Source organism: Pollicipes pollicipes, unplaced genomic scaffold, assembly GCF_011947565.3.
Source record: "Pollicipes pollicipes isolate AB1234 unplaced genomic scaffold, Ppol_2.1 Scaffold_7261;HRSCAF=8764_pilon_pilon_pilon, whole genome shotgun sequence".
Lineage (NCBI taxonomy): Eukaryota > Metazoa > Arthropoda > Thecostraca > Pollicipedomorpha > Pollicipedidae > Pollicipes > Pollicipes pollicipes.
Window position 1 is genome coordinate 25,582,768 of NW_023597054.1, and position 70,710 is coordinate 25,653,477.

Here is a 70,710-nt window from a genome sequence, read left to right on the forward strand (position 1 = left end):
CTGCTCCTGATTGGTGAGCTGGGCGTGCAGGTCTGATATCTCCCGCTGGTGAGCCGCGTCTTTGGCAGTAAGGCCTCGTCTGCAACATGGCAAGGCATTTTGTTGCCCACGACCATTACGTCTGACGAGGTTGCGCAACACCACGGAGATCACATAATAAATGACTGCAACTGCCTTTCCGCGCGACAACGCTCCCTACAAATTTGTGGACACGGAGGCCAGCGTCAAGCACACATTATTTTGTACAATATGTTTGTGCATAGTCTCCTTACATTACTATCTAAAGCTATGATTACACAGCAGACAGTCTGGCAGGACTGAGGCCTAGTCATGCGATCCAACATGGTCACCGCTAGCGGCGGGCGTCTCACCTGAGGGCCGCTTCACTCTCCCTCAAACGGTCCCCCTCGGCAGCAGCGCGCTCGGCCTCGGCGCGCCACTGCTCGCCCCGCGCGCCCTCCTCAGCCAGGAGGCGGTGTGTCTCTTGCAGCTGCTCCTGGGCGGTCTGGAACCGGTCTTGCAGCGCGGCCGAGCGCTCCTGGACCCGCTCCCGGCGCTCCTCGGCCGCCACCAGCTGCGCGTCGGCCTCCTCCAGCTGGCGGCGCAGCCGGCCGGCGGCAGCCGCGTGCTCCGAGTCCCGCGTCGCCAGCTGCTCTCGCAACGCGTCCAGACGATGTTCGGCGTCGGCCGCCGCCGCCGCCAGGGTCGCGGCGTGTCTGGCCGCCACAGAGTCCGTCAGGTGGCGCGGAGACCAGCGCCGCGGCCGCCGGGGTGCGGGGAGATGGCACGGGGGGAGGCGGCGTGTCCGGCCGTCACAGAGTCCGTCAGGTGGCGCGGAGACCAGCGCCGCGGCCGCCGGGGTGCGGGGAGATGGCCATGGGGGGGGGGGGAGGGCGTGTCTGGCCATCACAGAGTCCGTCAGGTGACGCGGAGACCAGTGCCGCGGCCGCCGGGGTGCGGGGAGATGGCACGCGGGGAGGCGGCGTGTCCGGCCGCCACAGAGTCCGTCAGGTGGCGCTGAGATGAGGGTGACGAGCGCCACGGCCGCCGAGGTGCGAGGAGCAGTGCGCGCAGACGAGGACCAGAAAAGGTCAGACTGTAGGGCCACCATAATTGACCGCAGCTGTGTCCTTATCTTGCCGCAGTAATACGTTTCTTCTCACAAAAGCAAAAGGCTAAGCAGAATGATACGCAAACACATCACAAGTATTCATAAGGAGCAAGAACGGCTAGGTTGTTTCATGACAAAATCCGTATTCCAAAGTGACCACGGTTGCTAAATGATATCCGACAATGCTTGGTCGTGCTATTTTCGATCGCGCGCCTCGACGTTTAGTCGCCCCAAGAGGGGCGGCGTCACATCAGCCGCATTAAACCAAACGGCTTCAATCGGCTACCATTTGGATTACAATGTTTCTTTTATCATAAGCACATTTCCACCTCCCCATCACTGATCACTGACACCAGCCGACTTTTGACGCCCTGGGGACACACATAAAGCGAGCGAGACTCGTAGCAGACGTTCTCAGTTCTTACTGCTGTCTGGTGTGCCTGAGCTCCTCGGAGAGGCGGTCGGACTGGGCCATCTGCTCCTCCAGATGGGTGCGAACCTGCAGCAGCTCTGCCGATCGCGTTGCTTCGGTGCGCATCTGCAAGCACGGGCGACCGTTCGGGACGCGGCACAGCCGAGGGCCGCCTCCGTTTTGCATGGAGCCCGGACGCCGACGCTGCTCAAACAGATCTTGGAGTGCAACGCGACGCCAAAACAACACTGGTGGCGATGTGGAAGGACCAGTTAGGTGCCGGTTTATTTCTAATTTACGCTCACATCTTAAGAGTAAAAGTTGACCTGGCCGGGTTTAAAATACACCTATCAGCCTACCAGCTATGGCAAGGATGGGCGTTCTAATCAGTGTTGTACCATCGTACATCGAATCGTAAATCGTGTCAAAGATCGCACAAAGTGAGCTGCAAGAATCTGGACCAAATACGTATTCACGGAGCCTCGAACGCAAGGAGAGTGTTGGGCTTAACAGCACTCGCCGTGTCCCTGGACATAATATCTTCATAGATCAAACAGCCGAATACCAAAAACTGTGGTTCACAGCTCACCATGGAGGCAGCATTTGTCGCATGCTGCTGAACATCTGCAGATAGCTTCCAGATCTTCTTCTCGAAGTCATGTTGCACACGAGTGTGATAAACCTCCAGCTCATCATTCTTAACATTTAAGTTATAGATGACCTGAAAGTCACGTTCCCTAGTGTCAAAGATGGCTACCAGGTATGGGGGGGGGGGGGGGCAAGCCAGGTTCCTTGCTTCGAGGCCTATCCAAAAGCCAAAACACTCATACCCAGCCGCAGTCAAAGCCAAAGCTCAAGGCTTTGCAAGAGGGAACTACAAAGCCAAAGCCGAGTTCAGTAGCTTAGTATATTTAAAACGTAAAGCTGAATCCGAAGCCAGAAGCTTCGATCCCTGTAGGTATATGCGAAGCCAAAGCCGAAGTCAGTGGCTTCGAATCTCGGAAACATGTAGCCAAAGCTCACAAAGGTGTTTTGCGGGGCCAAATCCACTTCCGTGTGCTGAAGCTGCATGCGATCAGGACATATCAAGAGGGTTCTCCACGGTGATTTCAACGAGGCGTTACCATTACAGTTGGAAAGGTTTTTCGGACAATCGTCCTCATTTCGTGTGCTAGAATGTAGATGACGTTTCGGACAGTTAGTTCTTTGGCCATTGTCAGCTGTAAACTGGTCCTGAAATGACCCGACTCATCTTTGGCTTTCAGGCTTGCATGCAACGCACCTTTCAAAAGTTGTGCGGTGTATTGCGTTGAAATGACTCAAGCAAGACTATCTTTGCGAAATTAAGTCGGCCTGCAGTGAAATCACGATGACAAAGTCGAAATGAGGAGTTTAAGATCGCACGAAGACGAAGCCGGAGTGATGATTCTTAACTTTTCGAGAGCGAAGCTGAAGCCAATGCCAGCCGTAAAAATAGCATAAAGCCCAAGCCGAAGCTGATCCCAACCGTTTAAAATGGCACTAAGCCAAAGCTAAGGCCAAAATCAACCGTCGAAAATGACTCAAAGTTGAAGCCAAGCCCGAAGCCAACAAAATAAAATTGTGGCTTTGCGAAACCGAAGTCTGCTTCGTCAACATGCCTGATGACTGTAAGGTTTTGAAGTACGTGTCCTCCTGCTTATGGACGCTCATCAAGTACAGATCTGGGACAGTCAAAAGTCTGCGTACGTTTTGAGAGATCCTGACGAGATGAACTCGTTGGCACCGATTCCGGCTGAATAGTGCGTCTGGCTCAGTTGTCCCAAACCTTCGGCAATGCATATTCACAAGCACTCGTCGAACATTCAGAATGTTTAGAACGAACTGTCACACGTGTATTCGTGCCAATGTGAACAGAGTGGGACATCATTATTGCAGATCCCGTGGGGTTTGTGAGGCCAGGATCCCCATGTGTGACAAAATTAGTGTACGCTGAACAGATCGCTCCCGATCAAAAGGCTTGAACCGGCACTGCCTGCACTCAAGACAAACCTGCGGCACTGCGAGACTTCAAAGTCAAGGACAATGTCCGCGCGGATGCAGAAGGCTAGACGCGAAATCCATTATTTGTTTGCCAAAAGTGTGAACAAGACATTTTCAATGCACGAGCCAAATGTAAGGTATTTTTTCTAGCATATGCGTCGACGATCGCCTCCTATTCTTCTGAGCCATGTGGAGTGCCTGGTACTCAACCCTTCCATCTGAACGGCGCCATAGTTCTGAGCATCGTTATTTTCGGCATGCACTCCGTCAGAGCCGGTAACCGATTGTGTTGCAATTTATCACTGGGATTTGAATCCGGTGCCCACGTACCGTCCGTGCTCTATCTTATTCTCTTGGTCACGGAGGCGCTGGAGCTATCTGTTGACTAGGTGAAACATTGATACGGGCTGTTCTTTTAATTCGATCTTTTCTTTAGGCATCTGAACATGTTCAATATTCAAGTGTTGTGTTCGGCAATTGGGCATTCTTCAAATCCGATCATTCTGTTTAATATCGCAAATGCAAATCCCCACCTCTAGTACCTGCCTTAGCCCTCGACGAACGTAAACAATTTTGAGCATAGCGCCAGGCGGAGGCGAGTCTGCCATTCCGAAAACAGCATTGCCAACGCCAAATGGGCATAGCATTGTGCATGGATCAGTTTCACAGTAAAAACGTCAAACACGATCATCATTGAAAATTTACTGAATTATCAAATTTCACTCTCACTCTACGCTGATCAGCTATCAGGCACCGCCATCACGCAGAAGAATAACGTTTGGCATCCACACTGCCCCACACAGTGGGGCAGTGTGGATGCCACCATGTGGATGTGGATGAGAGAAGAGTTTACCTTGAAAAGTAAACTCTTCTCTCAAATGACAAGCCATGAACACATTATACACCATCGAAAATCTGGCCGTGCTGCTCTGTTCATTCTCCCGACGTCCCGGTACAACTTCTTGGGGACGGCAGCCGCAGGTCAACCCCGCACTTGCCAAGCGAGGATAGCGAGGGAAACGAGGATGGCGGGGCTAGTGAAGACAGCGAGGCTGGAGGGTTTAGCGAGAACAGCGAGGCTAGAGGGGCTAGCGAGAACAGCGGGACTCGAGGGGCTAGCGAGGACAGTGAAGCTAAAAAGGGTTAGCGGAGACGGCGAGGCTTAAGTGGCTAGCGAGAACAGCGAGGCTAGAGGGGCTAGCGAGGACGGCGAAGCTAAAAGGGCTAGCCAGGACGGCGAGGCTTAAGTGGCTAGCGAGAACAGCGAGACTAGAGGGACTAGCGAAGACAGCGAAGCTAAAAGGGCTAGCGAAGACGGAGAGTCTAAAGTGGCTAGCGAGAACAGCGAGGCTAGAGGGGCTAGCGAGGACAGCGAGGCAACGATAAATAGCAACGGCCGATGATGCCACCACCGCATACCTGCTATGACCAGCAACGATCAATATTTGGCAACCGAACCGTCAGTCTGGGGTCACGACAAAACCGGAAAGGAAAGCGCCGTCAAATTCTGCATTGCTGACGACACCTTCAGTGTGCGTGTTTGCAGAAACACTGAGCCCCAGATAGCGCCGCTGCGCTTTGACCAAACATGATCCAAGTCACGGCAGGCTTCGCAGCCGCGCCCCATCACTGACAGCTTGCAGTGCGATGCTCAGGCCGAGCGTATTTTCGTCTGCTGAACGACAATACATGACAATTATGTTAGCATATGGCATGCATAGTGAACGTGATGATGTGCATAAAGACAGTGGTCAAATAAATTCAAAAGGTACGAAATTTTCGTCGAATGATAAGTCACAGGTAAACATGCCCGCTTCTTGTCAGGCAAGCGTTCTTTTGATGGTCGGGCAAGGCCAATAAGCCGTGACATTCCTTGACTTCCGGGAAGTCCTGGGTCGATATTCATACGAATTTTGATATATTTCAGAATGCTGTGCCTAGCTTAATCACAACAATTCTTGATTTCGAAACCTCATGCATTTCAAGGCACCATTCCTAAGTCTAATTTCATTCCAATTTACATTGGAATGAAAAGCATACTGGACGACTCCTAAATATCACTCAGCCTGGGAGGTTTGGGCAAAATCGACCCATGCAATGTCACAAACTGCAAGTGCTAGCAAAAAATCCAAGGTCCGCACGGCCCCCACAAAGGTCACTTGTGTGCTAATATATGATGATCCTTGGTCAGTTCTGCCCAGATCAGTTCCAATGTTCCATAAAGTTCCATAAAGTTCCAATGTGGTCAAATCAGGCAATTTTTCGCGCCGTTTGGGCCAATGCTTAACACAGTTTCTTCCTTTGATAGGCAACATCATGTCTTCAGATCACATTGATATGATAGACACAGCTTTCAATCAGGGAAATGACACATCATACACATCTGCCATCACGTTAGGGTTACCACTGACTTATCGTCTAATTCCGTGCGTCGTTTTGCGCAAACTACTCCGTACCTGTAGTTTTATTGACGGATAAATAAATTAATATGTAACCTACTTCATGTTTACCACCCATTTCGTAACGTCCCCATTTGCAGTAACAAAAAATCTGCTTACAACTTTATTTATCATTCAGTATTTCGAGAAAAAACGAGGGAGCAAATTTTGCTCCTCTTCCAGGTTGTGCGCTAACCGGCGTCACCACCAGGCACTTCGCAGCCCTCGACGGCACAGCGGGCCTGGTTCGTACAACACCCGTACCGATTCAGCTTTTGACGTGGCAGGGGCAGGAACATGAAAGCCATGAAGGCTCTGCAGGTGGCTACGTACGTTATATGTTACTTTTCCGGAGGTAAGTTCGGAACCTCCCTCCTTGTTGCTTCGCAGGACTTCATGAGTTCAAAGTTTCTAAGCTGAAAATTGTCTTCTTTCAGTATAACAGGATGCATTGGTTAATCGACGTTAAACAGACATTGGTCATATTGTGAATGCTCGACGGTATAAGGTGTGCCTATAACCAAGAGCGATCATATGCTCTGCTACCGCGTTCTGATCGTCCGTGAAGCCGCAGAGCCGTGGTTTTCCTCCAACGACTTCGGATTCTGATTCACCTTTGGGCATTCCGCACGGCCGGCTTCGGCTTCCGCTTCGCGTCATTTTAAACAACTAGCCCCAACATCGGCTTCGGCGTTGTGACATTTGTGACAGACGGCTTCAGCTTCAAACAAGCTTTGAGCTACGGTTTCGACTGCACGCAATCTTGAACAGCTGACTCTAGTCTTGTCGTGACCTTTCCACTACATTTGCGGCTTTACTTCACAAAAAAACAATCGTGCCCGTCCCAATGTGGTCATTTTCTGAGGCCTGGGTGCCAAGGATGCCGACATGCGTTGTTGCCCCCTCCCCCTCCCCCACACTGGGAATTCGCTGCCTGTTGCCCCACCCCCCACTCAGCATTGTTCAATCGGTAACGAGTCGGACGACGGCGAACCCGACATCGAAGCGTCTCGGGCTTGGCGAATCAGCCGAGCAGGTCAGAATGAAGGCGTTCGGAATCAAGGCGCAACGGGTTAGAAGCCAAGAGGGCAGGGGCAGCTGAGGAGCCAAGAACCTCACAGCATGAATTTATATTTACATCCTTGACACCTGTGACGCATGCATGGCTGAAAGCCAAAACAAACCGGTCATCCTCCGGACAAATTCACACCTGGCGGCGGCCGGAAAACTAACCGTCCGAAACGTCGTGTATGTACCAGCATACACGGACAGGACACTGATTCATGAATCTTCCATCTGTTCATCTGATGACTCGGCTTATCTCAACCACTCCACAAAATCCTCATACCCAACAGTTTTAAGAGATGCCAAAATGGCCTCGGTTTCGCGGCCATGCTGCATACCACTCTCTTTGGCTTCAATCCCTAAATCATTAACTGAGGCATTTGGCCATTGCTTTGCATCTAAGTTTGAAGTCATTGTCTTTGGCTTTGATTTTGAATGTACATAGTTTGAGGTGACTGGCCCCAAATTTGTCTTCACATTTTAAAGACATCAAAAAACTGGATCTGGCTCCAGTTCCACAATCCACACCTTCAAAGCCACCAGAATTGGCTATGACTTTGTCTTCATGTCACTGCCTTGGCTTCAGATTTGGCTTTGAGGCCGGAAGCCTGGCTTCATCCTTAAAACCAATGGTGATACACTACACTTTGCATGCTGGGTGCAAAAATATTTGAAACAGAGCTCACAGAACATTCATGATGAAGTGTTAAATGGTTAGCAACTGACCCCTGAGCCATATGAGGCCTGCATATTATCTAAATATGAAAACTAACATCAACAAAACTGAAGTGGACTGCATGAATCCCACTCAATTCTGAGATCAGGCACACCCGCCAGTCAATGACTGATACTGGTATGAAATGGTCAAACCCTGCATTTCTCCTAACAAGGGGCAATCCAAGGGGCCAATTACAAGCACCTTAAGTGCCTGAATCCCACCATGCCACAGTGGCTGCAATGGAAAGCAGATACTTTTAACAAGCTCAGGACAGACTTATCAGTTTACTTTTGGTTATTCTTGACTTATGAATTCATAAAGAACAGACAAAAAACAGGGCTTATGTGAAATTAACTTAATGAAAAGCAGAACATTGGTTTACTGGTAAAAAAGTACTCTTGAATGTTGTATTCCAGGCATCTTGCTCCACAATAGTATTTGATTTATGACAAGGCTAAATATCTAACTGAGAAATGTTTCTATATTATGTGAACTAAGCCAAATTACTAGTAGAAAGAAACAGAATGTGCACCAGACTTCAGCCTATCACCAAGCTTATCAGTCAAAATGACTTCAACTGGGCATGGCTTCATGCTCATTCTGAAACTGCATAAGGTGGTAACTTATCAGCATCAATGCCAACATTAACATTCTCTCTGTAAATGTATAAAAAAAATACCAACAACCACACACTTAATATACATGCAACAATTATCACCAAGCTAACTTACCTTGGTCAACTGTGCAATCTTTTTGCACATCCGGTAAATATCAGTGCCACTGCAATCTGTACTGCCTGGTGACAGGCTTCGTATTTTTTGTTGTACTGTGGTTGGTTCAACCAAAACAGAATTGCCAGACCCAGAGTCTGCCATTTCTTCCAAAGCAATGCCTGATGTGCCTCGCAAGACGACTGAGTACGTCAGCGGGTGGCTTAAACGGTGAACTTATTGTGTTTACGAGCTGAACTGAATGAGCTTGGTCACGCAAGGAGGTTCGTTTCGAACATTTCCACGGAGTTTGCAAAGTCCCTCTTCTCTGTTAATGCCAGCGGGCATGTGCCCTGTTCTACTGGCTACCTATCACGATAAGGCATTGTTGAGCATAGGTGTCGAGGCGGCTGCAATTGGCACGCAGCAAGAAATGCATTAAAATTGACAATACTGACGAATTAACGATACCCCGTCTTATTTGTCACTACAACGCCATATGGGTATTCTTGTAAATTTTTATGACGTATATTTTGTGTTTTCTTAAATGGCTACAAAAGTTCGGAATAGCATTTTGAGGTTTCATGGCTTTGTATATACTACCTTATGTCTATACTGTAAAGATGTTTTGTAATCAATTGTGTGACGGATTCAGTACAGCACAGGTTCATAGACTGCAGATTAGTGTCTTTGCAATCTAACGCTTTTCCTCGTGCTCGTTGCATCAGCAAGAGCACGAGGTTCTTTCCCGATGAAATAAACAAGGAAATTAATAGAAAATAGCGCATGTGTTTTTGGTCGAGAAACACAGGCTGTTTTTTCACTTTCAACAGAGCTGAAACCTCTGAATCAATGTTCTGTGCGCTCCGGTTTTGCCCTGGCATTCCGCAGTGCATTAAATAGCAGTTCTTTATCAGGAAGGATCAGGACTCTAGTACCATCCTTGAACCTTGAGCACGTAACGAAAATATTTATTTGCGGCTACTTCATTGTTTGTGTCCGGTGGGGTGGCGTTGGTAGTCGCGGGAGGCATCTGGGGATAGCCACAGAAATGGATCGCCTGGCGTTGTGTGAGATCATAGTGAAATGACTGAAATGGGTTACGCATTCTATACTATTGAGGGCACGCGCCTAAGCAGCTCCCAATTAGCACGCGCCCTTGGAAGGGGCGAAATCCGCCCTGCTCGTTACCATCCCGGAAACAGGAGGTGGACGTTAAGCACATTATGTGCAGGGTAGTTGGATGCTCTGAAAGCTGTTTTAGGAGACGTGCATGACCTTTGGATAGTTATGTGCTGGTGAAATCAGGTTTGGAAATTGATAGGAGCCCACAGTTAGAACAGTCCGCGGTACAGATCATCCACTGCAGTGGATGTGCGTGTCATTGGTGTGTAACGTGTCTGGTTTGCGTCTTTGGAGTGCTGTCTACGTCAAGTTGTGATGAATTTTATAATTATTTTTGCATGAAATGAGTTTTGGAGCATTTTTCCCTGAAGTTACCTTCAGAACACCATGATTGTCTGAAATGTTGGCTGTCTGTGTGCTGAAGTTTTATGTGACATGTTAAGTGTAACATGTATGTTGTACAGTGTGATTGTTTGGTATCAATTCTAACTTGTTAAACCCATGCTCTCTGTGCTGCCATGGTTGAAGTGATAGATGAATCCCAAGTAAAGCATGTCCCCCTTACTGTCATGGGTTCAACAATTTCTGAGCATCCAAATAGGTAACATTTGTAGGATTTTACCTGCTCTTGTTATGTTGTGAACATGGATTGTGAGTATGGAACTGTGCAGTGAGATTTTATCTTGCACCTTTGTGTCTATGATCAGTTTCTGGAATATTGTGAAGTGTCAATGCTACTGACAATTACCTGTATTTTTCCCAAGTCCTTGGTTATATGGAACAATCCTTCCCAAGATATATTTTGTAACACACCTGTTAATTTGGTTGCAGTAGATGTTGTTGAATTAATGCATTATTATTATTAAATGGGCAGCCCAAACCTTATGAATGGACAGGTATTTGGGATCAGAACATACTCCAAGCAGTGTCTGCGGTGTGAGCCCCGGCACCAAGCACTTGATCATGGAGTTTGAGATGTGTGATAGAATTAGGTGACAAAGTGTATATTGCAATAATGCCCAGCATCTCTGTCCTCCCTGTGACATCACCTGACCTTAAGCCGGAGCTGAAAACCATTCTAGTCAAGGGCAAATAAAAAGTTAATGCCTGAAGTGATCTAAACCCTGCCATGGGTGGATGGGTTGGAAGGCAGGTGCCCTAACCAACTGATGTATTTGAATGGACTGCTCAGCTTGATTGTGTGACTGATATGGTACCTCAGCTCCGAACTCTCCCCTGTATTGTGTGTTTTGGTGTGGATGTATGTATGGAGTCAGCTTGCATGGAAAGCCATGATGATAATCATGAAAAGAACATTGCATTAAGCAGCATGTATAGATAGCATAATGCTGGAAATGGGATGCATTTGATATACTTGTAAGTCACAGCCTTTGTCTGACCATTGTCTTGCAGATCAATAATACTATTCATGCATAATCATCTTGAAAAAGGATTGGATCATGTCCATAAACCCATTCACACCACCTGTGGTTAAGAGACTGTTGAATTGGAAGAAAGGTGACGGCGAGGACAAGTGGTCGGAGAAGGCTGTCAAAAGTCTTATCAAGAGATTAAAGAAGTTCCCAGGCTCTGTTGAAGAGCTGGAGAGGGCTATTTCTAGCCAGGACCCAGCCACCCGCTGCATCACAATCCCAAGGTGAGGTTGGTGAAGTGTGTACTCAGTGTGTTTGCAGATTCTCTGTGACGGCCTTGTAGGAAGCATCCTAAATTTTGATGATTGGCTGACATTGATCATTTTCAGTTAGTTCACCATGCATGTAATCTGTAGAATGCATGTTGTGTGATGTGTACCAGGTCATGCCCCTGTGTTTTAGTGCTAAAAAGTACTTCATGTGAGTTCAATTATATTGTGTGTTAAAAAGAGCTCTCTTGTCATTGAAGATGCAAAGTTCCTGGATTTGTATCACTCAGTGCTTTGCTTTATATGGAGTTCTAACATTAATGTCTTCCAGGCACAAGATGGCATTCTGTTGTTGGGGTACCCTCAGGACTCAATCATCACATTTAGAATTATTTTGGCACTCTGATGGAAAGATGCATGTCTGATAGCAAAACTTTAAGTCATGTTTCCATATTGCTACCACTCATATGCGCAGTTAATATTATCACAATTTGGAAAATCTTATATGTGTACTTCAGGAATTTCTCAGTTTTGCAGTTGGGAGTTAAATGGATTTTTGCCTTTATTCTCCACCTAAGAAATGCTTTTCTTTACACCATTTCAAAATAGTTGCAAGTCTTAAGTCATGATTTCCTGTATTTATATGGTATGTGTGATTTTGTCCATGTCATCCTTACAATTCCCAATGTCCCCCCATGTCAGGACTTGGAGATGTGTCAGTTGCCACCCGTATCTGCCAGAAAGCTGTATTTCACATACAATAAACTCGGTCCACAAACCATTCACAAATTATCTGAAATTTCCATCCATAACTCTTTGAATAAAATATCTGTAATTGCCAGAAAGTTTTTTATGAAATGTTTTCATAACTGAACATTTTTCATCCCTGGTTGTCATAAGCTAAGAATGTGTAACCTATTGTCTATCATCCACACTGCAGTACACAAAGCCATGGCGCTAACATGACAGCACTGGACACATGCACTGAAAGCCAATGACCTGACATGACCTTACGCGGCCCGCCGGCAATCACCTGACATCGGCGGTATTGGTGCAGGTCGCTAGACGGCCGACTGCAGGTTTCCCAGAAGAAGGGGCTGCCCCACGTCATCTACTGCCGGCTCTGGCGCTACCCAGACCTGCAGTCGCACCACGAGCTCAAGGCCATCGAACACTGCCAGTTTTCGTTCACGTCCAAGAAGGACGAGGTCTGCATCAACCCATACCACTATCTCAGGACTCAGGCACCCGGTAAGGAACCAGGCCGGCGGAGGCTTCGCGGCTCGGTGTTCGGTGGCCATACATGGTATGACGTAGGTAGTGGTCCATATGTTTCTGCCGTGGTTGCGTGCCTCACTCGCATCCAGTCACTTGTGTCAGTGCTATGATCATTGTGACCAAAAAATTATACTGGCTAGAAGTGACAGATTTTATTCACCATTGGATTCACTAGTTATCTTTCCACACCACTGTTACCATAAGCATATCCTTTTCTATCAGTTGTTGTCAAATATTGATGTCTTGTGGCCAAAGCAGTGATGGGTCAGAGGCACAATGCTGCCACAGATATATATATATATATATATATATATATATATATATGAATCATTTGTATATATGTGTATGGCATGATTTAAATGTGTTCACCAGCCATCTCAAGTTCCATTTACCACATGGGTATCACCTTTTTTGGCAAAGTACTCATATATCAACCATTTTGGTGATGGTCGCACCACGTGCCTCTACACTGCTGCCGTGACTGTGACCTGAGACCACTGCCCGTGATTGGCCGATCTGCGGTGCGCCGCACGGCGCCGCGTGGCCGTCGCCGCTGACCGCCGGCGGCCGGTCCGCAGTGCTGCCGGCCGTGCTCGTGCCCAAGTGCGACCCGAGCGAGTTCCCGGCGCAGCCGCCGGCTGTGGACGAGCTGTCGCTGCTGCCGCCGGAGAACGCGCAGCTGGCGCCCATGGAGCAGGTGGCGCCGATGGAGTCGCCGGCTGCCTCGCTGCCCGACTCGCCGCCCACGTCGTACATGTCCGAGGACGGCGACAACAGCGACCGCAACGACAGTTAGTCGGGATGGCGCCGCGCATCGGGGAGGGCTGTGGGGCGTGCCCCGCGGCGTCCTGCTGGTGACGTACATGCCGTGTTTGTAATTGCTGTATGTATTTACCGTTTTAATTGCCTTTGTGTGTACGGTAACTTGGTTCGACGTCATTCCCCAATTGGTGATGACATGGGCCAGAGCCAGTCAGTGGCTGCCCTGCACATACAACTCTAAGTACAGTGTTTTTTGTGGTTTTTTTTTAGGAAAGTGCATAGCTATTCCGGCTGCGTCCCTTCTGGCCCTGTTTGGTCTATGCGCGTTCGCCACGTGACCTGTTCCGCTCCGTTTGGTTTTGGTGTCCTGGCTGTTTTGGGACTGTAAGCCGTCCTGGCGTCTCCATCACAGCCTGGCTGTCCTGTCCCGCCGCGGTCTAAACCCGTCCTTGGGCACAAGCCGCCGGGCTGCCGCCTCGTCGGCGCTGCCGTCCGTTCCGTTCCTCGCACTGCGCCTCCCTCTGCCGGGTGCTGAGCTGCACGCCGCGTCCGCCAGGTGCGCTGCCGTCGCCGCCGCCGCCGGTGGTGGCTCCGGACGCGCAGCCCGTCACCTACTGCGAGCCCACGTTCTGGTGCTCGGTCAGCTACTACGAGCTGTCGAGCCGCGTGGGCGAGACGTTCCACGCCTCGCAGCCCAGCCTGACCGTGGACGGCTTCACCGACCCGAGCAGCTCGGACCGCTTCTGCCTCGGCCTGCTGAGCAACATCAACCGAAACCCGGTGGTGGAGCAGACCCGGCGCAACATCGGCCACGGCGTCCGGTTCTACTATATCGGTGAGGAATCGGCCGCGGCGGCCGGCGGGCCGTTGCCTGGTCTCCCGGTGGGGAGTGGGGTGCTGCTGTGTAGGCAGCGGTCTGATGTTCGATGGGTGTTCAGGGCGGTAGGTACGGATGGAAGACGCTGTTGGTGTGCCTCTCGCCGATCTGGAGGTGGGCTTGGCCGACGTGCGGCATTGCCTCCAATTGCTGAGAGATTTGTCAACCATGCAGATGACTGTGTCCTTGAATATTTGAGGGAAAAGCTCTGACACATGCATTTTAAGTGCCCAGGAAAAATTGATATATTTGGAAGGCGCGGTTTAAAACGCCCAGCAAAATAGATTTGGAAAGCTTGCCACTGGTAGTTTATGGTTTAGAGTTAAGGCTATTGTCGCCATGCTGTCGGACACAATTACCGTCAGTTGTGTGTAGTTCACATTGTTAATGCTTATGTTTATGTAGTTGCATTGTACAGCACATTGCCTTCGGTGGAGCCTATTCAGACATGTATAGATGTAGTGGTTTCGCTGACGTCATGCGGGGCATGCTGCACCAGTCTGAGCCTTCTCGTCCTTCGTGGTGGGTGGGCCGGGTCTGTTCATTGATTGACGCTGGCTATATGACGTGGTTAGAGGAGGCATAGTCTAATATACAGGTTGTGTCTGTCATGGGCCGTTTCTAGTGCAGCGGCATTTGGTGCTGCTTGCTCATTTATGAACTTTGCCTTATCAGCGGCTGGTAAGGGCACCAAGTAACATCATTATATGGTCCTGAGACGATGCAGAATGCTCATGATCGTGTCCCTGACCATGGTTAGCACCTCATCAAAGTTCAACCACAGATTTATTGTCATGTCAGCCGCGGAAACTGAAATGTTTTTTTATGTATCTTTCTCCGTATGCTAATAATTGTTTTCTGTGTACCTTTCTTTGTATGTTTTACTTGTCATACTTTCTGCGTATCTCTCTCCATATGTTTTACCTTGCAAGGTTTTATGCTTGCGTAAGTGCTGCAGCACAGACGTGCGACACAGCGCAGTTCCAGAGGCGCCTCATTCGGCGCGTGCTGTTGCAGGCGGGGAGGTGTTCGCAGAGTGCCTCAGCGAGTCGGCTATCTTCGTCCAGTCGCCCAACTGCAACCACAGGTTCGGCTGGCATCCAGCCACCGTCTGCAAAATACCGCCCAGTGAGTACGCCGGAGACGGCGGCACGTACCATTTGTCCTGAACCAGCCCTCGAGGCGGCTCCAGTGTGCCGGCTTCACCCCACCAGCGGCGGTGTTAGCGTCCGCCTCTGTCGGTCTGCCCAGCCCTCGGGGCGGCTCCAGTGTGCCGTGTCCACCCCACCAGCGGCGGTGTTAGCGTCCGCCTCTGTCGGTCTGCCCAGCCCTCGGGGCGGCTCCAGTGTGCCGTGTCCACCCCACCAGCGGCGGTGTTAGCGTCCGCTCCTGTCCGCCTGCCCAGCCGACGGGGCGGCTCCAGTGTGGCGGGTCCACCCCACCAGCGGCGGTGTTAGCGTCCGCTCCTGGCGGCCTGTCCAGCCCTCGGGGCGGCTCCAGTGTGCCGGCTCCACCCCACCAGCGGCGGTGTTAGCGTCCGCTCCTGTCGGCCTGCCCAGCTCTCGGGGCGGCTCCAGTGTGCCGTGTCTACCCCACCAGCGGCGGTGTTAGCGTCCGCTCCTGTCGGCCTGCCCGGCCGGCGTGACTAGGCCCGGGGCGGAGGGCCGACCGCGTCTACGCCAGCGTCCGGCCGGCGCTCTGCCGGTACTGGGAGCGGTGGCCGTCCCTGTCGCGGTGGCGTCGCCCGGGCGTCTGAGACGACAGCCCCGACGGCGCGGCGCGCTCAGAAACGCACCGGTGCCCATTGATGGGAGACTGAGGTGTCCGTAGTTGCGCTTGTGCGTGGCCCTAGAGCAGAAGTGGCGCCACATCGCGCCAGACGTAACGTGTGCACAGCCCAGCACAGCCCTCATGTACGCTGGGAACGGGTGCGGTGAGGCGCAGCAGTGTTCTCTTTTTTTGCCTGGACTGGTGACTGCCAGAAAACGTTTTATTTCCTTGTTGTACCTTCTTTTCATCGACGGCTGGCTGACGTTTCTACGAAATCGCTGTACAGGTGCATTTAGGTAGTCTTTTTAGTCAGTGTTGGCATGCGGTAGCTGATTTCACCTTCATGGTTATTCATTGACTGTATTTTTGTTACATTGGGCAGCTATGTTCCATATTTATCACATGCCAACCCATTTCTTCGCATTCTTGTCCTTTGTTTGTTAGTGATGGCAACTAATTGACCTGCAGCAGTATGTGGTATCCTAGCACCCTGTGCGAAATCTGCCTCATGTGCCACTTGGGCGGTGCTGGTGCCGTCACCATGCGACACCGAATGTCACCCGTTTGCTGTCAAAAACGGCGGCCTTGGGGAGCGGGAGCGCGTCAACCCAACAGTCTGGCGACCTTGGGGACCACATCGGTCGCTCTAATCGTCAGCTGACGACGCGTTGCGTTTTTGACGAGTGGCGGAGGACACTATCGTCTGACCCCGCTCCGTCGTTGCAGAGTGTAACCTGAAGATCTTCAACAACCTGGAGTTCGCGGCGATGCTGGCCCAGTCGGTGAACCAGGGCTTCGAGGCGGTGTACAGCCTGACGCGCATGTGCACCATCCGCATCAGCTTCGTCAAGGGCTGGGGCGCCGAGTACCGCCGGCAGATCGTCACGTCGACGCCCTGCTGGATCGAGCTGCACCTGAACGGGCCGCTGCAGTGGCTGGACCGCGTGCTCACGCAGATGGGCTCGCCGCACATGCCCTGTTCGTCCATGTCCTAATGAGGCAGCGTGCGGCGCGGCGTGGCGCCGCCCCGCCCGGCCGCAGTCCGCGGCGCCGGCCGGCGCGCGCTCGTGTGGCGTGTCGGACCTTCTCGACGCCGTCCGCTCCCTCGCGCGGCGGGACGGACGGTGGAGCGGAGCTGGCCCGGTCCGGCGGGGTCGGGCCGCCTGTGTGACGAAGCTCGGCCGCGGCTGCGGCAGCGGCAGGACTCGTGTGAGCCCATCAGACGCGCTGGCGGGCTCGTGCGACGGCGCGGAACTGACTCTCGTGTCCCTAATCCCCCCTCCTCCCCCCCACATACACATTGTCCTGGAAGCTGAGAGCGCGCGCGCGCGCGCGTGCGTCATCCGCCCAGCGCGTGCGAGCTAGTCAGCCGGCAGCCCGCGAGTGGACATTTATGTAGCATACGCGCCTTTGGCCGAAATCCCCGCTGTGAATCAAATCGCCGTAGAGCAGCTCGTCTCCCCCTCCCCCTCCTCGGTGCGCCTGATGCTCTTCACCTCCTCCACGCTCACCTCGCGTGCGCGCCGCGCCTTCTTCCATGGCAGAAGCCAAATATGCTGCAGGGAGTATTGGTACTGGTCCTCGCCGCTCTGACCGGCCGGCACGTGCGTGAGCAGCGCGCGTTCCGCGCCGGCCGGCGCGCCTAGATCAGCCCTGCTGTCGCTTGTGTTGCCGCCGCAGCCACGTGCGCCAGGCGCGAATCTCGCGCGCCGCTCGCGTCCATGTCACGGCGCCTGGGGCTGCCCCGCGCAGCGCGTGTGGCCGGCAGCAGTGTGATGTCACTGCTGACGTCGGAGCGTCGCCGCCTATTGGTCGCCGCGGCGAACCGGTGTCAAAGAACAATCAGGTTGTCCTTCGGTGTTCTTGCCGTGCGATTGACGGCGGTGGGCCGCTGTGAGGCCGCTGCAGGCTGGGCGCGTGTGTGCGCGCGCGGCCGGCCGCGTGAGGGGGCTCGGCTGGGCTTGCATTGGCCCGGTCCGCCGCCCGTGACGTGTGCCACCGCCGCTGTGACGGCGCCGCCCGAGCCGGAGGCTGTCGCGTCCGCAGACGTCGCCGCGGGAGCCGGCGGTCATGTGACGTGTAGCTGACACTAATACAGTCGGTTTGTCTCACGGGTGTTCAGCAGCGGAGGCGGGGAGCGGTGTGCGTCACGACTGTGACGGCGAACGGGCTGCGGTGGGAAGAGGTGTGGTGGATGCTCTGGCCGGTTGCGTGTTCTGAGAATCGTCATGCACCTCTGTGGGTTTTCGCTCCATGGGCAGATGATCAAAATTTACGCCTTGCAGTGGTGACACAGCTTTTATGGCCGCGGACGCGAACCGAGCAAACGGTGTTCCTGGTCGTGCTTGGCCGCAAGACGGCTCGGGGCTCAGGACGTTCTGGGCTTTGCGTACGCGATCTTGGTAGCGCAGCTTCGTAGACTCCTATGTGTGGGGTGATGTGTGGTCTCCGATTGACAACAGCCGAGGCAGAAATCGTATTGGAGCCGCAGATGAACCTGCTTCCTCTGTTGCCTTCGGCACGAGTCGTCTAAGCCGGCCCGCGTCTGTACGTGAAGGGTCGTAGCCAAGACCGAGCGCCGCAGTGAAGCGCGCGCGGCCGAACCTCGCTCGACAGACGGCGTTCGTTTCATCCGTTTATTGACTGGCTTATGCGTAGGACGGAGATTGGTGGTCCGGTGAGCTCGCCTGTAGCGGCGGCGGACCTGCTGCCCTGGATGTGAGGAGGCGACCCAGAACGTTCGTCGGAAGGCCGATGCTCACTGCCATTGTGTACTGGAACACTTTCAGTTTCGACAGTGTGTTTCTGTTTCGGTCGGGCCGCATCGCTATTTTATCTGCTCGAGCCACCTAGGACGACGAGCATAAAATGAAATTATTGGTTAAATAAGCTACCTCTAATACCTATCGGTTGTAGAACATTGGCACAGTACTCTCATTTAACACACGCACCAAGACGCACAGCACCCTGTCTTGATGCGGAGCACTCCGCGCTAGAAAGCGTTAGGTACATTGGTACAGGCCACACTACAGATCGGTCACAATCATGCTCGTCTTTCACATGCCGTCCACAGACCTCACGTCGGAGCTGTGAATCAGAGGTCCTAGTTCTAGTCACTAGATGTCCCTCGTGGTGTAATGCTGTGGATGAACGTGGAGCTTTCGATATACCTGGCATTGAACGCGGCCGCTTGGCAGCCCACACAGTATTAGAGGCAGCATGCGCACATTTTGGGCTGAAAATCAGATGTCACCACCGCTGCGTAAGATGCGTTCGATGGCTTTTTCGTTCAGCCCTGCCGCGTCCCCGTTGAGGAAGTAACTGGCGTGTCTGACTGGCACACCACGCGGTGGAGGCGGAGCTGCTGTGAGTCGGAGGAGCGGCGACAGCTCTAATGGCGTCCATGACACTGCAGTCCGGCGGTGGCGGCGGGAAACCGGCTCATCGTTGTACCTGGGGCCGAGAGATGTCCGTTAAAATAGGAAGGAGATAGCACGGCGTGCACGAAAACGTTTCATAGTTTCCCGAAGTGGATGCCCCACACTTGAGAAACCAAAAGAAGAAACACACCCATTTGCATCGAAAGTAAGTCATGGTACAGGTGCACAACATTTCACAGATCTCGCATGTAAAAACAATGTCAAATGCGCATTGGCTATTGCACCCTTTTCTCGTTTTATCCTCCACCTTCGCGACGCCCCGCTATTCCGAGGCAGACTGCATGTGCCAGCCACGAGTAGGCCGAATAGCCCCCTGATGGGGACCCTCGTCCGAGCGCCGACCATACACCCCGCAGAGAGGCACCTACACAGGCAAAGCCTCCGCGCTGTGATTAGGTCCCAGGTGCATGAAGCCGTGCTCTACCGTTATTCATTCTCCTTCATCCCATGTCCCTGAATGGTCATGACTGGCCGAAGAAGTTCTAATCCAAGCCACTTAAACCTAACTGTCTCGCTGTCTGGCTCATTATGCGGCCGCATCGTGCTGGAACATCCAACCCGATACCTGACAGCAAGAAGCGGCAAGTGGCCACGGCGTGTTAGGCCGCGCCAGCACCGCGCCCGTCCCGCCTCTGACGCCTGGCGGCGGACTCGCCTTGATAAAGTCGCTGCGCTCGCCGGTCGGAGACATGGTTCCCAGCCGGAAGTTGTGCACGTCCTCGGCGGGCGTGGCGGAGCGCGAGCGGCCGTCCTTGGTCACCACCTCCTCATCGGCGCGCAGCCGCTCGATCCGCTTGAAGACAGGCGGCGTCTTGGGGTAGATGACGCCGTAGTCCAGTGGCAGCGGCGCCGGCGAGGCCGGCGAGCGGGCGCGGTGCAGCGGCGGCGGCGGCGTGAGCGGTGGGCTCTGCTTCGGCGACGGCGTCTTGCTATCCTTGCGCTCGTCGCCGTGCAGCGCCGAATACAGCTCAGGTGCCGTCTGCATCAAGCCGCGCATGAAGTTCTCCTTGACGGCCGGACGCGGCTTGGGCGCCACCTTGGGCGGGACCTTGGCGGATGGCGAGCGCGGCGCGTCGGGCTCCACCGACACGGGGATGACAGTGGAACGCGCCGACGACTCGTGCTCGGCCGACGAGCGGACGACGTTCTCGGTGTTGCGCCGCCGGACCTCGTCGTCGGCGCGCCGCCCATTGGCCGGCGCGTCGGCCGGCTCTGGACGGATACTGGCCGTCCGTTGGATCTGCGAGATGATGTCGGGGCTCTTGAGACCAACACTGGCCGCCTGGCCGGCCGGCCGCGCCTCCGCCGAGTACAGGCTGTTGCTGCGCCGCACCGGCGAGCGGGCCGGCTTGCGCGGCGCCGGTGGGTTGCCCCGCACGTTGTTGCGGACGGAGACGTTGATCATGCTGCCGCCGAAATGCGAGGCTCCGGCGAGGCGGTTGTCGCGCGTGGAGGGCGGCGTTTCGCGCGGCTTGCGCGGCAGCGTCTGCGACTGGAATGCATCGTCGCGTTCGCGGCGTGCCGGGCCCAGGCGCCGGTCGATGGTGTGCGCGCGGTACGGCTCGGCCGAGCGGCGCTCCAGCTCGTCTGAGCTCTTGTGGTGGCGCCGCTCACCCAGCCGCGTGTTGAGCGTGCTCGTGTAGCGCGCGTCGCGGCCCGAGTCCGGCTCATCTGTGCTCCTGCTGCGGTCGCGCTGGCCCAGATAGTAGGAGGGCCGCGGCGGCGACTCGCGCGCTGATGACGAGCCGCGCCGCGCCGGCCGCTGCGGCGCATCGCGGTCGTCGCGACGCGGGCTGCTCTCCTCGCGGTACGTTCGGCGCGCGGGCGTGCTGTCGTGCGGGCTCTCGCTGCTGCGGAAGTGGTACTCGCGCACCAGGCGACCGTCCTCGCGCCGTTCCTCTACGCGGCTGGGTGTCACCTCTCGCTCCAGCTGCGTCCGCTGGCGCACGGCCAACCCACCAGCCGGCGCCTCCCGGACCTCGCGTCGGTGCTCGTACGTCAGCGACGGCTCGCGCGCGGCCGGCGGCTGCGGTGCCGGCGGCACCGACTGCGGCGGCGACTGCTTGAGCCGGTTCTTGCGCTTGTGGCGCGGCGGTGGCGAGGGCGGCGGCGAGGGGGCAGGGGGCGCGGCGGCAGCTGGCCGCGCCGGTCGCTCTTGGAGCGCCGTGCTGAACGTCACGCCGCCGCCACTGCGCGGCTTACCCGAGCTGAACTTGCTGGCGAAGATGGGGTCCTCGTCTGCCTCGGACTGCATGTCGGACATGGCCGCGTTCCGAGCGCCCCTAGCCGCGCCGGCCGGCAGCACCTGAGTCCGCTCGAGGCTGCCGCGCGGCGCCTGGCGCGTCTCCTTGATGTAGGTGCGCTCGGGCGTCTCCCGCACCTCCTGTGTGTACTTCTCACTGCGCTCCCAGGTGACGGGCGGCGAGGCACCCTTCTGCGTGGTGCCAGAGCTCTTCTGGAACTCGTACGTGCTCGTTTCGCGGCGCCGGTCCGGCTCGTCGCGTCCCTTCTTGCTAGAGCGCTGCCGAGCCTCGTCCTCCGAGCTGTGAGAGCGGCCGGACTCGCTGCCGAAGTGGGAGTTGAGCCAGCTGGAGATCTGGCGGCGTCGCGTCTTCTCCTCGGCCGGATACTCGATCGGGGTGCTGGTGTGGCCCTGCGGCCTGAAGCCGAGCCGGTGCAGCTCGCGCATGCGCTCTGACGTGCCCGCGGCGTCCTCGTCACCACGGCGCTCTTCTTCCACGTTCTCCTGAACGTACCTGCGTTATGGCAGAAGGGCTTTGTTACCCCGGTCCTGTCGCTGGTGCCAACTGGCAAGCGAACATGTGGGACACGTTTGCCGCATATCGCTATCAGCTTTTGCTCCGTGCTACAAAACACCATCCACCGCTCGTTCTTGAGTGGAAGGAGAGGAAAATTGGTTTAAACAGCATTTCGAATCTATTAACGACACTTTCTCCAGGAAAACCCGGCGAGTTTTTAAGCCTTATCTGCGGTTCGAACGAAGCAGGCAAAGTCATACTGAGAAAAGCCGCACAACCACATCCCCCCATGCGTTAGAGGCCCAGTGCGGGTCGCTCCCAGCATTGCTGGCTGTGGCGGACCACACCCCAGTCCGGCTGTGCGCATGCGCGCATGGTTGCGTACTCCTATGTGATCGGATGCATGCACGCATATAATAGACGCACACCTATATACAAACATGTGATGATGATGCATGTATGCAAATGACATCTAGACTGTCATATTTTTCCTAGCAGCATTCAGTCAACGAAATGGATATACTGAACGTTCGGAATTCAAAAGAGAGCTTTGCCATCGCAAACACTTCGCAAAAGGATAAAAGCCTAGCTCCCATCTGAGCCAGTGCCGTCCGTACGCACCGGAGACCGTCTCCCAGCTTGATTCCGTCCCCGGGACGACCGCCCTTGGGCACGGAGAAGTGCTCCAGCATGTCCACGTCCTTGGTGTGGCGTCGGCGGAGGCTGGACGAGCGCACGTCCTCGCGGACGTCGCCGTCGCGGAGGTCGGAGCCGTCGTCCGGTACCTGCAGCGGCGAGGATGTCGCGGGTCAGAACTCTGGGACATGTGCGTGTGGTGGCGCTGCGGTGAATGGGTTTCTGCAGAGCTGATAAGTGCTCAGAAAATGCGCGATACAACATGCCACTTGAATGAAGATTTATATGCCTATGCAAGGAATCGTGCAATATGTGAGCAAACGATTGTACTGATTGTTTAATCTTTATTGATTTGCCGTTTGCAGCTTAAAAACAGCACGGTCTTTGCCTCAGCTCCCTATGTTTTCACGTAAGTCCGTTGACGGGGCGATCATACAAAATTGTCTTGCTATAAATTGAGCTGAGCGTTCAAGAAACAATTCAAGCGTGGGCAAAAGTGAGTGTAGTTATGACTCTTTGCAGTCTTCCCACGATGTTTATTCAACCGAGACCCGGATGCAATCTGCTCCCGCGTTATGACAATAATGGAGTGCTGAGGGAGAACAATCAAGAAAAAAGACTCGAGCTACCACCGGCACACATGCACTGAAAAACAAGAATCTGTGGTCGTGAAAGGTACTCTGCGCGACAAGCCGACACGACCTTTTTCGAGAATCGTCATTCCACCATGAACGACATCGGTCTCAATCCCTCATCAATCAGTCGACGTCAGGTCTCCATACATTCTTTCAGGCCACCTTATCTGATCAAAGCAAGCCTGCACCACAAGCACGTATTTACCCGTGGCTAACATGACGGCAGGTGATTAGGGCACATGCCAAACCCCTGGTCGCGAGCCGACCTTGGCACCGGGCCAATGTCGGTGCGGGCGCCGCGCCGCCGTCCACGGCAGTGGAGTGGACGACGCTCATGCCGGGATGTGTGGCGCTGCGCGGCGGGCCGGCCCAGCAGCTCAGTCGGCGTGCATGTCATGACGGTCGTAATCGCCGCCGTATCGGAAAAAGCACTCAAAAGTGGCATCTACTGTTTCCTTTGCGGGCGCGAGACGAGATATCGGCGGACATTCCGATGGCTGTGAAGGACAGCAGGCCGTAGAATAGGTGCCCTGCAGGATTCCTGGGTCCCTTAAAAGCTGCAGCTGTCACGCGGCGCTGGCGTCTGGTGTACACGTACGCGGGATCCGTCAGCTTCAAGGAGACTGTGGCCGGTGTCTTCATTGAATTTATCGACCAAAGTCAGTGAGATGCGGCTACTTGTTATTTGTTTAATGTATCGCGGTGCGGTTCCAGCGGCTACATGTCCGGGAAAACACTCGTGTCGGTAACTATGAGTTACCTTTTGACAGCGTTATTGCTGTGTCTGGTACGGGAGACCATGAGGCCCCCGATGGGGAGAAGGGTGATCAACCCCAGCCTGCCGCATTGCATCAGCTGCTGTGCATAGCGATGTCGCTAATCCAGGTACATGAGGACGTATATGGGTAGCTCAGAGTCGAGGCATGTGGTGTAATGATGCTGGGGATGGCCTTGCCGGCGGAGTGCGAAGCTGTTCTTGGAATAGGCAGCAGATACGACTACGACTTAGTCTAGGCCACACCTGAAGGACAGGGCATCACTAATAGTTTGTTTGCAGGGTCTTCTCCGTCGAAACCTGAACGTGCAATTGCGACTTGCTAGCCCATTGTTCTAACAAGCGATTTCAACGTGCAACTCGGTGTTCTCCAATAAGCCACATGTACTCCATCCTGTTGTGGCAGCCGTTGACAATGTTGCGCTACTTACATCGACAAGTCTACATCCCTCCGCTCATTCAAACCCAGCGCATGACGTGAGGCACCTGTCCCTCAGTACGCCCTCCACACTTCCCTGCGTCAGCGTTCAGACCTGCCCACCGTTCCAGTCTGTCCACCGTCGTCTCTCCGACGCGTTGCGCCGACGTCACGCCCACGTCACGCGTCACACGGCCCCCTCCCTAACCCGCCAGCGAAAGGCGCACTCACCTGGACGTTGTTGAACTCCTCGCGCTGGTGTGTGTGCGCCGAATCGGTGACCAGCTCTCCGTTCCGGTCATGCCGGCTCGTCTCGTGCAGGTCGTCGGTGTCGACGGTGCGCCACGTCTTGCCGTGCTGGTGCGTCAGACGCCGCTGACCGGCGCGGGGGTCCGCCAGCTGGCCCGGCCGCGTCGCCGCCGACTGCTGTCGCACCAGGCTGCGAGCATCCACGCCCTCGCGGATGGCGCGAGACAGCTCCTGAAACGGCAGAGCTGCGGTCAGAGGATCGGCGGGTAGCGCGAGACAGCTCATGAAACGGCAGAGCTGCGGTTAGAGGATCGGCGGGTGGCGCGGGACAGCTCCTGAAACGGCAGAGCTGCGGTTAGAGGATCGGCGACGCTCTAGCGGGGGGCAGCTTCTGAAGGTGCGGCGCTGGGATCGGATGATTGGCAGGCCCTGCTGCCCCCCCCCCCCCCCCCCCGTCACTGACTGCGCGCAGCAGCTCCTGAGACAGCGACCCTGACGTCAGTTTGGATTAAAAGGGTTCCTCCTCCCAGCCCTGCGTCAGTGGCTGAAGCAGGTGCTGAGGCGGCGGCGCAGCTGTCAGCTCGGATTAGCCGGCCAGGCATGGCCGGCTTCACCGGCAGTAGGAGCAGCTCCGGCGGCGGCGGCGTTGTCAGCCCAGGTCGGCGCGCGGCGACGCTGACTTAACACGTCGCCGTGACGACGCGCGAGGCGGAAGCGGCGGGCGGCGAATTAGCAGCGGCCACCGCTGTAACCCCGGCCGACGGACAGCACCGTGCCGTGCCGTGCCGTGCCGTGCCGTGCCGTGCCGTGCCGCGGCTGGCCTCTGCCGGACGAGGTGGCGCGCACGGCAGTGGAAGGTTGGCGGAAAGTCGGCACGCGGCGTCCACGCCAGTCGTGTCTCACGGCCGCCCCCATCCCCCTCCCCCTCCCCGCCTCCCGAGCGGTAAAAATGCCCGCCGGGATCATCGCCTCGCACACGCACCACGACGATGACCTGGAAAGCGACGCACGCGGCCGAACGGCAGCAGTCTGCGGCGGCGGCGCGCCACGTAATGTTCGACCCGACAGTGAGTGACAGGCGGAGCGGCGGCGGCTCGTTCGCACAGGTGGCGCGTGCCCGGTCGGCGGCGGCCGCCGAGTGGAAAGTGGCGGCGCGCGACCTTGTCGTCCCGGCCGCGCCAGAGATGCTATCGGCAGTCACGTCCGTCCCACGCCGGTTTGGCAACGCCGCCCGACGAGTGCAGGATCTATGGGGCGCTTGTGCAAGCGACCACCGGGTCGATTCAGAGCACGGAGGCGCTGAGAGCTGCGATGTTTTATTCAGCGTCGTCTGCGCCGGGCGCAGCGTGCACACGCTGTCCTCGCGCAACTCTGGGTAGCGCAGCCTCTGCTGGCGGCGCAGCGCTGCAGGACGACTGAATGGGCCAGGCTGCCGACCACAAAACGTACTTTTCTAGTCGATCGTGAGTGAACGGCGACATGGGCTGAATCAATTACGGTGCGGTTTGGCGGGTTGATGTGCGGCCTACTTTGAAAATCGTGCATAAAGAGCAAGGAACAGGTCGCTGCGCCAGGTTCCGAGCCTAGACTTCCGCCAATATTTGCCCCTGCACTGTGAAAAATGCCATGCGATTCGTATTATCTTTACTTGTTATCCGCCACTGAACCCTGCCGCATACCGCTCTCGCATTACCAACAGAATGCATTACACATGCCGTCAGCAGCGCCTATTACCGTTAGGAGGCTTTCCGCGGAAGTCGGACAACGCGCCGGAAGGCCAGCACACCCTCAGTGCAAATTATGAGGCTCGATGAGATCATACCGTGCAACTGTGAGCCCGCGCCTTTCCCTTACCACTCCCACCATGGCGTCAGAGGGTAAGGCTGAGGGCTGGCCTCTGTGCCATACCACCTGCTCGTGCAGAGGGGCCGTCTATGTCCCGCCTCGTCTTACGGCAGGAAAAGGACGGCCGCCGCCGCGCGCCGGACGACCCCATGTCGTGAAACCGTGCCATGTCACGTAACGTGACACCTGAGAGCGCAGTACGAGAGAGTCTGGCTCCGTCCCATTCACTTCGTTGTCACACGAGGGTGTGGCTGTCAGCCTGGCCTCCTCAGAGCACCTCCTCAGCCGTCCTGTGTCATCTGAGGGTGCGTCTGGGAGACTTCGTCTGCCCGTGCTGTCTCTGAGACTCCATGGCATCGCCGGAGATCCTTGCCAGCTGATGTCTCAGCAGCTGGGGCCGGCAGCCAGTTCAGCAGCTGGGGCCGGCAGCCAGCTCAGCAGCTGGGGCCAGCAGCCAGCTCAGCAGCTGGGGCCAGCCCAGCCGGCAAAGCGTGCGACCCACCTCGCCCGGTGCAACCGGTTTGCCAGCCGAAGCCGGGCGCACGGGCCGCCGGAACCAGCGGCGCCCGGCCGCCGGCAGCGGCGCGCAGAAGGTCACCATGCACGGGCCTGGATCCGGCCCGGCTCGGCCGCCTGTCCGGCCCCCGCTGCCGAGGCGCCGCCGGACTGATAGCCAGTCACAACCCGACAGCTGCCCCTGCCTGACCTGGTCACACCGTCTCGCACACGGTCGTGGCATGGTCATGAAAGCAGAAGTCACTCAGAACGGACATGGTGCAACGTCACCGGGCTGCAGCTGAGTCTCCCCTAGACTGCAGCCGAATCTCCCCTAGACTTACGCTGAGTCTCCCCTAGACTGCAGCCGAATCTCCCCTAGACTTACGCTGAGTCTCCCCTAGACTGCAGCCGAATCTCCCCTAGACTTACGCTGAGTCTCCCCTAGACTGCAGCCGAATCTCCCCTAGACTTACGCTGAGTCTCCCCTAGACTGCAGCCGAATCTCCCCTAGACTTACGCTGAGTCTACCCAGACTGCAGCCGAATCTCCCTTGACTCAGTCTCCGCTAGTACCCAGTCTCCCCCATACTCAGTCTTCCTCAGGTGCGAGGAAAGCGACAAACGGGCTTCAGCGGCGTGTGCCAGGAGTCCCACGCCACCGACGCCATGGGTGCCGGGCTGGGCTGTGCACCGAGCAGCGCTCACGACTGGTACGCGATGAGCCTGTCCCGGGCCGGTGCTGGAGCTGCACGACACGCATTACAATGCCTGGTCCTGATAACACCGAATCGACTGTGCGCTGTACGCTGCACACAGATCCGGGGTCATGACGTCCTGCGATGTCCGCTGCTGTCGTCCACAGTTTGTATTCGAACGCTGTGTGCGAGGCCGATGCTTTTTCTCGGCGGCTTAGCCGACTGGGCCGCTGGCAGGGCTGCATCGCAGCAGGTGTTCACAGCCGCTTTGACGCTGCGTGTTGGAAAATCCGCTTTCGGGCGTAGATCCATCGCGCCCCGCGGGCCGTGGGCCGCTGTCGGAGTACCTCTTAGCTGGCTGTAAGACTTCGAACCAGGAACCATGCACGCATCGATAAAACCGTGTGTTCTTGCCAGCACCAAACACTTTGCTTCGCGCATGCTGTTCCCTTAGACAACACAAAGCAGCGACCGTGCAGAATGAATATCAACGCCCATTGGTACACCAACGGGCACTGCAAATGCACCTGCAGCCGCCACCCCTGAGTGCGGCTCTTCCGCTCTCAGGTAGGCGCCTCCGTGACCAATAGCTCATCGGGGCTGCCGCTGCCTCCTACTCCCAACGGCCCTCCGGGCTCGGGCGGCGGCGAACAACAGCTGATCCATCCCTGGGCGCTGTTTACCGGCAGCAGTAGCGACCTCCCGCCGCTCACATTCCGCATCCATCACCGATCGGGCCTGCAGCAGCCCGCGGCCGGCCGCGTTTGCAGCGTCCCGAGGGCATTCCACCAAGGCCACCCGCTCTCAGCCGCCGCCGCCGCGCCTTGTATGGCCGTGGCAGCTTCGCCGGACCTCCCGACAGGCCACGGAAAGCCTCGGAAGCAAACCGCGAGGCTCTGGCGGCGGTTTAGGTTTCTTTCTGCATATTTTTCCATGCGGAGCAAGTCCAACGCCTCATCGGTCGCAATGGCAGCTTCTCGCGGCCTACCACGCCAATTTGTGAGGTGGCCGGCCTGCACCCTGAGCCCGCTTCCATCAGCCGCGCACGTGCTGCAGTTGGCCTCACCACGAGGGACGTGGGCGACCAGTGGCCACGGCACCGACCGAGCCATACTGGGCGGGGGCTTCCTGCTCGCACATGGCCACGGTCGGCCTCACCACGAGGGACGTGGGCGACCAGTGGCCACGGCACAGACCGAGCCATACTGGCCGGGGGCTTCCTGCTCGCACATGGTCACGGTCGAGGTCCAGGAAGCGGACGCCGGCGGTGGCCGCCACGGACGGCGTGACTGCCAGCTCCCAATCGGGCCGCCATCTCACGCGGAGAGGCGGGTCTCCGGGCCACCGGCGCCGCGGACGCCGCCGCCGCCGCCGCCGTCGGCCAGCGCCGCCGCCGCCAGCGGCCAGCGCTAATCAGGGACGAGTGCATCCGCCGAAGGCCGGCACAACCCGCACATTAGCGGCCGTCTAGATCGGTTGCGATATCTGACCGCTGCAGCAGGCGGGGCGGCGGCCGGACAGGCAGGTCCGGGCATCGCCGGCGACCATCGAGTCCCGCGCCGGCGAGCGCTCAGACAGGCTGCCCCCTTTCGTGCACACGTGTGTCCTGGAATGGTTTTGCACCCCGACGAGCGCCTACGTGGTCTGGTCACGAGCTCACGTGCATTTCCGCCCTCACTGCACAGGTGTGTACCGTGTAATCGCATGGCCGACCGTGGGCAATCAGCGCGCAGTCCCCGGCGGCGGTCAGCGCCGGGTTGCCGTGCAGGAGACGGCAGGCGGAGTCGTCTGCAGAGCAGCTGCGGTCCGACACCGGCTCCGGTGGCATTTCAGGTCTGGTCGAGAGACGCTGACCGCAGCATGGCGCGCTTCCGTTCCTTGAACTTCCCGCCGGCTCCGACACAGTTTCTCTCTCTCTCTCTCTCTCTCATCTCTCTCTCCTCTCTCATCCTCTCCAAATCTCTCTCTGCTCGTCCTCCTCATCTCTCTCTCTCTTCCCTCCTCTCTCTCTCTCTCTTCTCTCTTCCACCTCTCTCTCTCATCTCTCACTCTATCTCTCTCTCTCTCTCTCTCCTCTTCTCTCTCTCTCGCTCCTCTCTCCATCTCTCTCTCTCTCTCTCTCTCTCTCTCTCTCTCTCTCTCTCCTCTCCTCCTCTCTCTCTCTCTCTCTCTCTCTCTCTCTCTTCTCTCTCCTCTCTCTCTCCTCTCTCTCTCTCTCTCCTCCTCTTCTCTCCTTCTCTCTCTCTCCTCTCTCTTCTCTCTCTCTCCTCTCTTCCTCTCCCTCTCTCTCTCTCTCTCTCCTCTCTTCTTTCTCTCTTCTCTCTCTCTCTCTCTTCTCTCTCTCTCTCTCTCTCTCTCTCCTCTCTCCTCTTCTCTCTCTCTCTCTCTCTCTCTCTCTCTATCTCTCTCTCTCTCTCTCTCTCTCTTCTCTCTCTCTCTCTCTCTCTCCTCTCTTCTCTTCTCTCTCTCTCTCTATCTCTCTTCTCTCTCTCTCTCTCTTTCTCTCTCTCTTTCTCTCTCTCTCTCTTTCTTTCTCTTTCGCTCCCCCCCTCTCTCTGCTGTCAGGCTTCCTTGCCTTGTTCTGATTTCCCTCCGCCACGCATCCACTCATTTGTGACGAGCATAACGCGTCGGATGTTTCATGTAGCTCAGGTCACACCAGTTACAAGCCACACATGGCCGTGATTGTTTGCGGATAGGCCGGACACCCGCTATCGCGGGCACACGTCATTTCAGCAGAAGTTCCCCAGCGGTCAGATAACAACACTCTTCGTTAGTATTTTTATCACTGTACCCAAACAAGGAGGGACATGTCATGGCTGGCACTCGGCGGTTGCTTAAGTCTCTTGGTATTTTAGGCTACCTCGTGGCGCAACTGACGACGCTGCATATGGGCGTGGGGTCCACACGGGGGTGCAGTCCACTGCTGTCGACATCACGATCCGGTTATTTCGACTGCACCCCTAGGTTTATCACCCGACTGCAGATATCTCATGAATAAAGCCTCAAGGTTTCATGCATAATCCTTTTTCTAAATGAGTGTTTTTCATTGCCCCCACTGATAAGCTATACACAAATGGCGTTTAGTGACCTTTGTTAAATGATACAGTGGCAATGCACCTGGAACTGACCCGACAAACCACACACACATCTGAAGCCAACTGAAACGGACTGCATGTCTGGTCAACATGTTTGCAGATGCGTAAGCCACAGGTCCTTGAAGTAAGCAGCACGGCCATGGGTACCATCTCTTTTGGCTGCACGACCTGGGTTAGTTGCACATTCCTAAAAAAATATAGCGCAACCTGAATGAACAAGATTGAGATTCATATAAACATGCCGCGCTCTTTTTGCATCCGACCCGACAATCAAATAAAAGGCCCGGTGTACAGATAGCCATACAACATGCAGCCTGATTTGCTAGTTAATAAAAACGATAGGTTTAAGGTTTCCACAAAGTTTGAATGCTACATTTCACCGGTTCAGCAGATAGAAGCCGGACTAGTATTCTTTGCAGACATGGGAGGTATGCTCAGAATGCTTCACGCGGTCGTCATATGGCAAACGCTCAACGACCTCGTCGCACAATACCAGTTCTTCCACTGGCACGCGGTGCGAACCTCTGCCAGACACCTGTCTGGCTACCCTCGCCTTTGATAATCCCTGCAGCCGGGGCAGTTCCACACGCGGGCGGAAATCCGCAGCTCCCACGACTCCGTGGTTCGATCGGCGTGCTGCGGCACCTGCATCGCCACCGCACCAGGAGTCGTGACAGCTTACCGCGCTCCGGTCTCGTTTGTACTCGGGCCGCCCGGGCCGCACCCGCGCGCGCGGGAGCAGTGCGGGGCGCCTCCCACGGAGGACGTCGCGGCGCAGAGACGCCAAGGCGGCACGCAGCCAAGGCGTGCATGCCTCGTTCGGCCAGAGGACGCGGCAGCCGCCAGCCAAAGTGACGTGCGTCGTGACCGTTTCTGACGGGCACCAGCGCGACCCTTGCACCCGGGGATGTTTGCGTCCGCGCCGCGCAGGCTGAGCCATTAGGGGGCGCTGGCTTTTTGTTCTACGTTGCAGTCGCCGCCTAGGTGTTTGTTTGCCGTGCCGAGTTGCAGTTCCCATCCTGGCGTGCATGCACGAATCGTCGGCCGGCATCCGTGCATCGCATCGCCTGTTTCCGTTCGACCTGTGTGCTTCTCGGAGCAATCCTGCCGCTCTCCCAGATTGGGCATCATGAGGATCAACGATTCGGATGCTCCTGGTTCAACCGTGACTCGCAGACACGGGAAGGTGACTCCATGTGGCGGGTGTTACCAGCCACGAATGCTGCCGTGGGCAGCGGCCTAAACATCGGACCATATTTGAACGGAACGTTCAAAGACGTCAGTGCTGCTGCGATGGCGACGTACATGCTTGGGCCGGCTTCCTGTAATGATGGATGACGCACTTGGATCGTAGAAATCGTGGCGACTATTCAAGCCAGTGCAGCGACGACCTCCTGGTATTCTTCTATTCAAGGGCACTTGCAGGAAGGCATATGGCTAGGCAGACCTTTCACGGCCATCGCCCACACACCCCTGAATTGTCACGCTAGTTATGTCTTTTTGCGTATTTCAAAGGTAAAAGGCACCAATACGACCTCTTATCGCAGTTATGTGCACCATAGCTGTTGAAAGGCATACTCTTTACTGCTTGCCGTTACCCGTTTGCAGACGAGTGGTTCCATGATCGCTAATTGCCGCGCCTGAGCTGCGGACTTGTTCAGATGTTTGTGGTAACGTCATACAAGGTGTCAAGTTAAAAGATAGAACTTCTCGCAAAAATCCCGTGACGTGCCTTTAAATGCGATGCCCGATAATCTGCAATACTACTTGACGGCCCGCTGACGAGGCCCAGATTCCGCCTTGTCTGGCCCACCGCGGCTCCGTCATAACAACACCGCCGCACCACATTTCTCGTAGCTGGCATTCGGCCAGCGCCAGGCTCAGATAAAGCCCTCAGGCTCAGGCCCCCCGCCTTGATCGCGCTCTTTGGCCGGGCGATCCGGCTTGGCATCCGCCTCACTCTGACGTCACGGGGGCCGTGCCCACCGCGCCCCGCCCCCCACAGCCCGAGCAACACGCCCCGCACGGCGCCGGGGCCGGAGTGCCGCTAACGAGCTCACGCCCGAACCGACGCTCAGCCTGCCCGCGCGCGCGGCGTGCCCCGTGCAACTGACGGGGCTCGGGGCGGCGCCGACAGGCGGGAGCCGTTCTAATGACCACCCGTGGTCACGGCTGCACAGACCAGAGTCATTAGCCGGGATAGAAGACAGTTGTAATGCAATCATGAGCTGGGCTGCAGACACTGGTGGCTGCGTGTAGGGGCGCTGAGCAATGTCTGCAATGCGCCGATCGCGCAGATAACAGTCTAGAAATCGGGCAAATCACTACAGGAAACTTTTGAATAAGAGCTGCCGCCTTAGCTTGTGACGCTTTATCGCCGCTCGAGTTTCCCGCCTGCGATGTTGCCATCGTGATGTTCCCAGCGATATTCAGCCGAGGCTCAACGACCACACAGTTCTGAGCTCACTGAGGTCCGCCCGCTCTGGGGTCACGCCGACATCCTTACCTCGTTGGAGACGTCGCCGAGATGGTGGACCTCCTCCTCCTCCCGGCCCGACTCCTTCTCCTCGTGCGTGCTGGTCACGTTGACGAAGCGCTCCGAGACGACGGCGTTCCCTGGCGGCGTCGCCTGGCTCCCGCCCGGATGCTTCTCGCCGTGCTTGCGATGCTGAAAACGAGGCCAACGTCAACAGGTCAGCATTCCTTTCCCAGGAGGCCCGACGCCTTTCCTTTGGCACCGAGTTGCCGTGTCTGTCACACCAAGGACGTACACTCGGCACTCCTCTCTCGACGGCAAACTTATTTTACTGCCAAACGTAGGCCGCTAGCATGTGAAAGAACGATATCGGAGATGTAAAAGCTTGTTTCACTGGTAGCCTGGAAAAGGCTTCACCAGCCTACGATGTCCCGGGATAAATATAATTCCATTAATTATGCGTTATTTTTCATGACTATCCATGGATGAAACAACTGAATGGAATTAACTTGCGCTGCAAATGACGCAATATACCGGGGCGTGAAGCTCTCAGACCGGGCCACCGCATTACCAGCACGTGTGCTGTCTCGTTAAGCCGCAGAGCTCGGCCAGTTCATGCACGACCTGCAAGCAAATTGCCCCAACGAGGCCCGGCAGCCGGTCTAAAAGCGCTACACCACAAAACAATCCGACGTCATTTGAACTGTTACGGAGCAATGCCATAGCCAGCAACAAGATCGTGCCGTAAGGCTCTGGTGAATTTACTGTCGTGCTTTGGGGATGTAGATGGAACAATCAGCTGACGTATCTCATGTTATAGCGACGGGACCTGTAAAATACGCCTTCACCGTCATAACATACGGTCATGTGTGAATCTCATTATCCTCGGCATACCATTTGCGGCGCGCCCGAGCGGCTATTAGAGGCATGTTCGGAAGGCACTATTGGGGCCAGGGAAACATTACCGCGCCAGGGCTTGTTAGCTTTCTAACACCGACGGGAGGCCGATCGATCGTCTCTAAAGTGACGGAAACAAAGAAGCTGGCGAAATTATCTCCAGCCAATCCGAACTGTCTCTGGAGCGGCTCTATGCACTAAATGAGCTGCGTCATTCGCAGCGAAAAGTCTTAAGTCACCGATGGGGCCAGCTTATCGATTAGTCAGCGCCAGAGCTGGTTCATCGATTAACTGTCAGTATTGCGTGCCCACACTAACAGATGTGAGCACCGATAGGTTAATCGGAAGCAGCCGACAGCCGCGTGTCCATACCAGGATGGGGTCGGCGTGCAGAGAGCTCACTCACCCGGCCTGCTCGCCGGCGAGATGTTGTCAAGATTGCGCCGAGATATGGGCCGGATAGGGCTGAACCGCGCTCCAGCCTACACAGACCGATCGCAGCTCGGCTGGCAATCAGCGACGCGACGCTATCGCCCCACGCACGCATCCCGGCTGCGCGCCGCCCCACGTGCAGACGTCTCCACGTCCGCTGCAGAGACGCCTGTCGGCAGGCGCACGCTTCCGCCCTGACAGCGCCGGCGCGGGCCGCAGGTCAGCAGCCGGCCTGCTGAGGGCCCGCCGCGGCCGTCCGCCGCCTCTCGCGCGCCCCGTGAGCACCTCTCGCGGCTGGGAGCGGCGGGCGCGCCCAGCCGACGGCCACCATCGCCGCCCATCGGCCATCAATTACCGGGTAACGGGAGCGGGGCGCCGGGCGCGGCCCGCCCGCCTCCGCGCCGCGCGCCGTCGCCGTCAAATGGCACCGGCGCCCGGCCACACGACGACGGCCCGCCCGCGCGCCGGCCGACCCTCGCTGAGTGCTCATCTGCTGGTGGAGCGTCGCCCTGACCGGGGGAAGGGGAGGGGGGGGGGAGGGGAGGGGACCGGGTGGTGCGAGGTAGTCTCGACCCTGAATGGCGTGCCGCTCTCAGCAGCGGATCGCTTCTGAGAAGGAGGCGCCGTGCTCGGGCCCGTCCCCGCCGGCGTGCTGTGGTGTTTATTCTACCGTGATGAGTGGCGGAGAGTTTGCCGAGCCCGAGAGGCTCGGCGGCGAGCCGGCTGTCTCTGCTCCGTCGCCTCACGCATTCTCAACGCGGGAGGTGTTTGGACGCTGGGTTCCCAACGTGAATGGATGTGGACGATGAATCGTGTCAAGCGTCTCAATGAGCTGAATTTATGCCAGTCATATGAAAGCCTGACGACGGCTATTCATCCTGAGTTATTGCGGGTTCGCGTCTTGGGAGGGTGGTCAGCGCCCATCATATGGATGTATATGCGACACTAATTATACAAAACTGAGGTAGAACCAAAATGCTACCACTCTATGGTGTTCCATCCGCATGGCAAGAGGTGGGCATACCTAGGTCGGTTTAGGTCAGTTCAAAACAACACACGACGGTGACCACTTCAAACCCGACCCCGGGAAGTCTCGTTGCTAACGCACAAAGTAAACAACGCCGCTTACATTACACAACGTCTGTATTTATACAGCTCGTCGCGCGTACAAATGAGTGGAATGTGCGAATGCCACGGTACGTTTGTACAGCGCGCCGAGAGCCTGAAAGAAGCAGTGTGTGGACGGCTGGACGTAGCGGATCATTCAGAATGGCGCGTTGGGTCTGTTATGATAGAGCTGTCGTGAGCGTCCAGGTGCTATCCGGTAATGCCCCATGCGGTTGAATGGTACACGTAACCAAGCTTGGTTTTTTCTTCGCATAAAGTTCAAAGGCTGTCATGTGGCCTTCATGAGTTTGTGAGTTCAGTAAGGATACCGCAGCGATAAAAAATGTTCCTCTTTTACCTGGTAAAAACGCTTGTTACAACAAAAGGAAGATCTTAACTGTGCAACACCTCTTACTTCCAGTTAATTCTATCAAAAACGCCACAATCACTTGATTCCGGTTTGTACAGTATCTCCTCAAACACGCTCTACGCTTTCCAAACTGCTTCCAACATTCAGACTTGGCGTTAGATCGACCGAGTGCCAACTCGTCGCCCATGATATCTATGTTTGGGAAACGGTAGAGCTCCCGGCTTACTTGAAAAAACGGGCACATTCTTTTTGTGACACACTGGGCGCTATCGCAGCGTTGGCGACTTCTGACCATTTATAACCGGTGTGGGAGGGCGGGCCGGCGGCGGGTCGGACCACACCATCTAGGGGTGCGCGGCTCGGCGCGGGCGCACCGCCGCGCCGAGCTCACCGCCTCGCCTGTCCGGCCTCGGCGGACTTTTCCTGGCCGCCTCGCGTGAGCGCCGACAGACCACTGACACGCCGAAACAAATACGGCAGAGATATCGACCGCGATAGCCGCCGGCCGGCGTCAGACGAGCCTTCGCCATGCCATACGGGGCCGGCGGGGCCGGCTCCAGCCTTGGGAGGCCGACCAGCTCGGGCCGACGCCGGACTGCCACGCCATACCCAGGGCGCAGCACCGGGCCGGGGGAGATGCGAGGTCAGCAGGCCGTCTGCTGGGGCGGACGGTGGCGGCGGTGGCACCGGCTCCGTACCGGAGCCGTCCGCCGGGCCACGCGGACGTGACTGCATTGCTGCATCAGCCGTGTGCTGTGACGTCAGAGACACGTCGCGAGCCTGGCTGCACGGTCCTTGCGAAGGTGCGGCGGACGTGCATGAATATTCGGACCCTCTGTCTGCAGTGGCCTGCCATGCAAACTTCCGAACCCAGGAAAGCTCGAGTCAGCCTCAGCGCAGTTACGACGTCCCGGGCCTGTCAGGCTACTTTCACGCGGCCGAAAATGTGAAAGAAAAACGCGGAGGACATGGAGGTTCCTAGTTACTTTTGCACGGTTTAAAAAGCTTTGTGGTGTTTTCGTTATTAGTCACTGTCTCCGTGCAAAATGATTGAGTACTGTGGACCCGGAACAGAACTCCCTCGCATTGCAAGTTGTGAACGAATGAAATGACTTTAAACTGAGGTCGATCAAAGATAATATAGATGAGGCAATGAAATAAGTCCCAAACCACAAGTAAAGCTATTCTGGCAGCATTCCGATAGCGCGCTAATGCTGTCACAGAAATACTTGCTGACAGCCGCGTGTGCGGCCAGCATGTCGAAATGGACACGTCTCTTCCCAAGATCTCGCTAAATCTGGCCGGTAGTGAGCCCCACACGGGAACCTGCCGTCACCTCGCTCGGCAGGTAGTCCGGACGACGCGCCACTCACCCGGAACACGTTCTTGATGTTGTGCGCGATGTCGTGGAAGACGCTCTGCTGTCGCGGTCGGCCCTGTTTCCGCGTCAGCGTGGCGTCGCGGGTCACGTTGGTGTTCTTTACACCGGCCTCAGGGCCGTCCAGGCGGCGCTCCGACGACTTCTGGCGCTTGAGGATGCCTTTGCGGTTGGAGGAGCCGGCCGGCTTCCAGGCGGGCCTGCCGCGCGAGTGAGGCCGCTCGGGCGGCGCGTACAGCGTGCTGGACGAGGCGGAGGAGCGTGGGCTGGCCGAACGGGTCGGCCGGGCCAGCAACGAGGGCTGCGAGACGGCGCGCTTGCCGGGCAATGCGGCCGCCTCGCCCAGCGGGTCGGCCAGGTCGGGCGAGGAGCGGTGCCGCGCCGCCAGCTGGAACGGCAGGTTGGCGTAGTGCGTGAACGGCTCCTGCGGCGGCTCGCGGCCGCCGTCCGGCTGGTACAGCGACGGCTGTGAGAGCGCCCGCCGCTCCTGGATGATCGGCTGGATCGGCTCCTCGAGCGCGTGTCGCGGCCGGCCACGCGTCGCCTCGTTGGTCGCCTTGGGCGGGATGGACGGGTAGGTGAGGTCGGGCCGCTCGTTGTTGCGCGGCGCGTACTCGCGCTCACTCTTGAAGCTGCGGCTGCGTTCGGCGCTCGGCCCGCCGGCGCCGGACCAGCCGAGCGACGAGAGACGGCGCGACAATGTCGTGCTGGTCGACTTGTGCTTGGCACGCGGCAAAGAGCGGTACTTTTTCTTTTCGGCGGAGGCGCGCTCCTCCGATTCGACTGTCAGCGCCTCGTGCGACTTAGCCGTCTTCAGCTTGCTGTGCCGCGCCGGCCGCTCCAGCGACGAGAGCGACGAGGACGAGGCGCGCTCGCGCTTCTTCACCGGCGCCGGCTTCGGCTTGTCCTTGGGTTTGATGGAGAAGGTGCGCCGCAGGAAGCCCATGACGCCGTCCTTGCGCCGCTCGCCATCGGGCTTGGCGCGCGAGCGCGGCGAGCGCGGCGCGTGCTTGTCGGCGCGCCGGCCGGACCGCACCGTCGAGCCCTGCGAGCGATTGGTGAGCGTGTCCGAGAGCGAGCCTTCCGAGCCGGCGCGCCAGACGGGCGCGCGCGGCGGCGGCGAGCTCGACAGCTCGGACGGCGCACGCGCCTTGGCCGGCGACAGGCTGCGACTCGCCTCGTGCGGCCGGTAGCGGCGCGTGTGCGGCGAGTCGTCCTCCCCTGGCGACTCGCCGACCGGCTCCAGGCGCTTGGTCACGTCGGCGCTGGACGCGCGCTGCGAGCGCGACGGGGGACTGGACCGCTTGGCGGGGCGCGTCAGCGTCTGGGTCAGGCGCCGGCCGGGCGACTCGGGCGTGCGACTCGACAGCGTCGCGTGCGACTTGGTAGCGACGGTCTCGCCGTGCGCCGACGCCTCGCGCGGTGACTGCTGCCTACCGCCGCTGTCGTAGCGCCGGTGCTCGACGCCCTTCATCATGATGACGTTCGGCTGGCTCTCGTCGCCGAAGCGGATCTCCCGCTTTTTGGCAGGCTCCGGCTTGACCTGCAGCGACTTGGAGCGACGCAGCGTCAGCCGCGGCTTCCACGAGAAGAGCGAGCGCGAGTGCTTGCCGCGCGCGCGCTGGCTGCCATTCGAGCCGCGCGAGTCGGGCCGCTCGTCGCGGCTCGCGCGGGTCGAGGCGGTGCCTTGCGGCGCGCCGGCAGCGCGGCCCGGCTCGCGACGCCGCATGATCAGCGCCTTAGACGAGGTGCGCGACTCGGGCCGGCGCACCTTCGAGTGCGAGGAACGCCGCGAGCCGCCGCGCTGCCGCGACAGCCGGTCCGACGGCGCCTCACGCGAGCTGCGCGACGACGGCCGGCGCACGCCCGAGCTGCGCGACGACGGCCGGCGCGCGCCAGAGTTGCCCGAGTTGGCGCTGCTGCGCGACGCCTGCGACGCTGGCCGGCCCAGGTCGTTCTTGTAGTGTTTGCGCACCTCACGCGCCGGGAGCGAGCGCTTGGGCGGCGGCGTCTTGTACGCGTTGGGCACGACCGGCTGGGAGACGATCAGAGACGAGGTGCGTTTCACGCCGCCCGGCCGGTTACGTCCGACCGTGGCGTACTTGACGGTCGGATTCATCGAGTTGGTGTTGGAAACGTACCCGCTGGAGTTCTCCATGGGCTCTGGCGACACCTTCTGCCACATTGAAGCGCACTCGGAGGCGCAGGTGCTACTGCGTTGCCTGTTGCAACTTGCTACCTACGGTCGTATCTCACCTGGGCGTGTCTTCCCTTCGGCAGACTTGCGTTGCCAAACGACACGAGCGATTGCACAAACGGTCGGCCAACTGACTAGATCTCACTTTGGCGTCGCGCGCTCCCACGCCGCCCGCGCCGCTTGTCCTGACGCGGTCCCACGCGAGCTCCAGCGGCACTCTTCGCGTCGCCCCGCCGCCGGCGCGCAGCACGCGCCCCGCACCCCGACTGCGGCCCGGCTGGCCGACGGCTGGCGCCCAGGCGTGACGTCAGCACCCCGCGTCACGTGCCAGGCAGGGAATGACCGGCGTCGGCGACTACGTCTTCGGAGGCCAGAGCCCCGCGGCGCAGCGGCGGTGCGCCCCTCGCTGGAGCTGTTCACACCCCGGGCAGATGGCTCGCACCTGAGAGAACCCGCTGGCGGCCGCGACAGGCCGACGGGCGGCAGTCGCCTCCGCAGGTGTCGCCGGGGCTTCACCTGAGTGGCAGTCACCCGCGGAACGCCTCCCGCGCCGCGCCACCGCCGGACACCTGTCCACCCCTGGCGCGTTGGAGCGAGAGCGCAGCACTGGGCGGCGCCAGTCGCCGGTCGGCGCGCACTGCGACCTCTGCGGCCCCCGAGCTCCGTCCTCGGCCGCCCGTCTGACCAAATAGGGACCTCTCCATCACGGGTCAGAGCCGGGCGGCCTCCGCAGCGCCAACTCGGCGGCCGGCACTCAGCGCAGCGGTCATGACGCCGCCTGCCATCCACCGCCACCGCCCGGCGCCCGCCACCGGGCGCCGGCGCTGCGCTGAATGCCCGCATATATCTCCATAATTATCTTGCAATGGATACGATTATCTCGGCGTGGTTAGAAGTCGCTTCCATGGCGCGTTTACGTGCTTAAGATTGGGCGTCCTCACGGATCTGTTCGATCTGAGAAGCATGGCTGGCGGCAAGGGCAAAGTCGTCCCGCGGCGAACTCGGTGCCTGACCGGTCGTGTACATTAATGCTACGGAAACACGACTGAAACATCGCCTCTCCGCCTCCATCGTTTGCGAATTAATGGAGTGGGATATCAAATTACCATTATGATACATTCCAGGTGCGCGGAACCGATGGCTGAGACTTTATGGCCATTGCCTCACATGGTGATAATAGTGAGTTCTAAACGGGGCCCTAACGCTTTGCCACGCTAAATCTGAGCGGGCTAGGCCAGACATATGCCGGCTGATATAATTAAAGTTCGGTATTGGTAACGTCAACTGTTGCGGCAATAGTCACCCGCTCACTGCTGGACGCGTGGAGCACTTTCCGCTGCTTTGACATCTTTGGTAACCAGCCTTCACCCATTTTCTGACTTTGCTCTCTGGCGTGACGTCATTGTTGCTGATTTACATCGATGGAAAGGCTGCATTATCCCGACCGACGTATGTCTCCATAGCTGAAGATCGCTTCCAGCTCTCAGTCACTTCAGATATATAGAGATACGCACGATTGTCAGTGCTGAGCTCTGGCTTCCACAATTTAGGCCTTCGGGGCATCCATTTATTGGGTGCTATTCTGAGACATATTCCGTTCCGTTCCGGGAAATTTTCATCATAAAGTCTGTTTCACCAAACTTCAAGTAAGAGCATTCCTGTGAGCGTTCGAAAAGCTTTTGATGACAGATCTTTGTGGCGAAGTTCCGTTTTTAAATAACCTCTGTTGTACTAGACATTGTTAGCTTCCCTGGTCACGACCGCCCATTCCCTATAATTTCCATGACGCGTGTTACCTGAGTCGTGTTACGTGTTGCCATCCGGCTGGGCTTAAGACGAGCAGAGAGCTTCTACGACGGTTCGATCTTGACGGGTGTGTTCCAGTCCTAGTGCCTATTTGCCGACGAGGCTGATACGACATTTAGAACTATCGTGAAATTCACGTTTATTTTTGCACCGTCATGTTGGCACCGCGAATACCTAGCTCTTCACGTTGCTCACCGTTCCGATGACTCCGCTGTCGGGGTGTGAGTCAGCCGACTTTTATGGTCTCAACACCACTCATCCCCTGAACATGGGGGCATTACGTCGCCATCAGAGGCCGTCTCATGGCACAGCGCTGGAGTAACGCGAAATGCTGGAAAAAGGCCAGCACACTGGAGAACACAGCGAACCATGTGTAACGAGGCGGCTGTGACTAACCAGCTGTCGCGGGCAACGCGCGTCATCCGCTTTCGTGAAGAGTTCACGTCATTCGTCTTCATTCCACACCTGCGCTGACCCCGGTGACCTATGGCCTGATCTCTGGTGTACAAAGGTAACGGTCGCGGCCGACGTCTGCCCCGTCGACGAACAATGAGCATTTATCGCCGCACGTCGGAGTCATGAGTCAGCTGACGCTTATGGTCATCCCGTCACGCGGCATAAGCGCAGGCAGCCGCCGCAGCAGCAGTCTTGCCGGTCGTACTCGGTGTTCATGCCCGAATCGGGCGCCCGCGCCGTCGCGGAGCACAAACGAGCGGCGATCGAGATGCAAGATTTTCCCGGCTGAGCCGCGGCGGGGGCGGCGCCGGGTGCGGGGACCCACCTCCCGCCGCGGTCATCCCGGGCGCAGCACGACACCGGGCCCAGGTGGCGCCTCATCCGGCTGCTGGCGGCTCAGGGAGGGCGCGCCGACCCGGCCGCTTCCCGGACGAACGCGCTCCGAGCGTCCGCCCGGGCTCGCACGGCTGAGCGTCCGAACTCAGGCTGCTCCAGCGTGCGCCCTGCTGGCTCAGATGGCTCAGAGCGCGGCTGCCCTGGCTCAGACCGGACGGAGCGAGCTCAGACCGCTCCAGCGTCCGTCCCTGCTGGCTCAGATGGTTCAGAGCCCGGCTGCCCGGCCTCAGACCGGACGAAGCGAGCTCAGACCGCTCCAGCGTCCGTTCGAGCGGTCGGACATTGCTCTAAGCGCACGTCTCTTTCGCCTCAGACGGGTTTAAGTGCGCCTGTCCCGGTTCAGCCGGACTAAACCGGCGTGCGACCTCCCGGTTCAGCTGGGCCAGGTCAGACCGCGTCCGCCCGGGGTCACCTGCAGCAATGCGAGCGGTCGCGTCTCACGGGCGGACAGGCGCACTACGCGCGGATGCATATGGAACAGCCTTCAAACGCGAATGCATTGTTCTGGGCACCCGCGCCCCGTTTGCGACGGACACGTGACCAGCAGATGATTAATGGCGGCCGTCGCGCCGACCAGATTGACGCGCCTGCGTTTTGTTCTCGGCGATGGCCGCCCGCTCGCTTTTCGCAACACCGGCGCCGGGAATTAATCAGCGCCGCCGCCGCCCACCGGCCGGCCGGGAGATGACGGCACGTCGCAGCGGGGAGGCAGCTGGCATCAGAGTGTCGACATGGCCGCGTCGGCACTGCGACCGGCCCAGATCGGTCCGGCGCGCGGCTGTCGGCGCCCGTCCCGGACGCCGTCGGCCGCGCGGAGCCGGGCTTCTCCCGTCGCCGGCGCCAGGAGAGGCCGGCCAAGGGTTCTCCCCGCGGGCTGCAGTCGTCACGTGTGGCCGTGTTCTCCGCAGCAGATGCGGATGACGTGGGGGGATTACTTCGCTGTCACAGGCCGTCGTCATCCCCGATGACAAGAAGGCCATTGTTGAGACCGGGCCAGCGGGCCTCAGACGGACAAGGCCATGTTGAGACATTCACAGATCTTGGAACGAGGGCGCGTGGCAGAGCACATGCAGAACGTTTCCGTATGGCTCAAACACCGCCCGCCCGCAGTGTTTGGCGTGCCTTTAGTTAGGTACTTCCATCCCAATGTATTAATTACACTACCCACACAGTGTAACGCAACTGGCAAATAGTCGTTGCAACGCGACTGGTAAATACCATTTACAGCAGGACATATAGCGTTTACTTATTTCATGACGCCATGGGTGATAACATGATATAACCATTACTGTTTCGAAATCAGCCCTCACTCAGTGAACGGTTACTCCCTTGCCTTCGAATCGGCGCCTCACTGTAACACATATCAAAAACCTGCGATGACGAAATCCAGCAGCGAGTGAAATGGCTTAATCACCATTTCTATCACGTCGCAGCCCGACTGCCCCGCTACAGATATCCGAATTTGGTGCTGCTGCCGCTGCCCAGTGAGCCGGCCACTCCAGCTCCGCGTGCCGGCGGCGCCTCTACGTCACCTCTTCCGAGAGAACCTCGCAGCTCGCGGGAGCTGGCCCCGGCGGCGGCCGCCGATCTCGGCCGCGGCCGGCGGAGAGGCGCCCTGTAACGGCGCCGCGGCGCGTCACCGCTCCGCGGGGGCGGCGCCCCGGCGCCCCGACGTACCATCTGGCCACCGGCCGGCCGGCCGCGACGCCGCCGGTTATCGCGTCACGGTCGCGGGGACACGAGTGGCGCTTCCGCCGACGACGGCTTTGTGGGCTGCCGCCCGTTCTTCGTTGTGCTTTGCACGGTGATCTCCACGCCCGCGGTCTTCATCGTAAGTGTCCTTCTCCAACGCCGTCTGTTCTTGTTCAGCGGAGCGTAACGGGGCTGTGTCTTGCGTCCATCTGTGTCATGTATTCCCACAGCATCCAGGTCTTTATTTGGGCGCACGCGCGCACCCGGCATCAGCGTCGCTGCGCCCCCGACGAGCCAGGCTCTCTCTCTCTCTCTCTCTCTCTCTCTCTCTCTCTCTCTCTCTCTCTCTCTCTCTCTCTCTCTCTCTCTCTCTCTCTCTCTCTCTCTCTCTCTCTCTCTCTCTCTCTCTCTCTCTCTCTCCCTTCTCTCTCTCTCTCCCCTCTCTCTCTCTCTCTCTCTCTATCTCTCTCTCTCGCTCTCTCTCTCCCCTCTCTCTCTCTCTCCCTCTCTATCTCTCCCCCGCGGGCCTGTCGACCGTCTCCACACTGCAGCCGGCGCCCACCGCCGTCCGTCCACCGGCGCCCCGGGCGAGCGCCCACCGCCGTCCCCCGAAGGTCACTCGGCCACGACGCCGTCCCGGGGTCAGGCGTCCAGTCGAGTCGGACTCTGGCCCGGCCGGAGGCGCCACCCATTCACAGGCCGGTCACGTGCGCGGGTGGCCCCGGCCCACCGGCCGACCGTTCACACACAAAGGTAATAGACTCGAGAGCCAGCGCGCTGGCCCCCGTAAAAAACTAGCCCAGCGACGTTGCAACACCGGCCCGTCGCTATTAATGAGGTACGTGTTGAAATATTTCTCGCACGCCTCCAATGTCGTTCAACGAGACCAATATATGTCACGGAATGGGCATCATTTACATGTTGAGTCGTTCGTCTGATGTGTACGCGTGCTGTCACACGTTATCTTAAGCCACAACGATATCATAGCAAGAAACGTGGCATGAAGAGAAACAAGCAAGTATACAAAAAAGAATAGCACCAAGTGGTGAAATTTGCGGTTTTCGATCGATTTAGTTTAAAGGTAAAGCTTGTGTTTAGCGTAGTATACGCTACGGGTGTAATGGATGTTACCTAACTGGCGTTACGTGAGGGAGACCTCCGGGCCATCTTGAAGCATGACGCAGCAACGCTCTGACACCTTCCTCAACTTTGCGTTGGCATCACATTGCAGTATAAAACATCGGTCCAGTAACTGTTAAAGTCGTCCAAATAGACATATATGATGATAGCGGAAAAAAATGGTGTAAATAGCAAATCCTCGTAGCCGATCTCAACGTTCGGCGCAGTCCCAAAGTAAACAAACCCGATTACCGCGTCATCCATCCCGCTCCGTAGCCGACAGCGCTCATGTGCCGGCCCCTGCACGGCTTTCCAATCGATCCAGGTCGGCTCGGGCGCCGGCGCCGCCGCCCGGGTCACGTGACCTTGTCGAACCAATCAGTGATCGGCTGACCTCACGCCCGCCCTGTTGACTCAACACTGACGCCTATGGGCACCGCGGTTCGCCACGCGATGCAGTCGTCACCGGGCCGGTGCCGGCTACCGAGGCCGCCCGGCCCGAGGCGGACGGCAAGTATAACCTGGTGCGATGCGTGTGGCGGTGCGCTGCGGGTAACGTCGATAACGAAAGTTCTGAACGCAATCTTTGGGCTCTCAAAAAAGCTTTTTTGTTATGTGCTAGTGCACACATATTACGCGGCACACAAAACAACGCTACCAAGGATATGGGCTCCTTCAAATGTGTGTGACAAGCAATAAGATAACAAATGAAAAATTACAAACGGTCTATTATGCCTGTCAAAACAGCAAAAACGTCCACATTTACAAAATAAAAGGGGAGAGATGTAGGTGTGTGACTTTCCAGGGCATTTCGTTCACTGGGTGTTTAAAGAGGGCATGTCCAATTCATCGGCTATGTGGGTAGGTGGCACTTGAAGCTGAACAAGGGTTTGGCGGTGATTTTAACGTTCGGGAAACCGACGTGAAGGCTCGCAGCTTTTTTAAGAATAGGTTTAACGACAGCATCCAATGACTACTCGGTTTCTTATAACGGCCACATTGCCGATAAGCCCATTCATCGATGTCGCTTGGGTTGCGTCCACGAATGCTGCTGCCATCTATACGATCACTTCACAAGACATAAGTTTCGCACACTGCCACACACATTGTGCCTCGGATCAAAACAAACGAAACTACAAACTCCGTTCTTTGCGAGTGCACAAAGGTACTTTCTGTGCTAGTTTTATTAGTTGTTTTATTTCTCTTCGTTGCATGATAATTAGGTTGAAATCTGACATTGAAAAAGGGCTTCACTTTGACATTATGATCCCAATATTGATACAGCTCCGGCACATTTTAAGTAGGCTCGACGGGACCTCGATGCGTGTTGTACGAGCACGGAATGTCCACTTTGGCTTTATATGACCATTTTTTAACCAGCGCACCCGCTCTGTGCAGTAGAGTTAATTGGACAACGCGAGCAGCAGCGCGGCTCGCCTCACCTCTGTGTTCTCGTCCTTCTTCTCGGTGGTGTCGACGGTGGTGTCGGTGCTGATGATGGGCCCCGAGTCCTCCACGACCTTGCCGTCCTCCAGCAGCAGCTGGCGCTGCACACGCGTCTCTATGTTCTTGGTGGTGGTGACCTCCACACGACGTCGTGTGACCCACTCGTCTGTAGGCGGCAGGACGGGGCGCCGTGAAGGCCTTCCGCCTTCACTCGTCCACGCAGCCGAGCGTGGTGTTGGCGTCGTGTGCGACGCTTTAGTCTCGCAGGGGCGCGATGCGGGATAGTGTGTTGTGACGAGCCAAGGTTTCCTACCTCTGCCTTGTTGCGTGCGGTGAGCGGGCCGTGGTGGACACCACTCATCTTGTCGATGGGTACCGGACAGATTGCGTGTTTAATCGAGGCGGATTCCCCCCCCCCCCCCCATGCGCGCCCCAATCGCCGCTTCAACCTCGGCTTTTGAATAAGGCCGTCGAAAAGCGGTGGGTGTGAGACCATTAATCCATGCCCACGGATATCCTACTGCGTAGGTTTGCTACACTTGACGCCGATTGGTGTCTGGCATAAGAAAACTCATGAATACATTAATGGATACATTATCGATGGCGTGGATTAATTACTAATACAAATAGTGTTATTATACAGCCCTCCATGGCCAAACGTTTTGCAGCGACTCAATTTGAGGCCAAAATGTAGTAGGCAGAAGATCGGCCACAGAAAACGGAGGGAAAAACCGCACATTGGTACTTGCCGTCTTGAAAGGTGTCGGGTCAATCGTTCCAACAGAACACATTCAATGCACCATCCGCAGTAGTCAAATGAGTGACAAGTGGCAGCATTATGAACTCAGCGGCGTCACATGCGTTGATTCATGAGAAAATTGCTGTCACTTATGGCAGGTTTTCATTAGCAGGATTATTCATAGCCCAGATTTGTGTTCGGCTCGTGGAGACAAATGCATCAGATTTATAACCTCTTAAAAATGCGACGAGAGCAAAATGTTTATCGTAATTCGGGAGCACACCGCCAGAACACGGATATTGAGCTACCAACGCCTACACACCAAGATATTGGGCAGATGCATCTAGCGGGTATATAAATCTTACCTTCGTTGTCTTTATCCGTTGCTGCGTGGCCCTGCAACAGGTTCATTGGCACGATCAAGAACAGAATCGCAAAAAACCTTCGAATTACAGCAATCAACACCCTAATTTCCTAAGTTCCACTTTCAAACACGCTCCCTACTATCTACAGCCAATTATTCCCTCTACATACACAAGAATCCCGACATTTGGACGAAACTTATAAGAATGCCGAACAATTATGACAGAAATGAGTAATCACTGCAAACCAACTCCGCCCATCAAGGGTATGACCTGACAGCCAATTCACCGACGCATCTAGTTCGCAATCATGAGCATAGCAACAAATCCTTAAGGGTAAAGATCGACAAAATTGCGGGAGGCAACTGTTTTGCCATTGCAACGCATTTTAGCAAGGCACAACTAGTATTCAAATCATATCATTTGCGTCAGAGGAATTTCATGGCCTTATCGCCAGTTTCCACACGTGGGAAGTTGCATTTGCATTCATTTATTGTTGGATTTCAATATATATGGCTAAATTTTAGTGACAAAAAGCCTACGCATATCTCCAGTCGCTCACATCAAAAGGGCAAAGAGTAAAACATAAGAATAGGACGGAACACTTGCTCTTCACCCAACACAGCAGTCAATGCCGTTATGTCAGCACATCCGCCATTCCGACTGTTTCTCATTTAAAGACATTGAAGTAGGCACCAGACATGATAACATAAGCCCATTTCTAACCATTGGTTTGCTTCTTAGTGTGAAAGTCTGCTCTAACCTACAAATTCCATTATTTAGTAAATGCATTTCTGAATAAGCCATCGTTTAATTACGTCACGGAACGCCTTCATGACGTCAGAGTCGCTGCCAGACTGGCGGCGTCAGAATCACCACTGTGGGTGACAGGCCGACCCCTTATGTAAGTCAACTTGCCGAGAGGTGGAAGTGGCGGTGCTGCAGGTGTTTGTTGAAGCAAATATCGTTATGTGCTGGTGCTTTGGCCGTGCATTGTGGTGTTCTTGCATATTTGGTCGTGACTGCTTACCGCAGACCTACATTCGCGTCCTCGGCTATGGCGCTTTTCCTGACTCGTTTGATTGCCAGCCTTATTTTCGCCTTTATTCGTACCACTGGTCGAATTCCTGTATGTGTAGCGCAAAACGTGATCCGTGTTCGAAACTGGCATTTTACGCATCACATTGGTTGAGGGCCGACAAATATCCTTTGATGCCAGGAATCGTGGTGACGTACGTCAGACATAAATGATTTGATGATGATATTTGTATTGACCTTGAACACTTCATGGCCAATGACTCAGCAACATTCGCGTCACGTTGCTATGGCGTCATGCATGTCTAAGTGACTTTGAAATAGTCTGCACGGAAAAGTCTGCACAAATTCGCGGGTGTGAACCTCAGAAACAAGAGGTTTTTAAGTCTTAAAGATCCCGTGGCTGTGGACTGATCTCAATTATCTTCAAAATGGCTATCTTAGTTAAAGACATACAAATGTGGAACAATCCCTTTAATGGAACAGCAATCTGACTTAGTACGGGAACCCTACCATTCAAGACACTCTCAACTCTGCCGAAATAAAAGGTGTCGAGCTTAAGTTTGGGTCCGAATATGCAAATTGAGACCCACGTGTTAATACCATTACATACGGCTCTTACCACTTCACCATTCAGTTTGACAAATAGGCAGCATGGAGCCCAAGTTTTGGCAAAGATTTTTAGGCATGATTTTAGCGTCTGCTTGTGGCATTTTTGTTTGTCAACGGGGCATTTAGCTTAAAGTTCCAATAGAATGAAAGCCAATCCTTATCATGTGAGTAGTTGGTATGGGAATAGAAACTATGCCTTGATGTAGATGAGCAGTGGGGGCCTGCTGTTCACCTGAGTTACTTTTTTAATTTGCTAGCCTACCCAGCATTACAGAGCAATATTTTACCAAAAGCAAAGCATATTTTTCTACAGAAACTGAGAGATTCACCGCGAACAGTTCGTCAGTCTCGATGATTCAGTTGTTAAGAGCGCCTTCCTTCCGATCGATCCGCACGTGATGGGCAGGTTCGAGTCTCTTTCGGCCCTTGGCACGTATGGCTTGCGGGCGGTGGTAGCGGCCGCACTAAAGGTCAGTTGACGTCAGAGGGCAGGACGGACCGTGCCGAGCACTGCGGCACGGTAAACTTTCGCAGCTTAACTCTGCCGTTGACCTGGAATGGCGCAATCGGATGGTAAAGACCATGGCTCACACAACAAGCATTGCTAAGCGTGAGCTCTGATCATGCAATTTATCTCTTCAAAATGTCGGATTAAGTCTTTAAAAACAGAGAACTATACACGCCCTATAGTGAAACGCGAAACTAACGCAAACAAACAAAGCCAACTTATATATAATGATCGAGTATTTTGAATCAATATCCTGTATACTCTAGCAAAACTACCTGGACACAAAGACGCTATACGGAGATGCAGATGGCAGTAACAATCAACGACGAAATGCCGCCTGGACAGAAACGTTTTTGCTACACCTTTACCTGATGTCTGACAGTAGTTCTGTATTAAATTGCAAACGATCACCTGAGCGATGCCCACTACACACCGTATGAACGCAGGAGTTTTTCTGATGACATCGCTAAGCTGTTCACAAGCTCCCAGAATAGACCAATCTCGTAATGTTCTAGCATGAGCCAAGATCCTCTTGGCGTGACATACAAGCCGATCGCGGCGGATGCAGCGCAATAAAATTATACACCCGCGTGCAACCTACGGATTGGCACCAGCCACGCAGGAGCGTACGGAGCTGGTCCGTGTTAAAGTTTCGGGCGCGTGGTAGGCGTGGTGCACGCTGCGAGCCCGCTGATGCCAGCTTTGCGTGCGACATGTGTCCGCATCGCGCGGCCTTTTTCGGGCGGCTGGGGCCCGCGGCGAAGTCACGTGGTTGAAGCGGCGCACCACCACCCGCAGCCAAAGACTCGATCTGGCTACCAGCGTGCGGTACGTCAGTACAATGCGCTTATGCCATTTTTAATGTCGTAAACGTGGACAAACAGATGCCAAAACAAGCATCGTGGGCGGCAGAGGCTTCCGGCTGGCCGTGGAGCCGAGCGGCTCGGCCGAGGCCTGAACACAGCTGGGCCGAGCAACGCTGGAAGGACGAGAGCACCGGCTGGCCGTGGAGCCGAGCGGCTCAGCCGAGGTCTTAACACAGCTGAGCCGAGCAACGCTGGAAGGACGAGAGCACCGGCTGGCCGTGGAGCCAAGCGTCTCAGCCGAGGCCTCAACACAGCTGGGCCGAGCAACGCTGGAGGGAAGAGAGCATCGGCCCGCCGCGCACGTTTGCGCGCGTCACACATGCCCGCTGCAGCAGGCCAGCGGCGAGGCCAGCGCCAGCTCAGCAGGCCAGCTCAGCAAGCCAGCGCCAGCTCAGCGGCCGGCGGACTCGTGAAGGCCACGCCCGGAGGGCACGCACGTGCGGCCCGGTCACGCGCCAAGTTTTCCCCCTGAGCCGCTGCGAAGACGTGCTTGAGGAGTGCTGTCGAGCCTTTTTGCGCCGCCAAGGCAGCACCTCCCTGTATTTGAGGTCGTCAGCTGCCGGTTGAGTGCAATACCTTGTCGAGACAACGAGGCCTGCTTGAGTTACGGTGTGTTTTGTGCATCCACTGACGTAGCCCAATGCCGGATATTTGCGCCTCGTGACCATTATTCAGTGTATTAGGCAGGCATGCGGCGAGCGTGCTTCAGCATGATGCCGCTCGATTTCGTATGGATATTGATTGTTCTTCAGCCTTGAAAGGGCACCTTGAAGCTCGGACGCCTTGCCTCCGTACATTCAACACGGCTATTACTGACGTTTTTCTGATGCTCCACGCAGAACTGCTGCAGGATGCGAAACCGCTGTTATTGAGTTTTTATGTGAGTGACGTGCCTCGTAACATTAGCGGGTCAATATGTCAAGGAACATGCCCAATGGGGACCCGCCTTGCAAGTTCTGTTCAGGAGAGCGAAGCGTACCTTGTCGAGCGGCCATCTCACGAGATGCCTGTGGCTACTGTGGTCACATCGGCGTCAAGTGGACCTGACGTTAGACGGAAGTACTTGCATGATGCTGCTGAAGAGCAAGGTGGAACCAGTGGCCCAATGCACGAAAAAAGATAAGCGTCCCTTACCCTAAGGTAAAGACGATCACAGGCTTGTGGTTTATCATATGCCGCAGTGACGCAGCAACGAAGGAGCAGTTTTCTACAAAGCTTTAGGCTTATGCCGAATTAATGAACAGATGCGCCTGACACACCAGACCACCCCGCAAAGGTGGTGCTGTCAGCACATAATACCGTGAGTGGATCTGAGGATTCCCTCCAATTTGGGGTTCGATTGAATCCCGTGGTGTGTGCATTCGGATCTGGATTCGAACTCGGACTTGAATTCGGGGATTCAGATTTGATTTCGGATACCAGATTTGAATATACTGTAATATTTGAATCGAAATCGCAAAAATGGTACACCGTTAAGCTTCCATTTTTAAACTGATTTCATTGAATTTTGCCGACTGTTCACATAGCTTCTGTCATTGCAGTCGCGTGCTCCTAATTCTGCCGAAAAAATAAATTATGATTGTTGACAGACAGCAAAGGCACCAAAGTATTGGTTTTCGATGGAACATGAGGATAGTGTATGAGACAGGATACTTCTATGCCGCACTTACGCCGTATTATGTGCTACGTAGTGTTGAAAACAACAAGTCACATCAAAGATCGCGATTTATTAAGAAACGGTAAGAGGGGTGACCACAACCATAAGAAATAAAAATTTTTAGTTGAAACAGTTTTCTGAATATGCGACCCCTTGGATTTCAAAGCAAAAGTCGTACTCATTTGGCTATATCTTGCCCAAAGATGTAGCCTCATGACCTAAATCTTAGAGCGGCCTTTGACCTTTGAGTGGCCTTAGAGTGGCCTTTGAGTGACCTTTGAGATGCCTTATAGCTACATCAGTAGTGATCGATCGGAACAAAATCAATGATTGAACTAAGCAACATAATGTATATGCACTGTTAAGCGAAGTAGACCCCTTTGTTTTAGGAGTCCCTTGATATTTTGGCGGCCCACTTGTCGAAAGAACTCCTCTGGATCTCTGTCTGCCCCTCCCTTGGCAATAATTCCCCGTGCGGCCCATGGCTGTCTCACTCACCGCAAGAGTTAATTCAATGTCGTCGCCGAATGAAGTCAGCGAGGTATTGTGGTGGTGGCGTAAGGTCAGCAACCGCAGCACCTGGGCATTCTAATGCATCGGTTCGCATATCTAAGGGGTGGCCTCCAGGATTTCACGGAATTTCGTATAATTGAAATCCTGATTCCAGGGGCTCCAATCCACGTTTCCAGGACTCGAGGATTCACAAATCTACTCGAGTCTACATAAGGCAGTGGTACACATCATGACATAAGTTATGATGGGCACCACTGTGGTCTACATCTACTGAGTCTACATAAGACAGCAACTCATGATGACATCCATCAAGCAGCCGGGCTTTGCTAACAGAATCAGTTGCCTGCGATCAGTGGTTGCCACATGCGGCGAACTTGCAAACATCCAGCGCAACCATGCTGCAATAAAACGGAAGGGGGATATGTAAGCATGTATAGGCAGCATTGACAGACGACAGTGGCTTGAGGAATCCGAGAGGCGTGGCCTCAGTGGATAGTGTAAAAAAGCGGAAAGCATTTTGAAGACATAGGCAGTCAAACAAGCTAGACATAGCACACAAACTGGAGATTCTACGTCATTTGTAGACCGTCGCATTACGAACACCGATTTTCGGCAATTGCGTTCCGCGGATCATCCCTTTAAAACAACATCTAAATGCAGTTTCCGGAATTGAGAAGCTTCAATCGGTGCCTGCGGCTTCTCAACCGCGCGTAAAGAACGCGAAGAGCTTCTTAATGGCCGTGGACTATAAAGTGACCACAGCAGCTTCCTAACGTTCTTTGAGAGCCTGTTTAGTCTTTCTGTATCTACCAGGGTCAAACTGATGATTTTGATTCGGGCTTTACGGCGCTGCACCTGTTAAGTTATTCAGCGTCCATCCCCAGCATCTCACTGCACTGATGGAAAACACAGATGCTGGTGCTTCTCCTGCCAATCTAAGGTATGCTCATAAAGAGTAAAAAATGTCCAGCGACGTGAAAATGTACATGAATGGGATCATTTCTGGTCCAAATGATCGCGTGGCTGTGCCAAATACTGTCCATACTGATGGGAACGTCTCATTACCTACGAAGCGACCTAAGAGCCCCGGCACCTAGCTTACTGTGAGGAATCTACAAACAGAGACCATCCGTGAGCACAGCTAGATCAGAAACAGCGCAAGCAGTCGACTTAGAAACAGCCAGGTTCCCATCCTGGAAAACCGCACTCTTAACAGGCATGAATTGATTAACGTGACAGCGACTCGCCACGGGGAGAGACGGCGCAAAACCAATCGACCAGCAGCGTCCTACAATTACGCCGCGTGACGAGACACGACGGCGAACGGGTGGGTCCTGGCGGGCGCCGAGTGCGGCGTCCCGCTCCACAATCCAATCCGGCCAGATCCATCACGGCGACGACGCGCGAGGTCACGCGTGGGCCGGCCGCGCAGCGCAGCTTCCGGCGGCCGCCGCGCCGCGGCGCCACCGGCGCGCGTCGACGGCGCGTGGGCTGCGCGCCTGAAAGGACGGCGGGGCGTCGACAGCGGCGCCTCAGAGCTGCCGGGGCGGGCCGCGCTCCAACGCAGACGTCTGGCGGCCGCTCCCGGCGCGTAGCTGGGTGGGGTCGGCCGCCGAGCAGCCCGCATCACTCACGCGGCTAGCCCTGACAGCGTGCGGGGCGGCGCCCGCGCCGCGCGCCGGCCTCCCTCATGCAAATCAGCAGGCATTTATTTTAACTTGGTGTAACTAAATAACGCTGCGCTATCGCACGCCGGATCGGGCGGCAATAATCGCCCCGTTAGGCGCCGTCAGCAGAGCCAAGTGATTTCCTCGGCCATTTCTGGCGGGTCCGCCCACGCCCTGCGCCGGCGCGCGGAGAGCGCCGGCGGCATCGGAGCGTCACTCACCGCTGGCAGGGCGGCGTCCCGGGAGCGGTACACGGCCACCCGGGCCTCCTCGCTCCGCCCGCTGCCCGACGACGGCATGGGACCCGGTCACCAGGTCACGTGACGGGCACGACGGTTCTGAAACGGAACGAGAGGTGTGTGGTCAGGGCTCGGGCTCGGACGAGGACAGGAGCCGTGCGGTCGGGTGAGCCTCCGATCGGCCTGCGGAGCCGCTGGCCTGGCGGCAGGACGCTGACCTGACCTCGTCAGCAGCGCACAGGCCGCTGCGTCGGCGCTGTCGCCGGGGGCAACTAGTGCACTGGGCTTCCTAAATAATGCATGAGCTGGGCAGTGCACTGCCAGACGTTCGTTGCGGACTATGTTGGGTTCGAGATTGACAGGACCCATTTATTGCCACACAGCAGAGGCATGTAGCTTTCCTGGCATAAATGCAGCATGAAACTACATCCTGACTCGAAACAATTACCCAGCCCCACATGCACGATGGCAACTTGCACATGCTTCAACTGAACCATGAATCACGTTGTGAATCCCGACACTTACAGTGAGTTCTTAAAACAGCCGCGATGCCGGAAAATGAAACACGCTGTCAAGTGTTCAGCCTCTGAAAAGCTGTGATAAACAGAGCCACTGTCTTCCTTTTAACCGGCCGCGATCTAGTGTGAGCAGGGTGGCTAGCTCTCTCGCATGCCCGCAGGCGTGCAACGCTACACGACGTACCGCTTTGCGTTGCCTTGCCTCGAGGGTGGTTCGAGTCAGCAGTTACTTCGATACCGTTTCCTCATACCAACCGGCTAGCCTTGGGCAGCGCACGTTAAATGGCATAACCATGGGACTGCGGGACACTGGGACGGGCGCAGAGCACGCACAAAAATAACCCCCACGTGACTGCGGGCACCAGCGCAGCGCCAGGCCACCGCGACACGGCCCAAGGCCCCGGGCTACCGGCCAGGCCCGTGACCCCAGACCCGCTGGGCCGGGAGCTGAGGCCTCGGGCTGGCCGAACCCTGGAGCCGGACAGACCTGCGACGCGCCTTGTCAGCACGCGCGCGCGGAACTCGCCGCCCGGCCGGCGCTTTATGGTAATTAGTGCATTCACCTTGCGGCCCGGACAACACTGGAGACCGGTGCCCGGTGGTCGGGCGGAGAGGGCAAGGGGGCAAGGTCACCTGTTATTACATCCGTCACGCAATATGAGACTCCGTCTGGTCCCACGGATCAAACGTAAAGCACACATAGATTCGATTCCTGTCTGTAGTGCGCTTCAGAGCCTTAGACGTGTGGTGCTTTCGACAGAGGAATGGCCGGCCTCAGGTCTGGTCTTTGATCCATGGCTCATTACGGACCTAAGCGTCAACCCTAACAATTGTTCATGGCTTGAGCCCAGTTGCAGCTATCTGTCTGTGCCCCTGGCGTATGTCCCAGATCCATCATCGATTTCTGATCGGCCCCAAACCCGAGCGATGCGCGTGACCAGCCCCACACGCTCGTCGCACCGTCACCAGGTGCTCCGCGCTTCTGTTCACATCTCCGGCGACGTCCAGCTGTGAGACACTACACAGCAGCAAATCACAATGGAGGTTCTACGAACCACCTCTCCGTGCGTCACCTCGCCAGCAGTGGCGGTGACGGCCCTCCGGGAGCCGCACCGAGCTCCCGCGCCAGCGCCGGACAGAGCTCTCGCGCCAGCGCCCCACTGAGCTCCCGCGCTAGCGCCGCACGGACGGCAGCTCGCCCCGGGACGCCGAAACAAGCCGGTCTCTGTGTCCTCGACCCACGCGCCGGCGCGCCAGCTCGGAAGCGCGGGAGCCGCGCCCTGACAAGAACAGCGTGCGCTGCGACATCGCGGCGGCAGGGGCGGGGCTCCAGGGACCCGGGGTCCGGTAGGGCGGGGCCCGGAGAACCCAGGTGGTCGTACAGACGACGCGCCTGTGCCACCAAGTCCCCGACATGGCGGGCGGCTCCTCTCGTTTAGAAAATTCTGTGACGGCATACAGCAAAGGAATGGGGCAATTTGTGACACTGAGAACGTTCTAGACGAGCCATGGTCTCGCAACGAACGCTGCTTTATATTCCAAGGACAGAGTGATGCGGGTACTTGCGAAACACAATCGGGAAAAGTATGTCATCGTGCACATAATGAGGGTAACGTCGCACTAAAGCTTTCTAGCGCTCGAAGGTAGGTGATGCGTAGAAAAAGCCTTGCGGATGGTTAACATAGAAAGTAATCCCCATACACAACCAGGGCATGCATTTCTAAGAGGCAGGTCCAAAGCAGTTTGCTCCCCATGTATTGCATGTCTTGTCTGGGTGGCATGAGCGCGAGAACAGCACGGCTCGAAATGTCCATTATTACAACTTCCCATCTTCATTGCATATTTTCTCATTCGCTGTTGTTGATAGTGTTAAAGAGATCGTCGAAAACCTCAGCCTGTCCTTTATCGTCGTGTTTCAATACCGGACCAGTTGTGTGTTATTTGGTGGAAAATATCGCTGCCTGCGAGGAGCTGGGCGGCCCGGCACCGTGTGGCTTGGGCGCGTACACAGCCGAGTGGTCACGCTTCCGAGCGGAGGCCGTGACCGAGCGCAGTCTTGCCGGATCGCCCACCCCGCGGGTTTTTTTGTACTTAGTCTTCCTGCCGTCCTCTTCATTCGTTCTCTTCTTTTCCCCTTTCTGTTTTCCCCTGCTCTTTCTTTCTCTTCCTGTGCTCTCAAACAGTGCAAGTTAAGTACAAGTGACACTATAAACTTTTCATCATTTGCAAGTAGTAATGCTGAGTCGTGCAGAGGCGGTCATTCGAAACAGTTTGCGGAAAATGTTCAAGTGGAAACAATTGGCATTCAAGTGGAAACAATAGACGACCATCTCAACCTTCGCCCTGATTCGAGCATTTTCAGGGCGCGGTCTGACAGAGGAGTGTGTCGATGCGATCCTCTTGACTTTTCCAAACTAATGAAAATAGAACAGCGAATGAAATACGAGTGGATTGGTATCGACGAGATCTCACGATTGAAACTGGCTCGTGTGATATAATGTCAAAAATTGATCCCATCATGCCGGTTCGAATGTCAAATTTGGCAGAAAATCGCACGTTTTCAGCTTTACAACATGATACATACAAGACAATGTATCGTGGCAACACAGAAGCCAAGCAGATGCGTTCATTGTTGAATTGTACGTACAATTATGTATACTTGTGCATGTTTTGAGCATACATGTATGGTATATGACTCTCAATGTGACAACGGCCGCCCGCCGCGCGCGCCCCGCGGCGTCGCTGGTTGTTTTCCGCCGACCGCGTCAAGTTGCAGATCGCCGTACACCGCTCCCTAAAACCGCTGCTTCTCTGAAACCAGAAAAGCTAGGGACACGTTTATGGGTGTTACACGTGCAATAAATGTCCTATAGGCTACTGGAAATTCAGGCGCGATTGCACGACATGCCGGGGAAGTATTCCCCCAAAAAACTTAGCGAGGGGTCGCATCGTGCCCCCCCCCCCCGCGCCCTCCCAGCAGGGCGAAGGTTAAGAGCCAACCACATTTCCGCTCGATGAATGGCTAACATTCCAATTTCCTAAACCTTAACTGCATTTCCAGTCGGTGAATGGTCAACCACGGAACAAGGAAACCGAGCAAAGCCGGTTCTTCATTGCAATATTCACCTCTGTTAGCAGATCCGTGGATTGCTTAAGGTGCACGTTGCCTCACAAATGTCCATCATACAAACGTGACGTTTACTGTCTGCAACGCCTGATGCTAATCAACACCGGCTTTTCGCCAGCGTATTCCATTAACTTTTAACTTTACTTAATTATCTGCAGATGTAGTCGATAAATCGACACGAAACGGTTCCTTTATCCTTCTTGATTAAAAGTGACCGGGAATGTAACCCGTTTTCCAGGATAGTCAGCCGTGTTTCAAGCTATGTTCTGGACCGACACATTGAGTAGGATACTAAAAGCAGCATGTTTCGTCACCTTGAGAGTAAAAAGCCGCATCGTAAAGACATTCGTTACAACCAAACGCTGCTTAAAACGTTTGCCCTATTTTAATGCGGGGCTGAACCCTCTTTGGTTTGGCAAATATCATCACAGTTTTACCAGTTATATCACAAAACCACCCCACCTGGAGCTCACAAACGTGGTAAGCTTTCCAGAGTTATATTCTCCACTCGCACACAAATCAGTGTTCCGCACTTTACCAGCGCGGCACAAGGCTTGAGTTGAAATCGTGCCAGGACAACCTGCATAATTTTCACATACACGCATTAACAGATTATTTTAAACTGATGAAATTAGATTTTTGGCATCGATAAGCTTTTATTCCATCAGATATCTCACAAACACACATTTAGGTGTCTCAGACTGGATTACCATAGACAGCAGCAAAAAATATGCGCTATCGCTGAGGCCATGTTAAACCAACGTTGGTTTTGGTGCTCAAATCAATGTATCTTTGCTCATACGATTATTCCAGGCACCAGATCACGCATCGCAGAGCCAGCATGCCGGCAGATCGCGTTCGATGGCCGTATATTTGTGACATACATAGCCGCATCCCTTCCAACTTGATGAGGCTTTGATGCCAGTGGTAGCACAGGGCGGTGGACTCGATCGATCGGCAAGCCGCCACCTCTCATGCTTACCGCCTGAAGTCATCCAAGTACCGAACCACCGCGGAATCATCACTCGGAAACTGAGTGACACACACAAGCGTAAGACCGCAGCGCTTATCTGCACATCCAGATACGAACACCCCAGCATACTTGCAAGCGTTGCACAACACACACGCATGCTATCACCACGCGCCTCCGACATTCACCTACACTCGCCATGCACCCAACAACCGCCACACGATCACGGGCTCTGTCATACGCTATCGCTGGGCCAGTTCTGAAACAAGCCTCGCACTTTTGACCTTGGCACTGGATTCACGGGACTATTCCATGCCGCACCGCTGCTGGTCGTAAACATCCGTTCGGCATCATTCGCTAGCGTTTCGGTAACTGAGCTCTCCGGTTTTACCGATGCTACCTCCATTGTGTCTTCACGCACCCTGAATGTCGGCGCTACATATGCACGGGCGAGGATGCGGAGAGTATCTCTGCGTGGCGCAACAGCTCTTTGGGCCAGTTCGATACTGATAGCGTTGTGATTGGCCCCTGCACGACGATTAGAGGCGAAGGACGTACCAAGCCATAATTGAGGGAAACACGGACATGAAACCCTGTATTTTGAAAGGGGCGCACGAACATAGACCATAAGGCGACCATAATGGTCGAAAAGCAAACTTCGGCAATATGGAGGGGAATGTTTCCCGAGTTCCCGTTGTTGCCCACAACGGTGGTGTTTAAATTCGGGGTGTAAATCTGCGTTAGACTTTAAGAAAATAAGCCGTAAGCTGTATCTTCATTGTTCGGAAATCGGACACAGTCCGACACCAGAAGCATTTAGAGACATTTCGCGGAGTGATATCTAACAAAACGAAAATACGGTGCAAATCGAACCACCTGGATGTGCCGCAAAGTTCTGTACACTTAACTAAAAATGACTCTATGGTTTGCTTAAATCACTTTAGGCACCAGCGACGGGTGACGTACTACGACAAAAAAACTTTATCGTCATGCGAAACCGGTGATAAGCATAATACCCCGCCTTCCTTTCTCAAATGGTCTAGGCTCTTGACGTGAATCACAAACACATTTCCTTAGCAGGCGGTCGTTGTCAGGATGGCATCGTCCTTTCCAAGCCCTTAGGCGTCCTTCTTCTCATGCTTGTGGGTGGACTTTTCGGAAAAACTCAACCGGTCGAGGATCAAGGATGCGTTTGTACGCTCTATGTGTGCAACGAATAACGATTCGTCTTCGCACGTTGTAGAACGATTCCATTATGTGCCCGCTGGGCCTGAGTTGCATACACAGCTATATGTGTCCGATAAATATCCTCGTGTAACCAGGCATATTAGGCGACCAGAACATTCTTGAAGCGCGTCTACATAACGCTGCCACGCACGGCCTACGCTTGTTCACAGTCTGGCCAGCTTGCTCAGCTTTGCAATCTTCCTATATTCATTATTAATGTCAAACGACCGAGCTTTCACTCCTCACAAGCATAGTAGCAAGTCAAAGCAATAATGTGCTCTACCGCGTTATACGCAACCTGCGCAATCCGATGGCGGAAGGGGCAAGAAGCTGAACGCAACACATAAACGCGATCGATTCAGCCTGCTATACCGGTAACATCTGATATCTGCCCAGTCTTCGCGCGCACGAGCCATGCTTCATGTCATTGTTACAAATATCACGGATGGCTTGTTGTCACCATGATATTGGACACGCCATTTTTCATACGATGCAGCCACGCCCGCAATGATAAAAATCCTGCCTGAACAGCATTGTTTTATGCAATGACGTGCACAAACGCTCTTCACGCGCATGTCTCGGGGCGCCATATCGCTCCCTTTTTATGGGCGCCTGAAAGTGCCGGACGCACCGACCCTGAACAAAGTGGGACGGGAAAACCTCGAATCACTGCCGGCAGTCTCCTTACGTAGGATAGGGACACGCACGTCCGTCACATTCGTCACCAAGCGTGCGCACGTCTCGCCGACCGGAACAGCCCGTCATAAACGGCTTACGGGTTCGAGGGTCGCCACCGCTCCGGCGCGCCGCGAGAGCCGGGTCGTCGAGCTGTGCGTGACGCGCCGGTTAATCCGCTCCGCACGCTCTCTGCGACGGGCCCGTCCGGTCGGCTCGAGGAAGCGCCGCAGTCCCCGCGACCTCCGTCGGCACAGCTGACCCACATAGCCGGCGCGCGACCTTGAACCCTGACCCCGGGCGGGTCAGCGGCGCGCGGCACGCACAGGCCTGGTAGCGCCGCCGGCCGCCAGGGGCCGCGGCGTTTTTGCCGTCTCTGCGCGTGGGGAGGGCGGCTCCTGTTGTTCGCGCGCCGTGACCTGGCACTAATGGGTCCCACGGCTAGACTGAACGGCCGACCGACGAATTGCAAAACAAGACACGGGAAAATGGCGACGGGTGTTCCAGGGAGAGAGGGTGTTCGCAGCGGACTCTTGTCCACCACGCCGAGTGTGATGCCCTGCAGGAGGACAAGGCTGACACAGTTGGCGTCACAATGACAGCGCTGGTGCCTTTTCTCCTGTATTAGCTACGCATTCCCGCTGCGGGTCCTCTTTTGTCTGCAGAGAATGACTTCACTAAAAGAAATGCGTGGTGAGGGCAGATTAATGGTTGTTTAAAAACCAGCTTGTTTGTCTCCCATTAGAATGTGTAAAAGCACACTGGAATGCATTAAATATCAAACTGGACCCATTTTTCATTGTCAAAGGTAGCGTCTGTTTGATTTAGGAGGGAGCTGTTTTCTTTGTTACGAGCGCAGGGTCGAGGGCATTGCTAACTTCATAATGTTGACGTGGAAATCTGCATACTTCAAGGACCTCGGAAGCTTTAGGCCCCGGCAATCAGTGACAAGACCCTAACGCCTAATTATGACGTATTTTATGACTATACGTATTTTCGGCGTCTTCTAATAACATAACTGGACCATCAATGAAAGGCGCAGAACACAGCTGCGTGCACGTGTGTCATTCTTGTGCAATATTTCAGGGACCGCCGAACGCTACGTGGCTCTCCACATGACAGCGCGTCGTACCCGAAAATGTCTTGACAGGGGGAAACAGTCACTGTTTTGACAACCACAGCTTAGTCACGCGTGGGGTCCCTGTCCGGGCGCACCATTTGAAGCCAGCACATGACAGACGTTTATACCTTTCGGGACACCCGGTGGCGCGAGCCGTGCGAGCGCGGTGCTGCGGTCTGCCAGCCGCATTCCTCAGCTCGCGCCTGCAAGCCCGCTCTGCAGGCTCGACTCAGCCGAGGAAAACCCGGCTGCAAGTCTCGCGATACGTGCCGCGGAACTCGGGCACATACTGCGCCACTTCCTGCGAACTGACACCGCCCTTTGAACTTCCGAGCGCAAGGCACGCACACGGATGGTCTGGCTCATGTTCCGGAAGGCAGCCATGTGACTAACCGCGAGCCAGACGAGTGACGTCACCTGCGACGGGCGACGTCACGCCCGTCACCAGTCGGTGTAGGGTCGTGACCTGCCGGACAAAGGGAGGACTCCCCTGTCGCGACCAGCCACGGGGAGGAGGTTCAGAGGTCAGTTCTGCATTACCCGAGGCAAAGGCGTAGTCACACAAGGCTAGCCGTTGCTGACGGCGTGCGCAGCCGCATCACCACCGGCCCTTCACTTCGCTCGCGCAGCCGTTCGTGGGACGTGTTTGCCCATGACGTCACAGGCGACTACGTCGGCAAAGAACTCCGTCAATGAAGAGCCGGCCTCCGGTGACACCGACCGTCCGAGGGGCCGCGTCCCTTGCGAGACGGCACGGCCCTTTGTGCGGCGCCTCTCGCGGGGCCGCGTGAAGCCTCACCTTGAGGCAGCGGCGGCGGCGGCGGCGGCGGCGGCGGCGGCGGCGCCGAGGCAGCCGCCGCTGGCGTGTCACGCCGCGTGACAAATAGCGCCAGCTGCCGGCCGTATTGTACGCCGGACGCGTCCGTGACACGCGGACGGTCCGACACCCCTTGCGCGCCGGGCGGCTAACACCCGGCGGAGCTCGCGGCCCGATCAGGCCGGCCTTATACGGAGGTCACCGCGGAGTCACGGACAGATGAATCAATCGAGCGCTGCCGGCGCCAGGCATCGGTTACCGGGCGCCGAGCCGCCGCCACGTCACCACACGGTGGGCGGATGGCTGTCACAATACAGCTCGCTCGCACGCACACCCGTGCGTGCGTGTCTGTGAGTGTGTGTGAGTGTGCGTCTTACGCTGGGCGTCAGGCGGCCGGCGAGTTGTGCGCGGGGTGGTCCCGGTGCGGTGACCCCGTGTGAGCCGCGCCCGGCGTCGACACCACCTCTGCCGCGGCTTCTGGACGGTCCAAACACCGCAGCACATACGGTTGCGCAACGCCGGGCCGGCCGGGCCGCCCCCGTCGATTTCGCGAACCTATTTACCGAGCGCGGCTAATTGTCGGCTGCTGGCGGGCCGCCTCCGCGAAATGTGCGTCACGTCGTCGCCAGCACGCGTGATATCGACAATGGGCGTCGGCGGCCGGCGGCTCATTAGCATATCGTGCGTAGGGGCCGGGCCGCGGCGCTCTTGACCCAGTATGTCCAATATGCCGGGAGGAGCGGCATACGCCTGGCCAGGCGGACACTCATTGTCGCCGAGGGTGCCGGGTTTTTGCCGGCGCGGCCAACGGCCGAGGTCGCGCACAGGGAAACGTCGGTGGCATTTCCTCTCCAGGACATGACGAAAGACCCCGGAGCTGACCTCGAGACCGGGCTGCGTTGAAAACAGACATAAAACGCCGGCACCCCGGCGAGTTGAGACCGTGCGCTGTTTTTCCACATGGAATGGCCTGTCTTACAACATCGTAATGGACACGGGCTGGATGGTGACGGATGTGGTCGATAACAAAGGCAGCTCTAATCTTATTTATGTCATATTGGGAGGCACTGATCCATAAAGTGGACCACGATTCGTGAAGCTGACAGTCGGTGTCACACGCCCTGTTCCTGATTACGTCTAATCCGGGCTTCCACGGCTACATCAGACGCGGCGTTTTTATTTGTCAGGTGTCGTCACATGCGCGCACGTGAAACACGCTTCTCCGCCCAGGCGCGTACATAACTCAGCTCACAGAGAGCCTCAACAGATACCGAGATGCGTGCGATAGCCTTTGATGGGCCTGACGACCTTGCCAAGGTGAGTACGTGTGTAGGCGACGGCCGGTCGCTCGGCGCTCTGCCCACCGGCTCTCCCGCTCTGCCCGGCCGTCGTTGCTGCAACCGCTCTCGGAGCGACGTCGGAGCGGCGCCGGCGGGCCCTGTCGGCAGCGCCAGGCTCGGTCTCCGGGAGTCGACGTCCAACACGGACTGCCGGGGACGTCTGACCTGGCCTGATCTGACCTGACCCGGCCGGTGCGGCCGCGAGAGCTGCGGCGAGCGGCGCAGCCCGCGGCGCACCGCCGGGCCGGCTGCAGCGACGCGGAGTCGGCGGCGGCCCTGAGACAATTGCCGAGTGGGCGCAGGCATGCCGGTGTTTTGTTTGCGGCGGCGACCCCGGACGGCGGGGTCGGGAGCTGGCGCAGCCTCTCGCGGCCTCAGCTGCCGCGCCAGCGGGCACAAGCACGCCAACGGCCACCCCGGTCGTCACTGGCAAGCGCTGGAGGAGGCCAGCGTGCACCCGAGAAAACGACAGGCCAATAAACATGCAGATCGTGGTGTCCAAGCGCTCCACATCATGACACGTTTACTGCTGATGAACAACTCTAAAATCGCCTTCCCGAGAAATGATCGGCATCGTAAGGCGGGCGGCGTGTTCTGTAACGGCCAGCCGCAGGAGGTGGGCGCCGTTCCAGATCAGCCGGCCATCCCGGTGGCGCTCGAGCGTCGACCAGCGGTGCGTCTGGGAGCTGGGCGGCGGCGGCGGGCGCCCATGGCTGCTGCCGAGGCATGCCAGTCACGTCGCCGGCTCAGGTAGTAGCCCTGTTTCCTGACGCCTCAAGGTCGGACGGCTCGCCACATTTGGAGCGGCCGCTGCCGGCTGCGCGTCGGAGATCAGGGTCTGCCGGCTCCGCGCGCGCGGCGGCTGGAGGAGGGGGGACGCGACGGAGGACGTCGGCTGGGACGAGGTGCGCCGGCTGGAGGAGGGGGGCGACGCAACGGAGGACGTCGGCTGGGACGAGGTGCGCCTGGGTGGAGGAGGTGGGACGCGACGGGGGACATCGGCTGGGACGAGGCGCGCCTGGATGGAGGAGGGGGGGGGGGGGGGGCGACGCGACGGAGGACGTCGGCTGGGACGACGTGCGCCTGGGTGGAGACGCGTGCAGCGCTTGCGGCAGGAAGTAGGAAGGAATCGGACGCTCCCGGTGGCATGATGACGCTCGGATCATGGGCCGATGGTTGACACGAGGGCAAGAAAGGTCTAAACCATTCATGTGCCGTTGGGAAAGGCCGAGGTGCTCTACTCGGCAACAAAGGCCAGCAAAACAGCGGGTCACTAACTGGAAAGTAAGACACGTTTGAGGTCACCGCGTAACTACTGAAGTTGTCATGCGGCAGATGAAATGATGGAGCATGACGGAATGCAGCCATGAGACATTCCAATTAGGATCAGGGAAGGGCATTGCCGCGACGGAACCAGTGCAAGCGATGACATCATACCACGGCATGTCCAAAATAATCCCGCAGACTGCATGCCTGGTCGAAGACATCACATCAGCATGTGTTAACACTCGCATCAGAAAGTCTGGACGATAAGAAGAGCAGTGGGAACCGTCAGCAATGAACAACAGGTCACTCACAAGTGACTGGCTGTCTGCGTGCAGGGAACCCCACGTCCTGCCCGTACGGGGCCGGGGAACCGGGTCAAGGGCGTGGGGCCTCCCAAACGGCCGCAGATGAAGCTATCAAGCCGGCAACGACCAATCGATGTGATCAACAACTTACTGGGGCGGAGCTATAGCTATTGTTCACGATGCGATCAACCACTACGTGCCAAGAATCGGAGGCCCTTTCCTTCCAGTTACATCTTAATGCCCCATTTCCTCCAATTACCGGTTGCTTGCGGGCCTGCTCTTCGACCTTCGTGGCGAGAATACCGATTTTCACCGAGATTCCTCAAGTTCCTCACGTTTCGCCGTCGCCTCAATGGCCCATTTCACGTACGGCCATCAAAAAGTCAGGAAGCGCGCACCCGAAGACTGTGCGGCCCGAGGAGAATGCTAAGCACCGGGCGGGAATTATCATGGCCCATATCTGTCACGATTCCAGCCCGATGACGAAAGGGATCGATCCCCGGCGGGGGAGCGAAGGTCAGCGGCGTTGGGCTCGTCCCGTCCCATCATCCCGGCCCACGGGTCACCAGACGCAGGAGCCAGCGTCGCGGGCGGCGCACCGCGCGCATGAGGCATTCTGGCGGCGTCCGGTGCCCGCGAGGGTTTTGGGCGGTGTCTGGCGCATGTGAGGGCTCTGGGCGGTGTCTGGTACGCGTGAGTGAGCGGCCACTGCGCAGCTCGAGGGCGGGGACACAGCTGCTGGTTGCGCGGCCGCTGGCCGAGGCCGGTGTCGACACGGCACACGCGCGCCGGACCCGGCCCACTGCGATCTGTCTTCTGTGAGGCGGCGCCGCCCGCAGCCGGTCTGGGCATGGGACATACACGAGTGACGAGGCTGCGGTTCACGCCTCAACGGGCAGCGGCGGCCGTGCGACTTGGGAGATATCGCGACGCAATAACACACGTGTTCGGCCTAGCCCGCGGGCTATCAGCGAAGTCAGCCTCGGTGCCTCTGACTGCGTTCCCTCCCAATCTCAGCACTGACTGTCGTTCTCAGGCATCGTGTCAGACATGTCCCAACCGTTCTAACGCAGGGATATGTGAAGGTTAGCTGCAAGAAAAAAATGAGATATAAAGAAAACACAAACAAGCATCAGCGTCTGCACGCCTCAGCCGCCCCTGCACCACACGCATTGCGTAGCTGGCCAATCAGATGCGTGCCGGTCGCGTGCAGGACGTGCCCCAAATATAGCATTGCATGGCGCAGCCCCAATTTAGCAACGCCTGGCGTGACCCGCATTCTCGGACGGCGTAGCGTGTTGGTGTATTGGAACCTGACACGAGCATGCTGTTGTCCCCAGTAACCTTCACTGCGGTGGTTTGAGAGACCCCTGCATGATTTGCCGGCCTGCAAGGCTGCGTAATGCCACGAGACCCAACTCCAGGTCGCGTAACTAACTGCAGGACACCCACATCCAGTACCACGCGACGGTTGTAGCTTCATCACATGGGGATATGAGTACGCGCATCGAGGAAAGGGGCGTGCGGGCTGAGCACGCCCCTTTCTGAGTTGAGAGAGAGAGAGAAAAAAAAGAGAAAGAGAGAGAAAAAGAGATTACAGAGAGAGAGAGAGGGAGGGAGAGAAGGGAAGAGGGAGGGGGGAGTGAGAGAGGGAGAGTGGAAAGAGTGAACTAGCTCCTTGATTGTCACCATGATCATGACTATGACAATGACGACCCTGACCATCAAATCCAGATACAATGATGACCTTGACCATCAAATCCACCTACAATGATGACCTTGGCCATCAAATCCACCTCACAAATAAATTGATATCGTCGCCACCAACGACAACAATCCCCATAACAACCCTTTACATCAGTGTGCCCAATTGTTGACAACTTAGTAGCAAGCGTACACGCCACATCATCGTGCCATTATTTACACGTAAGTATGTATCGGTGTAACCAAGATTCACTGTTTCAATCAAGCAACTGGTGTTGCAGATATGGTGGTTCATAGTCAAACACATGCATCTGGTAGAGGACGGTATGCTCTATTTTGTACATAATGGGCCTCCAATATACGAGCATGACCTTTGAAATCACGCCAGTCATGTTAGAGGTAGCCATGCAACTGTCGATGATACTGCCCTTGGGCTATGTGTGGATGGTCCGCAACCAGCTTGTGTCCATTGCAGCTCATCGCCAAATAGTCAGGCCAAGCGGCGGAAAGAAGAGGCGAAAAAGCCACGCGTCCAAGCTCTGGTAATTCCTGCTCTGCATTGGCGGTGGAGCGTTTTTCATAGCTTTGACTTAAATGTAGTTCAAAGGATTTTCTAGACTATTTGATATAATTTACAACTACCGCAATGCCATACAAAATTGCTTCCAAAACTGTCCAGACATTTTTGTCATTTTCCACGCAAGTGTGATATCGTTCCTCAGCTGAACCACATGAATTATCACCATGCTCACCAAACTGATCAGACTTGCAGTAATCCATGATAATAGCATGCTTTCTGTGGCCTCGCAATCGCACTCATACGTCAGAAAATCGCTTATGCACCAGTGCTCTGGGAACTCCTGTTAATTGCGATCGAACGCTGGGGCAAAGCCTCGACATAAATTTCAGTGCGGATGCTGGAGAGACGGATCACCGGCTGTTCATACAACGGGCATGGGCTAATGCCCGTCGGTGATTGTCCTCATCAGTATGATGCGGCCCACGCGGACGCCTGTGGCTACCATTACAGTCAACAAGAAAACAAGTCCATGAGCAAAGCGTTTATCGAAACAGGAGCCGTGGTAAATATAAACTGTACAGCAGCGAGCAGATGCGATGACTTGCATACCACAATCGCTAAACATATGAAACTTAATTGAAGCGGCTATTTCAGAGTCTTCCTAGGACAAATGAGCCGTATGGAACTACGCCTGCTTTGGTTTATGAAGAATGCTGTGGGAGGAAGGGGCGCGCCCCAAACATTGGCTGACACTGGATGAAGCGGGCAGAATGATCCTTGCGATTGGAATTCATTCAAAGTCATGTATATAATTGCAACGAATTAATCTGCAGTCGCATGCAGAGTTAAAAACAGCCAAGTTCGTTTTTTCTGGAAGTCTTCTAATTGAAACGTACGAGGAAGGAAATAAGATAATCTGTAACGGTTTAAAGCATTACAGCTAGATTCAACGACTTATAAGCAGCTGCAGGTAACCTGTTTGAGACAGGTGGCCAGCACAATTATATCGACGATGGATTGAGACATAACTATATGATATCCCCTGTAAAGGTTGTTGGCTGTGTTTCTGAAAACCGCAATGTAAAGTTCCTTCCTCGCAGCTGATTCCCTTGACATTCGTTTGGCACATGCATTGGCACACATGGCACATACATTCGTTTGGCTGGCAGCAGCCGGCTAGATGTTGCTTCACGAGGTCACATTTCAATTTAGTCACCATCATGTATTGTACCAAATTAAGTCATGATCACCGAGCCCGAATAAGCAGACCCTTCTGGTAGAGCCGCTTTCGAAATCAGTTAACCATTGTTACACATGCTGCTGGCTCGCCCGAAGCCGTCCTGCAGCTTTCGGGGTTTTTGTGGTATCTTACGCGACTAGTTACATATCATTCACGTCACCTAGTCCATCATATCGTTTTCCGAGTGGGAAAAGCCAGGGCCGGGGACTGATGTTTCATTCTCCAGTTCTGACGATTGGATCCTGAGACAACAGCGAGAGGGGTGCGAGCAGCCCCCCGGGAGGCAGCAGTTGACGAGATACCACACGCGATGCCAGGCTTACTCGTGGAACGGAAACCAAGGAGGAAGTCAGCACCCGATGCATGTTAGTCTCGGTGTCGCACAACCAGTTGCATGCGCCGAGTGCCAGCGGCGAAGGACAACTTGTCCAGATCAACGATGAAAACATTTCTGCGAGGCGACTGCTGCTTAGAAAACGATGATTTCCGCTTCTAAGTTAACTTCGTCCGGCTTTCAAATCATGCTCCTCGTTCTGCCAAAGTGAGAGGCAGGCGACACCGTGTAACCCCAGCTTTTAAGTGCGTCGTAAAGCCTTAGCGACGCCGATCCCACCACCATCATGCTCACTGTAAAAAACATTAATTTAACACACAATATGCAAAAATATATACATGGGGTCACTTGAACCAATTAAACGTGACATAATATATTTCAGGGACTGGTTGGGCTAGTTAGGAATCTCCGTCAGTCATCAAAAGACATCGGTCTTGATCGCCTCACCATGAGATGCATGTCGGGATGAAATAAGTCTACGGCGCAGCTGTCCAGAATCTACGCAGTGATAGGAAGTACGTAACACAGCGCGATTATCCGCTAGCTCTGAACGAGCATCACTTCTTAATTGTTACGCTTTCTCGGATGACTGAAAGAAAG

General features: G+C 56.1%; 2 protein-coding genes across 2 annotated transcripts; one reads left to right on the forward strand and one right to left on the reverse strand.

Moving 5' to 3' along the window:
• The first annotated feature begins 9,453 nt into the window (after window positions 1-9,453).
• LOC119112735 (mothers against decapentaplegic homolog 3) lies at window positions 9,454-18,002 on the forward strand. Its single transcript, XM_037237011.1, has 7 exons — window positions 9,454-9,546; window positions 11,015-11,258; window positions 12,301-12,494; window positions 13,100-13,312; window positions 13,840-14,118; window positions 15,178-15,288; window positions 16,657-18,002. The coding sequence occupies exons 2-7, from the start codon at window positions 11,062-11,064 to the stop codon at window positions 16,923-16,925; spliced, it is 1,263 nt and encodes a 420-aa protein (XP_037092906.1). The 5' UTR covers window positions 9,454-9,546; window positions 11,015-11,061; the 3' UTR covers window positions 16,926-18,002.
• A 550-nt stretch (window positions 18,003-18,552) lies between these two features.
• On the reverse strand, window positions 18,553-39,822 carry LOC119111228 (serine/arginine repetitive matrix protein 2). Its single transcript, XM_037235046.1, has 7 exons — window positions 39,532-39,822; window positions 37,633-39,441; window positions 33,484-33,645; window positions 24,825-25,073; window positions 22,751-22,914; window positions 20,026-22,126; window positions 18,553-19,383 (listed from the first exon to the last, which is right to left on the reverse strand). The coding sequence occupies exons 1-7, from the start codon at window positions 39,820-39,822 to the stop codon at window positions 19,372-19,374; spliced, it is 4,788 nt and encodes a 1,595-aa protein (XP_037090941.1). The 3' UTR covers window positions 18,553-19,371.
• Between the last annotated feature and the right edge of the window lie 30,888 nt (window positions 39,823-70,710).

Excerpts from the sequence above, each read along its gene's own strand:
- LOC119112735 (XM_037237011.1), top strand. The coding sequence starts at position 11,062 with ATGTCCATAAACCCATTCACACCACCTGTGGTTAAGAGACTGTTGAAT. Across the intron at positions 12,495-13,099 it reads TCTCAGGACTCAGGCACCCG|TGCTGCCGGCCGTGCTCGTG; the intron begins GTAAGGAACCAG and ends GCCGGTCCGCAG. Across the intron at positions 14,119-15,177 it reads CGTCCGGTTCTACTATATCG|GCGGGGAGGTGTTCGCAGAG; the intron begins GTGAGGAATCGG and ends GTGCTGTTGCAG.
- LOC119111228 (XM_037235046.1), bottom strand. The coding sequence starts at position 39,822 with ATGTGGCAGAAGGTGTCGCCAGAGCCCATGGAGAACTCCAGCGGGTAC. Across the intron at positions 39,442-39,531 it reads CCAACTCGGGCAACTCTGGC|CGCGGCGGCTCGCGGCGTTC; the intron begins GCGCGCCGGCCG and ends CTGTCGCGGCAG. Across the intron at positions 25,074-33,483 it reads TCGGCGACGTCTCCAACGAG|GAGCTGTCTCGCGCCATCCG; the intron begins GTAAGGATGTCG and ends CTGCCGTTTCAG.